The 71597-nt window shown below is 41.4% G+C and overlaps 2 protein-coding genes, 1 long non-coding RNA gene and 3 other non-coding genes across 12 annotated transcripts in view; 1 reads left to right on the top strand and 5 right to left on the bottom strand.

Moving 5' to 3' along the window:
- Window positions 1-1329, bottom strand: part of LOC118570698 — a 108990-nt gene extending 107661 nt beyond the window's left edge. For both annotated transcript variants that reach the window (XR_004943219.1, XR_004943220.1), the window contains exon 1: window positions 1237-1329. This is a non-coding gene — a long non-coding RNA (uncharacterized LOC118570698). The remainder of the gene's footprint in view (window positions 1-1236) is intronic.
- Window positions 1330-18986: 17657 nt separating this feature from the next.
- Window positions 18987-21301, bottom strand: Rps12 (ribosomal protein S12). The gene is made up of 6 exons (XM_036168951.1): window positions 21216-21301; window positions 21044-21094; window positions 20825-20941; window positions 19810-19912; window positions 19393-19494; window positions 18987-19072 (listed from the first exon to the last, which is right to left on the bottom strand). The coding sequence occupies exons 2-6, from the start codon at window positions 21055-21057 to the stop codon at window positions 19010-19012; spliced, it is 399 nt and encodes a 132-aa protein (XP_036024844.1). The 5' UTR covers window positions 21058-21094; window positions 21216-21301; the 3' UTR covers window positions 18987-19009.
- Window positions 19160-19290, bottom strand: LOC118570761. The gene has a single exon (XR_004943252.1). It is a non-coding gene; the product is annotated as a small nucleolar RNA SNORA33 (small nucleolar RNA).
- On the bottom strand, window positions 19565-19639 carry LOC118570766. The gene has a single exon (XR_004943255.1). It is a non-coding gene; the product is annotated as a small nucleolar RNA SNORD100 (small nucleolar RNA).
- Window positions 20524-20596, bottom strand: LOC118570755. Its single transcript, XR_004943247.1, has one exon. It is a non-coding gene; the product is annotated as a small nucleolar RNA SNORD101 (small nucleolar RNA).
- Window positions 21302-33716: 12415 nt separating the features above from the next.
- On the top strand, window positions 33717-65931 carry LOC118570398 (MFS-type transporter SLC18B1). Of its 6 annotated transcripts, XM_036168847.1 has the most exons (14): window positions 33717-34085; window positions 35247-35386; window positions 42490-42585; window positions 42915-42988; window positions 45165-45312; window positions 48684-48840; window positions 56937-57073; window positions 58813-58914; window positions 60947-61038; window positions 62213-62308; window positions 63721-63795; window positions 64668-64761; window positions 64864-64916; window positions 65321-65931. In XM_036168847.1, exons 1-14 carry the CDS (start codon window positions 34046-34048, stop codon window positions 65385-65387), a joined length of 1371 nt encoding a protein of 456 aa, XP_036024740.1. In that variant the 5' UTR covers window positions 33717-34045; the 3' UTR covers window positions 65388-65931. The 6 variants fall into 6 exon arrangements, with proteins under 6 accessions (XP_036024740.1, XP_036024737.1, XP_036024738.1 ...); XM_036168844.1 differs by having other exon boundaries at window positions 64668-64916; XM_036168845.1 differs by lacking the exon at window positions 65321-65931 and having other exon boundaries at window positions 64864-65129.
- The last annotated feature ends 5666 nt before the right edge of the window (window positions 65932-71597 follow it).

Below are 71597 nucleotides of genomic sequence, written 5' to 3'. Positions count from 1 at the left end.
TTTTTTATTATATTTCCTCATTTTATTTTATATGTGTTTTGGCTGCAAGGATGTATGTGCACCATACACACACTTGCTGCTCATTGAGGTCAGAAGAAGGTATCAGATCTTCTGGAACTGAAGTTACAGATGGTTGTGAGCCACCATGCAGGCACTGAGAGTTGAACTTCGGTCTTCTACAAGATCAACCAGTGCTCTTAACTGCTAAGCAGCCTCTAGCCCTATTTTCTTAATACTCTACTTTATTTTGATTAATAAGTTCAAAATACTATTTTAGCCAGGCAGTGGTGGCACATACCTTTAATCCTAGCATTCAGGAGGCAGAGGCAGGAGAATCTGTATGAGTTCAAGGTCAACTTGGCCTAAGAACTAGTTCCAGGACAGTCAGGACTACACAAAGAAACCCTATCTTGAAAAACAGATAAACAAACAAAAACTATTATTTTAACATATAGTCAAAATAAAAATTGTTCATGTAAGGTTCTCCATCATTTTATCTTTTATGTATTTTCAGCACTTCCTGTTTTGTGTTTCCCCAACTGCAAATACTCAGCAATCATATGTCATACTGTGATAAACAGAATGCAAAAGGTTGACTGTCTTGGTGATATAGGCTGTCTTGGTTATGTTATATGTCTTGGTGATGTAGCATATCTTGGTGATGACATCTGTCTTGGTGATATAGGCTGTCTTGATGATGTCACATGTCTTGATGATGTCAGGTGTCTTGGTGAATGGAGGCTGCCTTGATGATGTCATATGTATTGGTGATATAGGATGTCTTGGTGATATAGTCTGTCTTGACGATGTCACATGTCTTGGTGATATAGGGTGTCTTGGTTATACAGACTGTCTTGGTGATGTAGACTGTCTTGATGTTGTCACATGTTTTGGTGTCGCAGTATCTTGGTGATGCAGGCTGCTTGGTGATGTTGGTTATGGATCTGGTTATGGAACTATCTTTTAATGTTCAGCACCACTAAGTATTAAGATAAGGAGATCATTATGAAGGCCATAAAGGAGACTGGATGAACACGGAAAATCCAGGATGGATATGACATTCAGATTCAAAATTTACAGACTGCTAGTTAAGGAAGTACAGGTAAATATTCAGTGAAAATGATCCAGACAAACAAAGAGAAATTAAGTTTGAGAAGTCTTGCTAGACAAGGGTAAGAAGTTGTCTGTCATGTTTTCCAGACTCTAAACTGAAGTCCCCAGAGTGTTTGTGCTCACCTTTCAGAAACCGACAGAACAGAAATGCCTTCACACAGCACAGTAGGGGTTGGGGATTTAGCTCAGTGGTAGTGCCAAGCACAAGGCCCTGGGTTTGGTCCTCAGCTCTGGGGGGAAAAAAAAAAGCACACAGTAGCAGCATTTCCAAGTGGTTCATTCTATGTATGGCATTTTTGCATTCATCACACTATTAGTGTGTGTGATGAATTAGTGAAAACACATTTTGGACACTGAAATAATCTGAAAAAATAGTTTAACAAAGAACTCATGCACATCTTCCTTTGGAAAATCCACCAATGCTTTTTTAGACGTCAACAGTAAAATATTCTAACCAAGAATGTCATTGTCCCAAATGCTCTAAATCAAACAAAGTATTTGTGAAGGAAAGGTCTTTAATGCCTCATCAAACACTTACATCAGTGAAAAAATGAGAGTAGAATGTCAGAAGTTAATAGGGATGTGTAAAGTATCAGATGCCAGCCTTTCTTATACACTGTGTAAAGATTCTATCAGAACCCAGTTTTTTCTTTTCATCTCAAACCTAAAGTTGTACCTCAGTTTACCCATAAATCTATCAATTATCCTAAGTGTTCTCATCTTCTCTCTGACCTTATGACCACAGATAGCATAAAATTAGCTTCTAAGGCAATTACATAGGCACTGATAAAGTTCTACTCATTTTATTTAAACATTAATTCTGTGGGGTGGAGAGCTGGCTCAGCAGATAAGAGCACGTGCTGCTCTTGCAGAGGACCTGAGTTCAGTTCCCATCACCCACATTGGTGGACTCATCAACAACTGCCTATAACTCCAACTCCAGGGAGTCCAGTACCTTTTTCTGGACTCACACATGTACAAACCCCCATACTGGCCCACATATATCCACATAATTTTAAAATACATCTTTAAAAACCTGAATTTCTTAGCATATGAAGATAATGGTATCGCTCCACAGTTGGTTCTTGTTTGTATGACAGAGACACTGAATTTTCATTGTTCTGTGTTCAGGGCAAAGTAGCCAAGGAAATCCAGGATAGACATTAGAAAAAAAATAGTAACTCAAACTACCTGGGCATCTGTTTTTTATTTACATAATGACTATATAGTAATGATTTTAAAATGTATAAATTAGCCAGGCAGTGGTGGTACATGCCCTTAATGCCAGCACTTGGGAAGCAGAGGCAGACAGATCTCTAAGTTTGAGGTCAGCTGGTCTTCAGAGATAGTTGCAGGACAGCCAGGGCTACAGAGAAACCCTGTCTTAGGGGGAAAAATATAAATTTGCACATCCTTTGGGGAAAGATTCAAAAGGTATTTGGAATTCACAAAATAATTTTTAGCAAAGCAAACAGATACTCAATTTGACTTCGACAGGTTTAATAAATACTGTTATTAATTAATATAGCCAATCAAAACAATAGTCAGGCTGGGCAGTGATGGTGCACACCTTTAATCCCTGTACTCAGGAGGCAGAGACAGGGAGATCTCTGTGAATTCGAGGTCAGCTTAGTCTACAGAATGAGTTCCAGGACAGGCTCCAAAGCTACACAGAGAAACTCTGTCTCAAAACAAAGGTCAGTTAAATAAAAATATTACACTAGAACAAAGAGTCGATTTATCTACATGCTAATATCTAGTGCAAAAATTTTCAGATTTGTAGTCATTCTTTCAACTAATTATTTCAATTTTCAATATGCAAAGCCTTCTGTTAGGTTGTGGCACTAAAACAAATTAGTATAATCATTTGTTCTTATGTTCAAAATAAGCACATTTTGCTTACTTGCAAATGCAATTGCAAGGTCAATACACAAAAGTCAGAAAAAGAGTAAGCCAGATGATGGTGGCATATTCCTTTAATCTCAGACCTTGGGAGGCAGAGGCACTCGGATCTTTGTGAGTTGAAGGCCAGCCTGGTCTACAGAGTGGGTTCCAGAACAGCCAGAACTGTTACACAGAGAAACCCTGTCTCCAAAAAACCAAATAATAATAATAATAATAATAATAATAATAATATAATAAAAACCATGCACACCTCACACTCAGTCCCTGAGTGCCCAGCCTACTCTTCCTGCCACAGGTGAGTCCAGCTTTTCTACTAGCTCTTCTGCCATTGTAGAGAGAGGTGTTAGATAAATCACTACCCAAATCCTGTGGCATCTCAAGGCCATTTCCTCTTCCTTCTGATTATTATTATTATTATTGGTTCCTCTGGCTGCATAAGTACTGTCTCATTTATTTTCCACAAGGTTTTCCTCTGCAGAGTTACTTCTTTAACACAGGTGAACTGGTGGCTACTTATTTGTTGATCCAATCTTACAAATAAATGTCAGGCAAGAGAACCACAGGACATGCCAAATAAATGTAACAGTGATGGAGCTATAGGAACTAGAAAGTACTGACGCCAATAAAATGAAAACAGTGAGTTACTATCATTACCTCCCCAGTCTTTGATTGGCTGGAGCGTTGTATTACAGAAAGGGCATCATCAGTCTGTAAACTTCCCCCAAATGTATGGTAATTCATATTGTCATCTTCAAAATCAGTGTGGATCAATCATGGATGTAGATGATTTGACATCCAGTTACTTTATTCTCTGACTATTTACAGATGTCCCGTTTCAATAAGCGCTCATGTCCTCTGCTGGATATTTTGCATTAAAACGTAAGTCTCCTCAGATTTCTTTTTGTGCCTCTGTGCAAACTCTATAAAAAAATCTATACTATCTCCTGTCTTTGATTCCCTCAAACACTACTCAGAATGGCCTGGCTCTAGCCAAAGAGGGAGAATGTAGTAAACTGGGTAATTGAGAAGAGCTTACTAGAAAAATTGTCTACGAATAAACAGTAATCAGTGTTGAAAGAACCAGCAAAGGATACCACTGAATTCCAAGGACAAGCGACTCATGAAGATGTTACTACATATGTAATGGACAACCTGCAGTGTAGTCTTACAGGACTGGATTAAACCAGTAGCTTGTCTTTCTTCCATCCCCGCTGGGAATTCTCATGGGTATAACACAAGAAATGCTCATGAGCACACTGCATTCCAGTCAGTCCCTCCCCACAAACTTGGAGAGTGGTGGGAATGAGTTTGATGGAGCAAATAAGAAAATACAAGGCACACCTGAGCCAAAGTTACTGTAAGTTTGGAGACAATAAAAGTAGTGACCCCACCCCTTTACCTCCCTTCCCTCTATTACCATCCCTGAAAAATTCCAACTCAGTGGCTTCTATCAAAGGGCATCTCCTCCAGTAAGGTAGGTCTATCAGGCTCCATTAACATAATGTTTTTAAAGGTTTGTTTGTTGTTATTTTATGTAAACAGATGTTTTGCCCATGTGCAGGTCTATGCACCACTTGTGTGTCTGGTGCCCACTGAGATCAGAAGGGGGCACCAGATCCCCCAGAACTGGACTTAGAGACATTTGTAAGCCACCATGCAGGTTCTAGGAAACAAACCTTGGTCCTCTGGGAGAGTAGCAGGTGCTCAAAGCCAGCTCTCCAGCCCTAACATAGCTTTTTAGTGCAACAGAGTTAGCATGAAATTGTACAGGGTAATTTAGTAGACTCCAAAGAAAAGCTCCAGCATGGTGTCACTTGCCTGGACATCCCCTGAACAGTCCCTGAAGACTATTTTTCTAACACATTGGTTCCTGGACTGAAAACTATCTCATCTCCAGTGGTTAGAGTGAGCCTCTCATCAGCAGGGAATCCTCATCATTGTCCACAGAAATGACCTTTCTGCCACTTTGGAGTAGAGTTTGAGTGGCAGCTGATGTCTTTTCATACACCTCACCTCCCTGATCACAGGAATTCAGCTAGAAGTGAGGAAGTAACTCAAGCTGAAGCAGGCACACTACTATCCTCCTCCAAGTAGGTCCTTGACCCAAGAGCACTTATCAAAGTCACTTAGCATTTTGGGGCTGGAAACTAGAGTGACCAACATTAATCACTTTGTGACCACGGTGAACAATGAACAGGAGCACTTCTCTTTGTGGCCCTGATTTAAGACTTCACAATGGATGTCTGAAAACATGAGGCCTTTGTTAGTCTGTTGTTCTCAACATGGCCTCACCTTCCATAGGAGGAAGTTAGCACATGCATATTTCTCCTTGCATGAAAGAATATTATTCTCTTTTTCTTAGAGTATTTAACTTCTGCATTTCTATTAAATATTTCAGTTCAAAAATTACTTGTATAGGAAAACTCTCCTTACTTCTCTCCATTTCTTACACTGAAAATTACATTTTTGCCAACGGAGGCACATGTAATTCACAATTAAATTAAGGCACAAGAATTTAAACACAGGGTGTAAAATTCTAGTGAATACAGAAACAATTTAATAAATAAGGAGAAGGGCTGCATGCATAGCTCAGTGGTAGATGACTTGCCTTACACACAAGAGGTGCTGAATTCAGTTGTGGGGTGGGGAGGAATTTCCTTCGTGCAGCAAGGACAACACATGCAGAAATCCTGAAGCAACAGCATGCATTCTCGTCAAAGAACAGCAGGAAGCCTGGGTGATGCTACTGTGAAGAAAGGAAGGGAGAGGGAGAAAAGAAGGGAGTGATAGCAGAGAGTGTAAGGTCTTGAAGGTCATCATGAGGACTACCTTTTATTCCAAGAAAGTGCAAATCCACTGGAGAATTTTAACAGAGGTGTAAAATCATCAGTCGTGGTAGTGGCACTGAGCCATCTTGCCAGCCTTTATTTTGTTTCTTTAAACAGTTTAAAAATTAAAAAAAAACCTAGGTAAATGAAAAGTAAAGCATGTGTTACACCAGTATGTGTGTAGTGTGCTGTGCAATGCTGTGCAGAGTCGCGGAGCCCTCAATGGTTACGAGCAGTGCTCTTAACAAGCATGTTAGCTCCAGACACACAGCCGTAGTCGAGAGCTGAGGCCAAGAGCAGGAATCTGAACAGGCACAAACTCTCATGAGGCACAGCAGTTTTCTATAATCTTTCTAAATAATCATTAGACCAGCTCCTATGGAGCCCTCAGGACTGGGACCCTAATAAAGTCCATGCCTATGAAAGCTATTTATAAACCTTTCTGAGAAGGTTACACAAATATGTCGGCTCAGGCACTGTGTAAATAAAAGTTGTAACTTATTCCTGTAGGGATATCTGAGTATTAACAGATCTGAAAACTATCTTTATATAGGTTATACCTTGTCAAATAAAATGTAACCCAATGATATTATTTTAAAGTATCATATATACATACATATCTTCTACAATAATTCTGTACCATCATAACCACCACCATATATGCTCCAGAAACTACCCCTAACATTTCATATCATCATCCCAGCTAACTCTCACAGAACATTGTAAGACAACTGTTATCATTCCCATCTTAGATAAAAACCATTGGGATTCCTTAGAACTAAATGACATCTTTGTTGTCTCACAATTATGAAATAGTAAAACTAGGATTCATATCTAAGCCCCCTTTGCCTATAAAGCCAATGTGTGCTGAAAAGCAGCTAGACAGACAGACAGACACAGGGAAAGATAGAAATAGAACACATTTTATTCCCCTCTCCAAGTTACCATTTTTCGAATGGATTGATGTGGACAACATAAGAAGTTTCTACTAATCGGCCTGAAACCCAGTGATGAGCCCCACGAACACACCAAGAATCTCTTTTGCAATAGTCCAATTTAAAGTCCTCATTACCTTGAAAGACATAGAAATTGTTACGAATGGCTTTGTCACAATTAGTTGCTGGGGAGACCTGGCATATGTAAAAAGAGCAGTGAAGTAATAGGTTTTAAGATCATACATGTCCCCATACTATTTATGGAACACAGAATAAACGTATAACTGCATTATTAAACATGCATGGTTTTCATTTATTGAAGCTCACACTCAACTCATTATTTCTCACATATTAACTCTGACAGTGATATAAGTTACCAAGTAGTAGACTACATTTCAAGCTCACCTTTAGGACTCTAGTGAACCCATAAAAGCTGTATTTATGTATGTGATAGTTTCTGCTTTCAATGGAAAGTGAGTTAGCATATTAATAAAATGTTCTGTTTAGTACACACAGTCAAATGTATGTCATTATAAAGGGTTGCTTTCTCAAAATAGAATTGTGAAAAGCAATCATTGCCCAGATCAAATTATACGTAGACATGAGGAAATTAAAGTTTAAATATTAATTTAAATGAGTAATATAAATTCATCTTTTAAAGGTAAAATTTGGAGACACATCATTGAAACAAGACTTCTAGCTGGGGATGCAGTTTGTCAGGAAAGGCCTTGCCTAACATATGCAAGGCAGTCTTCTAAGAATGTAGACTTTCTTCAGTTTGCTTGTTTGTTTGTTTGTTTGTTTGTTTGTTTATGGGAGAAGGCACTTGCAGAAGTGGGTTTCTCCTTCTACTATGTGGGTTCTAGGAATCAAACATAGGTCTTCAGACATGGTGGTAAGCATCATTAATCATGGAATCTGTCACAAGCCCAAGAACATAGTTTTAAAACGGTAATAAAGATGACTTTCCAATTTAACTCAAAACTTGCCTCTTTTTTAACACAGGCATCAGTATGGGCCTTCATTTTCTTCTCTTCCTTAGTCAATACATTTTATTTTCCAGAAACTCTTCCCAACACCTGGTGAAACTTAATGACGTAAACTAGGAAAGGTTACAAACTCTCTACACATAATACATATGTACTTATTTACACATGCACTTTAAAAGTATCTCAATGAATATACAGAGTGACATTGAGTGTGTATACATGTTGACTCCACAAAAAGAGGTAGAAAACAGGCTGCTAAAATAATGGGGGGGCCTGGAGGTCAGTGATTACCTAACCTATTGCCGCTCTCTGCCACGAAAAATTGAAACAAATGTGCATTAATACTTCATACCGTATTTGCATGTTGACTTAGCTGAGATCCAAGTCCTTACTCATCACTAACACCTCCTTAAAGTTTTGAGAAATAAAGACAAACATCTATTAGTCTTAGGAAATTACCAGACTGGAAGAATAGATATTAAACCCCCACAGCTGTAGAGTCAAGCTCTTTGTTACCCATGCACAGCTTTCTAAATCTCATAAAAAAAACCTCAACATCTGACCCATTTCATTTTTACAGGGAAAGTTCTATTACCCTGGAAAATATACATTAATGTGTGCAGCCTGCAGAGGCACTGAGCAGACTTCCTTCGTGTTTTCTTCCTGCATACCCTCCACAGGAAACAGGAGCATTCCTGTGTCTTTGCACACAATAGCACCTGCTGCTGTGACTGCCAGTCAGCGCCCATCCCTTTTCAGGGTTGAAACTTTAACTGCTGAAGCAATGCTGCCATCTTCTGTTCACTCCATAGAATGTAATAACATTATTATCAAAAGAATTATTTTTAAAAAAACTTTTAAAATTATTAAATATGACAATGCCGTGATACTTTGTTTTAAATTTGATGTCTTTAAACTGTAATTATTCTAGAGATGCTTTAGAATCTTTATTGAACCCAGCAGGATAGATATCAAACTCTGTAGGTTAGTGTCTAGCATTCAGGGTTTGCTGTGGTACCATCCATCTCAGGCCCTAACAGGCTTTGGTAATCCCACCCATATGTCCCTGATCCCTGCTGCATATGTGGCTTCCTGCTTGAGCCAGCTTTATTCAGTTTCTGCAGCTGTCCTCAGAAGACATCCTACATTTCTGGCATTTCAAAAGTCCTGAGGCCTCCATCAGACTTGGTTCCACTTTTCACAGCATCATGCATAGCCCGGGACCCATGCAGAAGCTCTACACAAGGAATATAACCCTGTTACATGTTGCCTGGTCTCACTGTTGTTGTTTTTTGTTTGTTTGTTTGTTTGTTTGTTTGTGTTTTTGTTTTTGGCTGGGACCTTGATGCAAGTGTCACTGACTCCATAACTTTTGCAATCTGAACCCCTGCAAAAACAGCACTGTTTTCCTGAATATTTTTCTGATCATATTCAATCATTCCTGCTTCCTAACATGCTGAAATGTAACAGCAATGTCACAAACTCCCATCACCACAGCTAGAATCTGTGCCACCAAGCCCTGACCGCCATGATGGATCATGTATTTTAAAACCGTGAGCCAGAGTAAACCCCTCCTCCCTTAAGTTGCTTCTGTCATATATTTCATCACAGTGAAGGTAACTAATAAAAAAAAAATGGGGGGTGGGCGCTGCAGAGATGGCTCAGAGGTTTAGAGCATTTGCTGCTCTGCCAGAGGTCCTGAGTTCAATTCCCAGCAACAACATGGTGGCTCACAACCATCTGTAGTGAGATCTGGTGCCCTCTGCTGGTCTGCAGGCACACATGCAGGTAGAACATTAAATACATAATAAACAAATATTTTTTTAAAAAGTAGTTATCAACAATGGGTTCATGGACGTGAGAAATATGAACATTGATTTGTACATCTTTAGGATATATTTGCAGGAGTAATGGGGGGACGGTGTGGGCTACAAAAAGCCCTAATGGTACACCACAAACCCTGGGTACTCAACAGAGAACTACAGAGTTTGATGTCTGCCGGCTGGCTGGTGGTCCGCTTCTGTCCTGGGCATCCTCCTGCTGCTTACTTTTGTAGTGGCAATGCTTACTCTGTGCTATTGTGTGCTGCTACATATAACTCTTTGATGTTACACGGGCTCACAGTTAAGAAAGATTGTCTTAAGTAGAACATGGTGACACAACTCTTAACCCAAGCACTCAGCAGGCAAGGACAGGCAGATCTCTATGAGTTGGAAGCCAGCCTGGTCTGCATAGTGAGTTCCAGGTCAGCCAGGGCTACATAGTGAGACACTATCTCAAAACAAGGTTTAAAAAAAAAAAAAAAAGGTCTTGAATCATAGAGAAGAATGGATTTCAATTTTTTTCTGTTTTGAAACAGGGTCTCATGTATCCCATGCTGCCTCAAACTTGCTATGTGGCCAAGAATAACCTTAAACTTCTGCTCCTCCTGCCTTCACTTTCTAAGTGGCACAGTGTCTCATCTTCATGTGGTGCTGTGAATTGAAGCTGGAGAATGGCAGGCCTCTACCAGTTGAGATACATTCCCAGCCTGACCAGATTTTTGAACAGGGGAATGATAAGATTTATACAACTGGGAATGGAGAGGTGGCTCAGCACTTAAGAGCACATACTGCTCTTACAGAGAACCCAAGTTCAGTTCCCTACTGCCTGTAATTCTACTTCCAGGGCAAACCAATACCCTCTTCTAGCCTCTGAAAGCATTTGCATTCACATGCAAACACACACACACACACACACACACACACACACACACACACACACACAATTTATAAAATAAAGACATGAGAACTTTTGAAGTTGGACTAAATTGATTTATCATTAGGAGCATTCTACTGATATCACAGGAACAAATGGATGCCTAAGTGAATAATATATTTTAAAATATCAGAGTCCACTACCAATCACCTACAACACTCCACACTTAAAATTATTTATAATGGGATAGGTGTAGTGATGCATGCCTTTAATCCCAGCACTCAGAATGCAGAGGCAGGTGGATCTCTGAGTTCAGGGTTAGCCTGGTCCACAGAACAAGTTCCAGGACAGCTAGGGCTACACAGAGAAACCCTGTCTCAAAAAATAAAGGTTATTTATACTGCCCTATGAAAATAGGAATTGATTTAGTTAAATGACAAGGCAAAGTAAAACTTTGCCATGGTCCTTAATTACTACACAACTATAATCAAACACTTTATATAGCTGCCTTTCTCAACTAGTTTTGGAGACACCTACCCATCTCCTTTCCTTTAGTTATCAACTTTAATTAATTTGACATAGTGCCTCCACCAATTTGACATACATGTGGACATCACAATCAGATGGAAGAACACTCCATAAATAACCTTGGCCCTTGTGTAAAGTACTGGAAACTTCTAAAATTCCATGCCCAGGCTACTGTGGATGAGTGAGGTCTTCAGTGATTGTTGTGTATTATTGTGTGTGACTGTATGTGTATAGTGTAAAGCATGATGCATGGAGACCACAGGTCACCCTTAGGGATCACCCTTGGATGCTGCCACATTCTTGTTTGAGATAGGGTCTCTCATTTGGCCTGAACTCACTGACTAGGCTAGACTGGCCATAGGGAGTCCCAGGGACTCACTGGTCTCTGTCTCTCCAATGCTGAAATTATAGGAATACTCTATGTTGTCCTTCTTTTATGGGAATTCATTGAGATCAAATTCAAGCTCCTCAAGCCATCATAGTAAACACTTTACCAACTGAGCTACTTCCCTGGCCCCTGAGCATTTCTTGTAAAGCAGCGTTAACATTCATTATACATCCACTACCAATGCCCTTGCCTCTGGCCTCCACTTCAGTACTATGCTGCATAAGCAGGACAAGAATGCAACAGGTTTCCTTCAATTTACCCCTCTGAACAAACATATTCCCTTCTGCTTTTTCCTGAAGGTCCTGGATCCTGTTAGCTCACCTGTATTGCTCCCCTACTGAGGGCCCAGCAAGGTTCTCTGTCATGGTCCTGAATTTCGAGACTTCACCATTCTTGCCCACTATTTTGGTATATAAGGGCCATATATTGGGATAATACGTATTGAGTACAGTTCATGAGAGTATTGCTCAATATTTCAAATAAATGGCCTGCTGATTTGTGTATACACTTTATCTTTGCAAAAAATGTCCTCCCAAATTTGTACATGCCTTTTGTGCAAATCAAATAAATTGATACCATGAGCTATCATGCACATCTATAAGGAAGGCTATAGTAAAAAATGGCAACACCGTATGGCAGAGAGGATGCAAAGAAACTGGATTACTTTTACGTTCCTGATCTGAATGTGAAAGGAAATAAAGCAGCAGTTCATTAAGTTCTCTTAGAACTGAATACAGGGTAGACAGAGTGGTTCCGCAGGTAAATGCACTTTGCAACTAAGCCTGATTGGTTCAATCCCATCATCCACATGGTAGAAGCACAAAACCAAGTCCCCTAGGTTGTGCTCTGTCTACTATACAAGGCACATGGAATGTGTACAACTCCCTACATACACACACACACACACACACACACACACACACACACACAAACACACACACACAATCGATTTAAGTTTTGATAAGAAAAAAAAATGAAAATGGAACACTTGATGATTAGATGTGGTAGTACACACGTGAATTCTGTACTCAAGTGGCTGAGGCATGATAGTTGTTAATTCAAGGCCAGTTTGGGGAACCAGTCTGTTTCAAAACAAATTATGTAAGCATCATTATAGTTTGAATATTAAACAAAAAATTATTTTAAAATGTCGAGTTCTAACTGCAGGCAGAGTCAGAAATGGAAAAAACTTAGACCTACAATTTGAAGCAAGAGCAAGCGTCTTTCCCAAGAAATGGTAATGTCACAGTTTGGTCAAGCCACATAATTACTTGCAGAAAATAACCCATATGAATAATGACAATAGAGGCAAGGCAGCTATTCTTGAGAAAGTAACTGCCTATAGTTGCCATTAAGTTTCACTTTAGGTTTACTTCACATAACAGTATTAAGGCCATCACATATAATTATAAAAATTACTGTAATAGCCAGCTCTAAATGCTTAAAAATTGTGCCATTTCTCTTAAAGCTGACTTTGAGAGGCAATCATCTACTTCTATCAAAGCCCATGATTACATGAGTCCCTTCCTAACATACTCTCTTCAAAAAATTAAATCAAGCATGAAGCAATGTGGTAAATTCTTAGACAGCAAAATGTCATGATAAAAGATGTGACCTTTTCCCTGCTTATTTAGCTCTCATTATCAAGAAATAAAACCCAAGTTTCAGAATCATAGAAAGTTAAAAAGACCCCCTGATCAATTGTGCAGTGCTTTTACAGAACTTTTACATCCATGTCACTTATATGTTGCAAGTCTAAGTAAGAAATAACATCTGATGGTTCATTTTCAAAGGAACCTCCAGCCAGCTTTGGTTCATCTACAAATGAACAAAATCCACTGGACCCCTGCTAATGCCTGCTAGTCTGGCTATCCCCCACATACCCAAACTCAGCTAGACCAACCCTCCCACCCAAACCAGAAATTTAGAGTCAAGAGTTACTGAGTTGAGCTTGACTGCAAGGTCATTAGCTGAGAAGCCTTAAACAGGATGTACACTGAACGTAGGCAAAGCTTCTACTGTAAAGGACAAATGTGACAGAGGGAAAGAGATCTAGATGACATGTAAGATTCTCTCTCCTGATCCCTCAGTGATGAAAGGGAGGAAGAGTCGTGTGTGGGGTTTAAAGCTGTTCTGTGCTAGATTGCCACACCTGTCCTTCTGGTCTGATGCCTGAGTGTGCAAAAATGGTAATAAACTGTCTCTAATCCTATCAATATGAAGTGGGGGGTCTTCATTTCTCACAGAAAGGAATGTTTTCTTTTCAATTAGATAAGGTATTATAAATATTAATGTAAATTGTTTTCCTTAAATAAATGGAAACATTTCTCCCCCAAGCTTGCTTTTCACACTTTTTAATTGACAAGTATTGATCATGGATGCTTGAGATTTAACGAGAGGTTTTCATCTACAAGTCAAGTCTAGCAAAGTTCAGTGAGCTGAATCAGTATATGCATTTTCTTCCCAGCTTCAGCTCCTAATGCCACATCTTCAAGCCGTACAGTGAGAATTCAATCACACAGGTAGGGAATTTTATTTTGCTGCCCTGAGAAAATGTCTCGGCACAGTAACTGCACATATGTGGGCTGGCAATGAGCTTCTTCACTTCAGTAAGTTGAATAAAGCAGCTACTGGGCATCTACTCAGTGCCATACAAGTGAATCTATCTGATGATATTCAGTGTACTTATTTCCAACTTATCTTCCAATAAGGAAGAAAATCAGTAAAGAAACAAAGAAAATCTTTACTATTTATAATATTTCCTTTCCTCCTTCTTGCCTTTTTTCTCTTACTAAATTATTTTTAAGTTTTTTCACTACTAAAAAAAATTGCAGGGCTGGGGACATTGCTCAGTAGATAAGAGAACATGTTGCTCTTACAAAGGACCCAATTTCTTAGTAACCACATAGCAGCTCATAACCATGTGTTTGTATCCATGTGGCAGCTCACAACTATGTGTAACTCCAGTTCCAGGGGGATCCAATGCCTTCTTCTGGACTCGATGGGGTCCAAGCATGCACATAGTGCACAGATATACATGCAGGAAAAATGCCCATGCACATACAATGAAAGTAAATAAATCTAAAAATTACTTAAAATGTTGCAAATAAACAAAAAAAATCACACACCAAAACACTGTATGACTCCGTGTTAAGTCTACATGACAAAATTTAGAATATTTTGACTGATTTTATTTCAAACTACAGCCATTTGAAAGAGGTCTTAAAATCGTTGATTTCTTCTTAAGGATCATCTGTGTTCCTTTGTGAAACAGTGGTATAACCACAACACTTTATGGCCCGTGTGTGGTACCTCCCAGCAAGCCACAACATGGACCCACTTAGCACAACATCCCCCCTGAAATTCCTAAGTTTACCCAGCAGTAAGTCTAGGAGAGATGGGGTTTTTAACTTGTGCCATTTTGTATGTTAAGTTTTTTTCCCCCTATAGAGCTGTTAATTTTTACACATTTTGCTCCTTTTAACCTGGTGACAGCAATGTGAACTATCACAGGCCTTTTACTCAGTATTTCTCTAACAAGTCAACCAGGTATGAACAGGGTTTTTATGTCCATTTGTAAATTTTAGTGAGGGGTGGTTGAGCTGAAAGACGGGAAATAAAAAGACAAATACTACATTTGTGTAATGTTTAATTCACATCACTTGCCCAATACCGTGCTGTTGGCATGTCTCAATAACTAGGCTTCAAAAAGAAATTATTGCAGTGTAAAAATAGTTTCCCTGAATTCACATGCTTTTACTATTCCCAAGTCTCAAAATAGCTTTTAAATTTTTTTTTTTTTCTGACTCTTAGAGCCATGTACCCCGTATTATGATAGGGTATATTTCTCTGCCCTGCTCCCTAGAGTGGAGTTGGAAAGAGGAGAAATTGAGACAGCTCGGCACCATACTAACCTGAAAGAGGCTCAAGCTAAGATTGACTTTTGTTCCCAGAAAGGAACATGAGAAAATAAAGGGTCAAAAAGAGACTGAGCAATTCAACCTTAGAAAACAGGCTGTAAATAAATTAAGAAGCCAAACTTACTCATCTAATTAATAACGAAGTACCTATTGCCTACCATCTTGAGCTCTATTCTGGGCACCAGAGACTGTATAAGGGTAACTGATGCTTGCAGGGAGCTGCTATGTGGAGACGGTAACCTCCAAGCACATCCCTTGACCATTCCTATATAACAGGACTTCTCTAGAACCTTTTGTCACTTATGTAACATACCAAACAGGAACCTAATACAGTGAAAGGGGGAAAATCTTAACTAAGACATAAATCCCACATTCCACATAGAAGCCTTTTTTTCCCCCAGGAATATGTTGTAGTTTCAATGTTCTAGCTGTAGTGGGGCTGGGGATGCAGTTGGGTAGCAGAGTTCCTGCTTAGTGTCTTGGCTTCTTTTCCTGTCGCTGTGATAAAACCCTCTGATGAAAGCAACTGAACAAATGCTTTAGGTTCTGGCTCACAGTTCATCATGGCTAGAGAGTCAAGTTGGCAGCATGGGCTTGAAGCAGTTGGTCACATCTCATTTACAGTTGAAAATCAGACAGCAACAAACATGTACTTCACTCGGCTCCCTTTCTGTTTATACAGCCCAGAATCCCAGACAGAGTAGGCAGGTCTTCCCAACTTAATAAATGCAACCCTGATAATATCCCATAGGCATGTAAGGCCCATCTCCCAAAGTCAATTTGACAACACTAACCATTACACCTAGCATGCAAGGCCCTGGTCTTGCTCCTCCATACCCTCCACATACACACAATTACAGTAACCCCAGTTGACAGTCTACCAAAGTGCATGACAAAAATGCTCATTTCTAAGACTTTATGAGCAACTGAGTGTGGATCCTGCAACAAAAGCTAAAATAATCTAGGGCTACAATTAGTTTGAGTAAGTCCTCAATACACTTGCTTCTTTAGGACAAAGACAGGGCCAGGGAAATAGTTGAGTACTTAATATGCAAGCAGAACTTGAGTTCGAATCCTCAGTACCTACTTAAAAAGCTGAGTGACTGTACACCTGTGGTGAGTCAGAGACAAGAGGATCGATCACTGGGGACTATAGGCCACCAGCCTAGTTCCAGGTTCAGCAAAAGACCCTATCTCAAAAGAGTAAGCAGAGAGCAACAGGTTAGGATGCTAAACATCCTACTCTGGCCTCCTAGTGCACACACCCATATCCATACCCCATATAGTCATATACCACACATACATACACTAAGATAAACTACAGAAAAAATGAACTACACAGATTGCAGGAAAGTCCATGATATAAGTGACAAAAAAAAAAAGAAAAAATCAAGGTAGTATAGGTAGTACCTAAGTTCTTTTTTTTTTTTTTTTTTTTAAAGATGTGTTCATCTCTATGAATGTTTCACCTTCATGTATGTCTGTGTGTCACCCGCATGCCTGGTGCCTTCTGAGTCAGAGAAGATATCAAGTACCCTAGAATCAGAAACACGGGTGGTTGTGAGCCACCATGTAGGTGCTGGCAATCAAACAGGTCCCCACAAGAATAAAAGAATAACAGGTGCTCATAACCCTTGAGCCATCTCTTCAGCTCTGTTGCAATGCTTCCAAATACTAAAGGAAGAAAATTCATTGGGGGGGGGGGGGGGGGGGGGGGGGAGTATACATTACCCAATTAACATCTGTTGATGCCTCAAGGTATGAATATTGATCTTTAAAAGGAAAAAACTTTCAAAGGATTTAGTATCTGGCCAGAGGGATCTGATGGAAGCCACTTTCTTTTGACTTGGTATAAGGGAAATTCAGAATGCGATTTTGTGGGGAAAGCCCAACTGCTTCCACCTCTAGATAGCTTATTCCAAGCACTAAAAATTAAGTGTTTAAAACTGGGTGGTGGTGGTGCACTTCTTTAATTCATCACTGGAGGCTTGAGTTGAGGCCAATATGGTATACAAAGTTCCAGGACAGCCAGTGCTACACAGAGAGAAACCCTGTCTCAAAAACAAACAAAACCACCAATGTTTAAACCAAACATGGTGACACATGCCTTTTAATCCTAGCACTCAGAAGGTAGAGGCAAGAACTCTGGCTTTGAGAGTTTCAGGCCAGCTACACTGTGACCCTCAAGAAAATATAAAAAAGAGTACTTATGATTTATTTGTATAAGGCAGTACAATTAAGCAACACTAGTATATTTTGAAACAAAAATCTGTTAGTTTAACTCTAATCGGCAGTCTATAAAGAACCTATAAAGTTCTACTTGTAACAATTAAAACCGACATTATGGTGACAACATTCTGGTACTTGCCCTTTTGTGTTTGTGCTGGACAGACCCCAAGCTCTATTCAGCTTTATTTCGACTTTTTAAAGCTTGAGTATTTTCCTCTAACCTAAGGCTGGGATTCCTGAATCTTCAGCGTGTCTTTGCTTAGTTAGAATTTAGTACTCCAGTTTAACCTCCCCCGCCCCCATTTTAGGTCTCACGTCAGGCCCCAGCCTTACGACTGCCCTCTGCTGGCTGACTTCAACCTGCTAATATATTCAAGTGCCAATTGCCAGACCACACAATTGTTTTCCCCCAAATGGGGGAGAGGAGCACTGAAATGGATCAGCAGGTTAAAGTACTTACTGCCAAGTCTGACCTGAGTGAATTCCTGAATCCCCCATTAGATCACAACCAGTCACATTAACGAAACCTTACAAGCACTTTTCCTACCTTCAGAATGTTCACTTAGTCATCTCTGCAGGGTAGCAGGACAGCATGAGTTCCAGGCCAACCAGGACTCAAAGTCCAATTGTTAACATCACCATCTTAGGAACACTGCTTATCCAGCTTCCAACAGTATTAATAGCTGTGATACTATTTAACTACAGAGCTACTTTCATTGGCAGTTGGTCTAATTCGTTCTGAAGGTCTTACTTCCCCTTAAGATTGAAGGTTACAGCCTCACAGATACACAAGGCCAGAATAGAGTGCCTTCCTAAAACCAAGGCACTTTAGAACCAAAATTGCAAATTTATGACAACTGTCACTAGATGCTGAGCATAATTAAGACCCAAGACTCATGCAAACACTTTACGACTATTGCTGATTTCTAAAATCTTTCCAGTTGCAGTACTTTGAGGACACTAGAAAAAGTGATTCTAACATCAGGGATGCAAACTACGTACTTTGAGGACACTAGAAAAAGTGATTCTAACATCAGGGATGCAAACTACTGTTATTTTTAAGTTTTTCACATGGGGGGAGGGGCTTAGCTCCCAAATTTTCCAAACCCCAACCATCTACCCCTTCATTTCCTAATCTCTTCCCATGCTCCATCCCAATTTAACAGCCTGTAAATTCTACAAAGAACCGAACCTTTAACCTTTAGGCTGGAAAGCAGCCAGCCATTTTTGAAGCAGGTCTCTAGCCCTGGGTGTTCCTACTAAGCTAGGCCTTTCTCCAGTGAGGAGCTCTGGACATGACAGGCCTAATTTTAGTTTTAGGTCTTGAAGCCTGACTCCCTCATTTATCAAACTAAGATCAAAGTTCATTTTTAAAGCATGTGTCTAATTTGTTAACACTCATCTGCACAAACACCGACCCCATTTTATAGCAGCAAACAAAAAACAAGGAGAAAAATGATTCAAAATTTTTATTTATTCATTTCTTGCACTTGAAGTACTCCTCGATGACATCCTTGGCCTGAGATTCTTTGCCATAGTCCTTAAAAAAATTAGATGCAAATTACTTTTCAATATTAAGTTCTTTTAAGCTACCTAATTCAGTCCTACATGCTTCCCAGCCTTATGAAACTGTAGCCATTTTCAGGGACCTTAAAGACTTCAGTTGTCCTTAAGGCTCGTAACATGGCATCACTATTGCCAGCCTTCTTTAAATTTCTGCAGCAGCACATTGAGATAAGCAGATTAATTGGCTGGCTCAAATTATAGTTTATCTTTAAGCACAGAAATCGTAAGCCGGCTGAGGTATTTTTCTCCCATTAAAGGGCTCTCAGCATTTCACAAGATGAAAGCCAGACTTACCTTAACCACTACACAACTGCAACCAACCACTTTCCGTGGTTTCCCCTCTCGATCGATTTTACAGAGGCCTACCCATTCCCCTAGCTTCTTGTTGTCATCAACCTACAAAAACAGAAACTATCATTAGAAGGCATTAAAGCTACTGAAAACTAAGCATCAAGTCCCAAAGGTCGCTGTGTCAGAAGGGTGACATGGCAGTCTCCTCATGGCAGTTCAGTAGAGGGAGCCATTTGTCATCATGTACAGCTCACCAACTATCAATAAACCTTTCATCCCACACTAGCGTCAGAATTACCATGTAGTTCTGGATGTACAGAAGCAGCTTTAAACATCAAGGTCCAGATAACATTTATCTCCTCCACCTGTGACTCAAGACTAAGGCATCTCCTGAAGTTCAGAAAGAAAACGCTTACTTACCTTAATTAGGTTGATTTGGTGCTCAGCACAAAGTGCCTCCACCAACTTGACATACATAGGTTCATCACAATTGGAAGCGAGCACACAGAGATGGGCTTGGCGCCTAAAATGCAAAATTTAAAGGTGAAACCACAGCTTTTAAGTCTAAGTTTCAGGTCAATGCATCTTCACTAGCTATACTAGCAACACCCAAAACAAAGCACACGCTAATGTGTACCAAACTTCTCCAAGTCAATTAAGTACTGACTTTACTTTCAGCCAATGTACCTGTACAAACATTGACCTATTCTTAGTTATGCATCCCTCAGATACCATGATTTGTTAGGGGAAGGTATGGCCTAAGGAAACCATGACCACTTTTCACGTTATGTTACACATCGTAAGTTTCAATTAAAAAGTGGATGACAAGGCAGTATTGTACAGTAAGCACTGTTCAGATTCACAGCCGGATCTTCGGTACCCACCAGGATTCAAGTACTAGTTTATACATCAACGAATTCAACAGTTTAAATTACCAGACTTTTCCTCAAGCTGAAAAGCTAGGCAGCATGCATGCATAAGCTTAAGGACCACAATGAAAATAGACACGAATTGCCGGTGTATTTCCCAGACGCTGCTACAATACCATTACTGAATTGAACACATTAATTGGCAAACTAGCTGAAATTCCCCGTCTGGTCTTTTAGCAAAACCGATTGCCCCCGTGAGCTACAGGTTTGTCAGACTGTTATGTCTCACCCATGAAGGGGGTGAAGGGGTATCCGACAATCAAAGTCATCACTCAAACGCTGTAGCTTTACAAACCGGACGACTGCTCACCCCCAGTCCACACAGCAACCCACACATCTTAAGTGGGCTAGAGAGATCTGAGCTGGTACCTTTTCCTAGGTTTCCTGTTGAACGGATGCCACTCAGAACTTTTGGGCTAACCGCATGAACGTCACGCTCTCTTCCCTTGGCTGCAGTCTTTGTTCCGGCTGCAACAACCCACAGTTATTGAGACTGAGACACGTACTTGTCTAAGGCTTTGGCAGCTTCGCGGATGCCACGTGCTAGGCCATCGTGGATGAGGGCGGTCTTCAGCACCTCTTGTAGCGCAGTATTGACGTCCATTACACCTCCAGCAGCAATGCTGAAAGGCAGTCAGAACCGTGTTAGAACCCTCGGCAGGCGCACTGAGCACAAGCCCAGCCCCGCAGGAGGCCCACGCCCCAGCCTGGGCCCATCAGCTCACCCTTCCTCGGCCATGGCGGTGGATTACGGGTGAGGCCGAATCTTGAACGCACTGAAAGACAAAAACCAGCAGGAAAAGCGTTGTCGTTAGACCCCCAGACACGCCTCGCGCACCTACAACTAAAACTAACAGAACAGGCAGTCCTCAAACTCCACGTTTCATCTAGACTCACCCCGAGCCTCCGCCTCCGCGCAATTCGGCGGCGGCAGGGGAAAAGGCCGCTTGTGGCCGCATGACGGTATTTAAGCGCTCTGCTGGACGCCTTTGCGCATGTGCATCTCCTCCCACTAGAAAGGTGGCTCCCGCGGTGCCGGGCCTTAGGAGTTTCTACTTCCGGCTTCCGGAGCTTCCGCGGTAAGGTAGCGGCGGTGCTTCCTGAGCTCCGGTTTTAGGAACGCGCAACAGGCACTACGGCGGGCAGCCTGGATCCTGGGGGCGTGGCCTGCGGAGGCCCCCACCAGCTCCTTCTACGGAATGCGTGAGGGGCCAAACGTACTGCGACTTCCTCCGCCGCGTTACAAAATTCGTTTCCAAAGCATTTCTGCGTCGTATTCTTGTAGTTTCCTGCTGGCAACACTGTCCGATGAGGGTGAGCCCTCCCCGGAGGGACGCAGTTTGTCCCTTTGTTTCTGAGCCTTTCTGAGTTTCTGTGAATGTGGCAGTCTGTGGGCTGCTTCGCAAACGCCACTTCCCTGGCAACGTGTTGCAGGAGAGCTTCCAGCCAGCCCAGCTGGTCCTGAGAGCAGCCGGTTCTAATCGAACATTTAGGTTTGGATCCTAGATTGTCCCGAGTCGCGGCTTGACAGAAACTGGGATCCCTGAGGTACCATGTTACACTCTCACTGTGGGTCTGTCGCGATCTAAGCCCCGTGTTGTAGGAGGGGAAATCCTGGCATTTGAAAACTTCCCACAGTCCACCCCGGACTTGGCCACCGGGAATGGAATTCCAGAACCCTAACTCCGGTTCCCGCGCACGTCCACAAAGACACTTTAATGTTGAAGGGATCGCCAGTTCTTCTACCTCCAAAGCAAATACACAAGACACTAACTTCTCTCCCTGACGAAATGCCCAAGCCAGTCACTGCTTCCAATGGCCAACCCCGTGCATACAGTGATCATGGTCAGGCTCATGAGGTTCATGGGAATTTCAGAAAATGGGTGGAGTTCCTTCTTAGCTTTTCTATTAAAAGTTTGAGTTTCACCTTTAAAGCCTTACGTGTGCTTCCTTACCTCTGTAATTAAAAAAAGTTATTTGACAGTAGGTGGTTAGTTCCTCAGCGCATTTTTTCTCAGTGTTTATTTATTTATTTTTCTTTAAAAATTATAATCTGGCCGGGCGGTGGTGGCGCACACCTTTAATCCCAGCACTTGGGAGGCAGAGGCAGGCGGACCTCTGTGAGGTCCAGGCCAGCCTGGTCTACAGAGCGAGATCCAGGACAGGAACCAAAAACCAGAAACCCTGTCTCGGGGGAAAAAAAAGATAGTCTGCCGATAATTAAAAATGCCTACATTTAAAAAAAATAATGCTAGTATTTTAGCCAAAGATTAAAATATCAAATGCTGTGATGTTGTGGGGTGGAGATGATGACTTTGGGTTTATGAGAGCATTTATTTGAAAAGGGCTTGAACTAAAGAGTCCCAGGCAGCTAAATACAGGAGAGTGCAAAGCGGAAGGCATGCGTGCCCTTTGACTCTGGGAACAGAGTTTGAAACATTACAGAGTCGGGAAAGAATGTGGTAAGTAGAGTTTAAGTAATTTCCTTAATAGAAAAGCATTAAAAGTTAATGTGTCAAACCAGACATATGGTGCAAGCCTTTAATCTTACCTCTTGAGGACAGAGGCAGGTACGTACCTGTGAGTTCCAGGTCAGCCAGGGCTAAATAGTGAGACCATGTCTAATACAAAAAAAAAAGTGAATGTGTTAAGCATATTAGATTTCTTTTCCCAGAAAAGACTAGTTGGTAAAGATGGAAAATGTAAGTGGAGAAAACAATAAATGAGGAGTGTTTTATACCAAGAAAAAAATAGTTAAGTGCTTTTAGCTTAGTGCCTAAATTTTAGTGTGTTCCCAGCACAGTACAAACCAGTTCAGACTTGATTTCTCTCCAGACCTTTGATGGTGGTGGCTCTCTGTCCTAATAGTCCACTCTAATAAATGCCTTTCAGTCAGCAGGAAGCCTTTAGCAACTGCAACTCCCCCTTTTAAATCCTGGTTATATAGTCATTCTATATAATTAATGGGCACACTTGTGATGAAGATTTTTGTTTTAAATATAGATTCTCCTACTTCATAATCTTTAAAGTAAGACTCTCAATTTTAGATATTGGCAAAGGTGGCAGAAAATGTATGTAGAGGTTAGTGACTCTTACCCAGCACATTCTGGCATTTACACAAATATATGCAAAACCGGCCCGTGGGTGCACACGCCTTTAATTCCAGTATTCATGAGGCAGAGGCGGATGGATCTCTCTGAGTATGAGGCCAGCCTGGTCTACAGAGTGAGTTCCAGGATAGCCAGGACTGTTTAACAAAGAAACCCTATCTTGAAAAACAAAAAATAACAAATATATTTATATTATAATTAATTTTTTATACTTATATAATATTTATAATTAATTAGTTAATCTTGGGTTTTATTGATACAATGTTTCTCTGTGTATCAGGCCTGGTTGTCCTGGAACTTGCTTTGTAGACCAGGTTGGCTTTGAACTCACAGAAACTCACCTCTGTCTCTCCTCCTGAGTGCTGGGATTAAAGGCATGCACAACCACACCCTCTTACATAGAGCTTTTGCTAAGCATACAAAAGGAGCCTGCACATCAACAGCACCATGAGAATAAACCTCTTACTATTGGTGAAGGAAGATGATTGTAATACAATAATGATACATCAGATTCTCCCAAAGTATCAATAAAATAAAGGTGTTATTTTAAAAAAATAATAATAATTCTCAGCACTCAGTATGCAGAGGCAGGCAGATCTGAGTTCATGGCCAGCCTGATCTACAAATTGAGTTCCAGGACATCTAGGGCTGTTATATAGAGAAACCTTATATCAAAAAAAAAAAAAAGATTGCTTAATTAATTAATTTAAAATAATTTTTAAAAGTAAGTGAGGCTGGGGCTGTAATATAACAGAGTATTAGAGTATGTGCCTGGCCTGGTTCAGGCCCTAGTAACATATTCACATTCATACTATAATAACAGGAATGAATAATTTTGTTTAGCATTTCATAAATACCACCTAATATGCTAGCTTCTTTATTTCTTTTTTTTATATTTCATTTTTTATTTATATTTTATGTATGAGTGCTCTGCACGCCAGAAGAGGGCGCCAGATCCTATTATAGATGGCTGTGAGCCACCATGTGGGTGCTGGGAATTGAACTCAGAACCTCTGGAAGAGCAGCCAATGCTCTTAACCACTGAGCCACCCCTCCAGTACCTAGCTTCTTGATTTCATCCCTTGTCATAGAGACCTATGCTGTATGGTTTTTAGTGTTAAGGTACCACAACTGAGAACCACATGAGAAGAAAGTCTCAGTTGAGAAATTGCTTAGCTGAGGTTGGCTTCTGGGAGACTTTTTTGATTGTTAATTGATGTGGGAAGACATGGCCTGCTGTGAGTGATACAATTCCCTGTGCAGGGTTCCTGAACTGTGCGTTCCATGCTTTCTGTTGTTTTCTATGAACTGTGCTTGAGTTCCTGCCTTGACTCCCTTCAACCTGGAGTTGTAAGCCAAGTAAGGCCTCTCTCCTCTAAGTAGCTTTTGATCAAGGTATGTATCACAGCAACAGAAATGAAATCTGAATGAGACCCTAAGTGAAAGTGTCCATATTAGTATTATTAAGTAAGGTGAGAGCATTATGGTGCAGGCCTAAAATTGTAGAATGCCAGAGGTTGTAACATGAGAATCAAGAGTTTTAGCCTCAGAAAATTTGAGACCAATCTGGGCTACATAATGAGACCCTGTCTCAAAAACTAAAAATAACAATACAATGATGATGATGAACTTTTTAAAAATGAAACCAAGACAGAGAAAGTTTTCTGTTCCCCAGGTCAGGGACAGACTGACAAGAAGCTGGCCTTTCATGACAGTAGACTCCAAGGCATTTGCACTGAATGCCTTAGCCATTTAAATGATACCTAAATGTGAGGGGGGATCATTGATAGTTCAAGGATTCCTCTTCAGATCACAATTTGACAGTAATAGAGCTGCTCCTGTCTCACTGTGCTGAAAATTTACATAGATGGAAAAATATTGCAAGTTGTTGTACAATATAATTTTAAGATATGCTGCATTTGTTTGTGCTATGGAACATTTGTGGGGATTTTTTGTTTGTTTGTTTGTTTGTTTGTTTTGGTCTTTCGAGACAGGGTTTCTCTGTAGCTTTGGAGCCTGTCCTGGACTAGCTCTGTAGACCAGGCTGGCCTCAAACTCATAGAGATCCACCTGCCTCTGCCTCCCAAGTGCTGGGATTACAGGTGTGGGCCACCACCACCTGGCTGGAACATTTGTTTAATGATGCAAAGATGAGTTGCGTTCTTTTAGGTTGCATTTGTTTAACTCTGTGAAGCTATGTTATTTTGTCTGTCTAAAACACCTGATGGTCTAATAAAGAGCTGAATGACCAATAGCGAGGCAGGAAAGGGAAATAGATAGGGCTGGCAGGCAGAGAGGATAAATAGAAGGAGAAATCTGGGAGGAAAGAAGAAAGAGCAAGAGAACAAGGAGAGGAAAATGCTAGGGGCCAGCCACAAAGTAAGAGTGAAAGCAAGATATACAGAAGTAAAAGGAAAAAGCCCAGGGGTAAAAGGTAGACAGGACAATTTAAAGTTAAGAAAAGCTGGCAAGAAACAAGCCAAGCTAAGGCTGGGCATTTATAAGAAATAATAACCTCCCTGTGTGAGTAATTTGAGAACTGGGTAATGAGCCCCCCAAAAGAGTAAAGAGCAAAAACAACAGCAATTAGACAGGAAGTGAGCAGCAGGAATCTAGATTTCAGAATCATCTAAATATGGATGTGGTTTGCTAGAGAAGGCATAACAAAAGAAACCATATACTTAATGTTTGAAAATACACAAATGCATTACCTCATACCCTAGCTCAATTCTAAGATTGTGAGAGTCAGCTGTACGTCTCCTTCCTGGCTCCTGGACATTGTTAGTCTGGTTCCTTGACTATCTTAGCAAACACCCAACCCTCCTCACGCCACATTCTTCCTGTGTGTGTATGTCTCTCTTTGTGTCTGAAATTTTTCTTTTTGTAAGAATACCAGCCAGACTAGGAGGTCCACCTTGCTCTGGGTGACCTTATCTTAATTATAAATCCTATTTATAAATCAAGGTTTATCTGAGGTGCTAAGGGTTAGGACTTTCAATGTGAATTTTGAGGGAACACAGCTCAACTTTTACCAGTGTCAAAGAAGGAAGGGATATAAAACAGATTAAGCAGGAGGAAGGATCTTTGATTTGGACTGGAAAAAAAATATTAGAAAATAAAGAGGTCTTGGAAGATGGCCCTGTGAGTAAAAGTGTTTGCTGAGCAAGTATGAGAAACTGAGTTTGAATCCTTGGGACTCTGGTAAAAGCCAGACACATAGCATAGATGCATGTAATCCTAACCTCTTATGGGGAGGTAGGGAATGAATGGTAGAATTGGAGGACCCCCAGAAGCTCAAGGGCCACCTAGCCAGGCACATACAGTGGGAAAACAAGAAAATGACCCTATCTCAAAGAAAGATTGAGGACCAACTCCCGACTTACACATCCCCTAACACCCGTGCCATAGTACATGGATGAACGTGCACACACATAGATAACTTAATTTTTAAGGTAAAAAAAATAAGTTTTTTAAAAAGAGCAAGGTGTAGTGGTGCACACCTTTAATCCCATCACTTGAGAAGCTGAAACAGGTGGATCACTGATTGCCAGGACAGGCAGGGCCACATAGAGAGACCCTGCCTCAAAAACACCAAAAAAAAAAAAAGGAGTAAAAATTATGAAGATTTGGACAAGAAAATAGAGCTGGATAGAGAAGCTGGGCTAACATACCCAAACTATGTTATACCATGGGCCCAGCTCAGATGAGTTAAAATGCCAGCTCACGTTGTAGCTAGCCTCTGGCAGGTCATTCATATTCCAAATAAAAGGCTGCAAATGCCATAATATTGTAAGAACTGACTGAGATAGTGGTTTAAAGTGCTCATTTGCCTTGTACAGCACTTTGTATGGAAATGTTTGGGAAGAACATAGTTTGGGTGGTAGAATGCTGGAATAGATAGCATGCATGAGGCCCTGCTCTCTATTGGTTAGCACTGAGTAAAACTGGGACTGGTGGCCCACTCAGCAATCTCAGCATTCAGAATGTAGAGGCAGGGCCTCTAGGAGTTCAAGGTCATCCTCAGCTACATAGCAAGTTTGAGGCCAGCTGGAGCTACATGAGACCGTATGTCAAAAACAACAAAAGGATTTAATGGTCAGAAATGTTTGATAAGTTTACTTATTATTGAGTCCGTGGAAAGCAGGTTGTGCCCCCACTAGCCTTAGACTGAAACTGGGCTTCCTTCTGAGGCAGGTGTGTTCCTCAGAACCTGGGAAGTAAAGGCAAGAGAACCAGCAGTGCAAGGCCAACCCTCAGCTACATAGCAAGTTTGAATCCAGCTACATAAGACCCTGTCTCAAACAAACAAAATCCCGGCCCGCAGTTATTTCAACAGAGTGAAGTAAGGAACTGAATGACGCACCCTTAGGGATTCTTTTGGCTGAGTCAGTTTTAACTTAGTAAAGTGCTGCACACCTATGCTGTCTGCCATCCGTGTTCTGATTTCTCTTAGCTGGTGCTGGTGCCAGCCTCGTCCTTGTGTGCCCAGATTGCAGAAGATCTCTGTATTTGTAAACTCCAGGCTTCGTCTTTTCAATGCCAGGCGAAGAAATCGTGGTCATTGTAATAAATGTGAAAAATGCTAGGTGCGGTGACATGTGTAGTTCATCCCAGCACTTGGGAGGCAAAGCAGGAGAAGATTTTTTTTTTAATTCTATGAATTCTAGGCCAGCCTGGTCTGCATAGTGAGTGCTGGGACAGCCAGGGCTATAGAGAAAGAGACCCTGTCTCAAAAGAAAGGAAGGAAGGAAGGAAAGAAGGAAGGAAGGAGAGAGAGGGGGAGGAAGGGAGGGATGGGGTGGGCGAGAAAGAAAGGGCAAAACATACTATATTAGTTATAATTCTTTTCACATGTGAGACTAGTTTATGACCAACAGGAGAAAAAATATATATGTAAATAAACAGATAGATGAATAAATAACATATTAGAAAGCTACAGGATATCTCAGAAAAGTTTTGATGACCAGTCAGGTCTGAGGATCACTAGCATAAAATCATCCTGAGAATTTTAGGAAGCCTTCAAAAAAAATCTTAAGATAATTATCTGGTGGGAACTTATCACCCTATCCCTCATGGGTGCTTAGATTATTAAAACAGTAAATTGTTAGTAGGAAGTTCTGTGGGCCTACCTGTCCTGCAGATGACACATATAACCTTGAAAATGTTCAAACAAAACAATTGCCTGATTATACTGAGGAACATGACCAGAAGCTGATAGAATTTGGGGAAAGAATGAAGATGCAAGCAAAAAATAAAATAAAATAAAGAAGAATGAGTAGGCAGACTGGGAGAGAGGATTGGTTCTGACTTCTGCATATGACTTCTGCATAAAAGTGTAGGTTTAATGTATGGTATATGTAGTGGAGGGGCCAGGAGCCAAAAGAATGAGGTAGCGGTATACGGATGAATATTGTATAAAAGCATACCAACTTTGATGAGAACTTAAGTTTACAGATTAAAGAAGTACAAATTCCCTCAGAATGATAAAAACACACACCCTGTTCTTATGGCACATAAGCACACACCCTGTACTTATGTCCCCTAGGCACATAAATAAGCTATTGAAACCCAAAGATAAAGAGAACATTTTAAGACCAGTTAAACCAAGGTGGGAGGAATGCATTACATACAAGAGACCAATAATACAAACAAAAATTCCATTAATTCCTTTGAAGAAATGAAAGGGACCAAATGACAATAGATTCACATTTTGCAAGGGCCAAGAGACAACTTCCTGTGTGTATCTCTATACTCAACAAAGACTCTTCAAAAGTGAAGTCATCCAGAAAGAAATGAAACAGAAAGAATTCACCATACATAGGATGGCTCATACATAGGAAAAATAATTCATGTTGGAGGGAAATGGCATGGGATAGAAAGTTCCAGAATGACAAGCATTGGAAATGGTAAATAGGAGGGTACAAGTAAAAAGTTCTTTCTCCTCACAGTTAAGAAAATGAGGGCAGGAGGTGGGCTGGAGAAAGAGCTCATTCATTAAAAACACTGGCTTCTCTTCCAGAAGACCCAGGTGCAATTCCCAGTACCCACATGGCTGCTTACAACTGTCTATACCTCCAGTTCCAGGGGACCCAACATCCTCACATAGACACACATGCAGGCAAAACACTGATGCACATAAAAAAAAAGATTTTATCTTTTTGTTTTATAAAAGAAAATGTGATCTTTTAAGACAAATATTTTAGTATCACATAACGGACTTTATGTCTTGGTAGGTATAATACACAGGACAACTGGAGCCCAAAGGATGGAGGAAGAGGAGGTGGGTCCTGGGTAAAATGAATCATAAAGTTGCAAGATTCATAATGAGGGTCATGTGTAAAATCACAGGGTTGTTCAGGAAATGATGTAATATTACCACTAAGTAGATCAGAAAAGTTAAAACTTTTGTGATGCTCAGTTAATCCCTGCCCCTACCAAACAATGTTTTAAAATGTTAATTGGCTAGGGAGACGGGTAATATTTTGTTGTACTCTAATAAAACTTGCCTGAAGATCAGAGGACAGAGCCAGCCACAGAGTTAGCCACAGAGGTCAGGCTGTAGTGGCACACACCTTCAGTCCCAGCACTTGGGATGCAGAGATCCTTCTGGATCTCTGTGAGTTCAAATCCACCCTGGACTACATAAGATTAATCCAGTTTCAAAGAGAAACAGCCAGGCAGTGGTGGAACACACCTTTAATTCTAGTACTTGGGATCACATACCTTTAATCCCAGCACTAGGAAGGTTGAGACAGGAAGTGATATGGCTGGGTCGAGAAAGGAATACAAAGTGGGAGGAGACAAGAATTAGGCCTTCCAGCTGAGGACTCAAGTACATTCAGACAGAGGATTCATGGAGTTGGGGAGGTGAGAAGTGGCTGTGGCTTGTTCCTTTGTCTCTCTGATCTTTCAGCATTTACGTCCATATCTGGCTCTGGGGTTTTATTTTAAGGCCATTTAGGATTTATGCAACAGGAGACAGCTTAGACAGTGAAGGGCCTGTCACACAAGAATGAGGACCTGAGTTCAGTTGCACATAGAAGAAGCCAGCTGGGATGCAGCATACTTGTAATCCCAGTGCTGGGAGGCAGAGATGATACACAAGAAATGGTAAAATGGTGTACTTAGGCTCTGTTATGCCAGTACTAACTCTAAATGTAAATAGATTATCTGATTTCATTAAAAGTCAAGATAATCGGTGAATTTTTCTAAATTCTATTCTGTCTATAAGATAATTAATTTTCTTTAAAAATGTTTTATTACATTTATTTATTGTGTGTGTTTATGTATGTGGGCACAAGTTCTTTGGGTTTTGAGTACAGGTCAGCGGACAGCCTGAGGGAGTGAATTTTCTCCTACTTTGTGGTTCCTGGGGATTGAACTCCTGTCAATCAGGCTTAACATCAACCACCTTCATCCACTGTGCCATCTTGCCAGCCCATTTAAACGTAAAGAGGTACCCTAAAAGTAAAAGAACTACCATATAATTAACAATTTCATGGAAACTGTCATGACCATTATTACTAGATAAATATAGTTCAGGAATAGTACTAATGATAGTACTAATGATGCTACTTCATATATATCCCTCCCCATAATTCATCTAATTTTATTTTATATGTATATGTGTTGCCAGCATTGTCTGTGTACCATGTCCACACAGTACCTGCAGAGACCAGAAGAGGGGGTCTGATACCCTGGAACTGGCGTTATATGATGGGTGATGTCGTTCTGTATGCTATGAATATGAGTTACTCTGATTGGTTGATATATAAAGCTGTTTGGCCAATGGTAGGGCAGAGTAAGGTTAGGCGGGACATTCTAACTAGAGACAAGAAGGAGAAAGACGGAGCAGAGGAGATGCTACCAGCTGCTGAAATGAGAAGCAAGACGTCAAAGTACCGGTAAGCCACATGGCAAAGTACAGATTCATAGAAATGGGTTAATTTACGATGTAAGAGCTAGCTAGTGAGAAGTCTGAGCCATTGGCCATGTAATTCGTAATTGATATAAGTCTCTGTGTGTTTACTCAGGTCTGTGTGGCTGCAGGACCGGGCTGAACATAAGAAAACTTTCAGCTATAGTTATAACTAGATGTAAGCCACCATGTGGGTTCTAGGATTGGAGCCCAGGGCCTCTAGAAGAATAGCCAGTGCTCTCAACTGCTAAGCCATCTCTCCAGCCCTGTGTATATATTTCAGTCAGGTACACCCAATTATGCAACGGCATGAAGTGGTAAGTAGGAAATTTCCACCTAAAAAGTTCTCTTGAGGGCACAAGTTTTCCTCATGTATCTATCCAGAACTAGTTCACCCTGGATCAGTCCCCTATATAAACTGAATACAAAAGAATAGAATATGTCTAACTCTGATGGTTGGGAAAGCAAGAAGAAACTTATCCCATTGTAGAGAGAGGAGGATATGTACAGCTGAATGCACAGGGAGGTCCCAGATTCCAAAACAATGCCAGGTGCATTACTCAAAGAGAGGTGTGGGTAAAATCCAAGTCAACTCAGATGCTGAGCTGAGAGTTTTATTTAACGCTTAAATAAAAGAGCAAGAACTTGGAATCGCCTGGTCCAGCCCCTAAGAACCCAGTGATAGGTAGACACATTTGAGGGGCCACAAGTGCCAAGGTACTCACGTGCAGGTCAGAGGAAAAGGTGGGGGATTTTGTTTGCTCCTACCATGTGGATCCTAGGGATGGAACTTGGGTCTTAGTCTAGACAGTAAGTACACTGACCTTCTCAGCCATCTTTCAGGCCCAAGGATATAATTTTAAAAATACACACAAACACACACACACACACACACACACACACACACACACACACACACACACACACACACAAAGTATGTAAGAATGGATGCTGGTGTGAGAGGGAAAGAGAGGAGAGAGGGAGAGGAGAGAGAGAGAGAGAGAGAGAGAGAGAGAGAGACAGAGAGAGAGAGAAATGGATGCCAATAGGTATAAGAAAATTAGTTAAAAGGTTGCTAAGATAAAGTTAAGAAAAGTTCTGGGTTGGGGATTTAGCTCAGTGGTAGAGCACTTGCTTAGCAATCGCAAGGCCCTGGATTCAGTCCTCAGCTCAGGAAAAAAAAAAGAAAGAAAGAAACAGAAAAGTTCTAAAACAGAATCAGAGAGAGAGAGAGAAGGAGAGGAGAGGGGAGGGGAGGGAAGGGGGGAGAGGAGAGGAGAGGAGAGGAAAAGAAAAGAAAAAGAAATAACAGGACCAGTTTGGATGACCCAACTTCTGCAATTAATATCCGTACAGAAATTGAGTTTTTTAAAAGAAAGAAGAAAGATCATAAAAGAAATAATTGGAGGAAAATCTTCTGTGGGTAGAGGTTAGGTCGGAATGAGAACACACTTAAATGGCGTTGGCGGGACTGGAGAAATGGCTCCGTGGTTAAGAGCACTTACTGTCCTTCCAAAGGACTCAAGTTCAGTTCCTAGCACCTATGTGAGGTGGCTCTTGACCATCTTTAACTCCATCTCCAGGGGATCCAACAGCCTCCTTTGGAGCATACACACAGACCCACACAATAACCCTTCCTCCAAGAACCATGCAAGGCTCGCTTGGTCAAAGTACAGTCCTTTCCCAAGGACCTTATTGTAGAACCCGTAGCACAGTAGTAACACATTAATCATGTCTGTCATATCTGCTAGTGAGTAGGCGTGCTGTGTAAGAGGTTCATTCATATTAAAATCCCATCGACTGCAGGAGTGTGACTCTTTGCCTTGGCCCAGATTTCCAAACTTCAGCCCTTCCCAAATAATAAACAAGGAGAAGACAAAGTGGAAACTAGATTTGTGCTGGGATACTTGGAGTGGAGAGACAGGGAGCACGTGCTTGCACCTCTTATCTCTAAGACGCACAACCAGGCAACTAGTTCATACAAGCTTTACGACCCATAAGTTGTGGAGATGGAGAAAGAGGGACCTTGTCACCGAAAAAAAGACACAGCAAGGGAGCAAACAGTTCTTAAACGCAGACTCCTGCATCCACAGAAAGCTCCCACAGCCAGGCTACCTGGAGCTCCTTATGCCTCTTTTTTTGGGGGTGGGGAGGAGTTCCGAGACAGGGATTTTCTGTGTAGTTTTGGTGCCTGGCCTGGATCTTGCTCTGTAGACCAGGCTGGCCTCAAACTCACAGAGATCCGCCTGGCTCTGCCAAGTGCTGGGATCAAAAGTGTGCGCCACCACTGCGCGATTCTTTATCCTTCTTGCAAGCCTTTTTCTGCAGGTGTTACACAGTTTTGTTCACTTCCGGTTCTTTAGTGTCTGTCCTTCAGCGATCACACACACACTGTCATTTCCACGATTTAGACACGAGCCTAGTTTTTCTCTAAAGAGCACAAGATCTGATTTTCTCCTTTTTATTTGGATCCCAGAAGCTGAGTGATCAGCATGGGCGGGGACCCCAGCTCCGCCCCTGCCCGCCCTAGCGCCCTTGGGTCCCCTGCTCCAGGGATCTGGAAGGATTTCACCCAGCCGGCGTGGATCTCCGCTTGTGGACCGGGAATGTGGAGTCCAGGCTCCGTAGAGCGTCCGCTGTCTGCGCATCCAGTCCGCGGCGGTTGACCCCCTGTCGCCGGCGAACCGAGGCAGCGGCTCATGGACGCAGCGGAGTCCCAGGCTCCTGCGGGGACAGGAGGTGACTGTGATCCGGGCTGCCGCGCGCTGCCGCTCGCTTCTGGCCTGTCTCTTTAACTAGGATCCAGTAGGCTTAGTTTTGTTTTATTGTTTATTTTTTTTCCTGAGCCCTTCAACCAGGGTGGGGCCTGACCTGACTATGGGGTCCAGGCCAGCGTTTCTTTTCTCTGGTTTGAGGACTGCCTATAGGTACTTCCCAGAGCTATGCTTTTTAAGTAGGGGGTTTCAGAATACCTTCAAATTAACACCACCACATCATCAGGCCTAAACTGTTTTCTTTGGTCTCTGGGTATTTGCTGGCGTTCTCCTTACTTTCAACTTTTTCTCATTTTCCTTCTTCAGCTCAGGCATATTTTAAAGGATTCTTAAGACTTCCTCAACTTGCACAGGATTTTTCCTCTTGGCCTATAGTAGCCACCTCTGGAAAATCAGCAGATCAAATGCATTTTCTTCTCTTTTGTTCCCCCTCAGAATCATTCAATTTAAAAATGGCTAAGGACTCTGCTCGGACATTTGAAACTGAGTCAATTGATTGGTAATTTGACAGTTTAAATATGGAAACAAATACTTAATGAACAATTGATTCAAAAGTCTAGTAATTAGTATTGAAGATGACTTGATTATGACTTCATTTAAGTATTTATGAGTCTTAAGTTTCCAGAATGTTAAGTTCACCAATGGAATGACTGGTAGTGAGCAAGCACGACTCTGGTAAAGACCTGGCATTACCCATTTAAACATTCAAGCCCTGACTGAGTCGATGCAGCATGTAAAATGAGATGTCTTGAGAAAATGAGATGTCTTTCTTTAGAGCCTGATGCCCTTGACAAAGCACTCTGGAGCTCATCAAGTAGGGATTCCTGAAAGAGCAGGCATGTTGGTCCATCTCATGTAAATCAAGGTAGATCAGAAGGCTTAGTATTTTCTATACTGAAATTCTGATAGAAGAGTCTATGCATGAAGACAGTATTTCAAATTTGCCGTGATCTTCCAGGATTGTTTTGTGTTGGGTCATAACAGCTTTCAACAGCTATATTTAGAATAGCCTTTTAGCTCAACAAGTGTTTTTCAGAGTCTTTTAATGCCACAGTAAAATGTCATTTGTGTGTTTTACCCAGAATCCTACTTACACCCCTGTAATAGCAATATGTTTGCATTCAAGGTGATGGCTCTGGAGGAAGTCCAGGAGAGACATCCAGGAGACTTTCAAGAGAACAGCTTTGTGTACTGGTGTCGGCAGCTTCCTTAAACTTGGGTTGCATGATGGCCTTTTCCATCCTTGGACCATTTTTCCCCAAGGAGGTAATACATTTTGTATCTATATAGACTAATCTTTAGAAAGCTTTTCAGTTGTGTAATTTTAGATGATAAATAATGTGAGAATATGGGGGGCAGTGGGGGTGCTCAGCAGTCAAGATCGTGTTCTGCTTTTCCAGTGACCTGAATTAAGTTCCCAGCCCCCACACCAAGAAGTTCATAACCATTCAACTCTAGCTCCAGAGGACTCTGGTGTCTCTGGCCTCTGTGGACATCAGTTTTCACATGAAAATATGTCCATGCAAACACATACACATACACACATATTTAAAATGTCTCAAAATAAAATATAAAAATGTGCCTACAGTATAGATAATATTTGTGTGTTTTGTATGATGGTGTGTACACTGTGTGTATGTGGGGAGGGGGCATTAGTCCATTTGTCCACAGAGGCCAGAGGTCAATGTCAGACATCTTCATCATGACATGGTCTCTTACTTCCTTGGTGTATACCAGTTCAGCTAGACTGGCTAGCCAGCAAGCCCCTGGGATCCTCTTGCCTCCTCCTCCCTGGGGCTAGTATTACAGATGTGTGCCAACAAGCATTTGTATGTGAGTTCTGGGGATCCAGCTCAGTTCTTCCTGGTTAGACAACAGGCACATTGCCTAGACTCATCTCCCCAGCCCTCCTCCCCCACCAAGAGAATATTTCTTAGTGTTTAATATCAGAAAAAAGAGAACATCCTCTTGCTGGATAATTCTCTGAAAATATACTTGACTTCCTAAGTGTTATTTATTTTACCATGTACTTCGATTAATCTTTACTTGGCGCCTATAACTGAAAAAGGAGATTCACCAAATGACTAAGATGCCGAAGCTGCCAAGAGGCTATAATTCTGTCTTCTGGTATTGGGATTAATATATATTTTAGAATCAGGGTGTTTGTAGCAAGTTTGTAGCTCATACCTTTAATCAGAGTACTTAGAAAGCATGGGCAAGTAGCATATTCTAGTAGTTTTGAGTCCAGCCTGGTCTATACGTGAGTTCCAAGCAGCCATGGTCATATAGTGAGACTCTGTCTCTGAAGATGGGGTAGTCCAGGATATTCATTCTGAATTTATTATGCACTCCAGTAGTAATATTTACACAAAGGAAGGATTCTGATTAACGTTGCCAGGCTCCCTCTAAGCTTTGCCATTTACATGGTGTTAGGAACTGTAGCTGGTGGCTGGAGTATAGAGTCCATGCATATAAGATGGATTGAAGGGAAAGTTCAGACAATATGTCCAAATGTTTATTTTGTGTATTTTGCCAAAGTTTCAGGTTCACAGCGCACTGACAACTTCTCAGTTCTCAAACTGCCTCGACAGCATGTAGTCCGTCATATGGTGTGCGACCAGAAAGACTTTTCTACTAAGAAAATGATGTGGTTCCGTACCCATACAACACTCACTGGTCTCCAACACATGTTGCCACCCATTCATCCACTTGGTGCCTACAACAATCCCATAGGGAGAGAGAGTAGCGAGGGTCCCATTGTGTTGCTTTAAGATACCAGTCTCAGATGAGAAGGGCTTTCCTAGTTAGTCCAATTGCACCGGAGGGTCAAGTTCCTCCTCTGGGTTCATGGAGTTGAACATCTGCAAAGAAAAGTCAGGAACTTTCTTGTTCATTATGAACCAAATATATGAGAAAAGGATGGAGAGGAGGAGGAGAATTGATACAGGCTTTGGGTATCCCTTAAGGTATAGATGGCCAGGAGTGATGATACTGAAGAGGGAAGGATGCTTCACTATCATTGGGCAGAATCAAGCCAAGCAGAAAGGTGTGGTCCTGAGACTTTCAGGTCAAGTGAAGTGTGGCGTGAAAAATGGTAGCTTCTGCGGTAATTAGAGAGGAGGGCATCATTGCAGATGAGGTCAGGGGAAGAGCAGAGTGAAAGGCATGTTCTTATGGAACAGGAGATAGCTCACTGGGGCTTATACTTAGGGCACAGTGAGACCTTGATAGAAAGCTGAGGCTCTGAGGGGCAAGCTCCGGCTGGAATGCAAGAACACTGGGATGGATCCCCAGGACTTGGTCACTGGGAGAGCATCAGTGTTGGGTTAGACTTTGGTTTTGTGAGAACACGGTGATGGGAGCCTCTAGAGCAGTGGTTCTCAAACTCCCTAATGCTATAACCCTTTAATAGAGTTCCTCATGTTGTGGTGACCATCAAATTATTTTCATTGCTACTTCATAACTGTAATCATAATGTAAATACTGATGTAAGAGATATCCGGTATGCCATGCCTCCAAAGGGGTTGTGACCCACAGGTTGAGAAACACTGCTTTAAGGTTACAGAAGGTGTCTTGATTAGGGTTTCTGCTGCTATAATAAAACACCATGACCCAAAAGCAAGTTAGGGAAGAAAAGGTTTGGCTTACACTTGCATATCACTGTTTATCACTGAAGGAAGTCGGGAGAGAAAACAGGGCAGAAACCTGGGGCTAGGAGCTGATGCAGAGGCCGTGGAGGGGTGCTACTTGCTGGCTTGCTCTTCATGGCTTGCTTGGCCTGCTTTCTTATAGAACCTACTAGGGGTGGCCTCACCCACCATGGACTGGGCCCTGCCCCATCAATCACTAATTTAGAAAATGACTTACAGCTGGGTCTTATGAAGACTTTTTTTTTTTTTTCAACTGAGACTCCCTCCTCTCCAGTTGACTCTAGCTTATGTCGAGCTGGTATAAAAGTAGCCAGCACAGGAGGGAGAGACAAACAGAAATCCAGTTTCTCCTGCTGTGTTTTCACAACACAGATTACCTTTGTGGCCTCAAAAGGCATAGTGATGTCTCCTTTTTGTCCAGCAAGCAAGTAACTCTTCAGCAGCAGACACGGTGGTGTCCTCTGATCCAGGACAACTGTGACTCTGTCTTCTGGAGATTTCTCAGTCCCAGGACTGTCCTCTGTCTTCAAATCCCAGTTGCAGATCCCATGTTGTCTAACCTGGAGCTTGTGACTGGCTACAAGTTAGGGTTCATACATACCGCTCCTCGGATTCGATTGATTCGCTTAATTGGCCACAAGACTCAGAGAAACACCAAAGGGTATGGGTTCACTACACAGAATAGGCATAAAGCAATGCACGGGGTGATGTGTCAATGCCCATTAGCAACATCCACATTTTCAGCTCTGTAGACAGTCTATGAGCCCTGTGCCTTCGGGGTTTTGTGGACATGATCATTTAAAGACTGGGTATAGAGATTTGGTCAGGCCTGACAGTCCAGGTTCTTTTGTTCTCTTCATAATATTTCTCCCCTCAGGATATGAGATAGAACCCATCTGGAATGAGAAAGATCTTGTAACCTGTCAGACAAGCTAGGTGAGTTACAAGCCAGGAACTGATTCTTCTCTTTCTCTGTCTCTGTCTCTCTCTCTCTCTGTCTCTGTCTCTGTCTCTCTCTGTCTCTATCTCTGTCTGTCTCTCTCTCTCTCTCTGTCTCTCTCTCTGTCTGTCTCTCTCTCTCTCTGTCTCTATCTCTGTCTGTCTCTCTCTTTCTCTCTCACAGGCACACACACATACGGGCTGGTAAGATGGCTCAGTGGGTAAAAGCACTGAGTTCGACCCCCTGAACTCATATGGTAGAGGGAGAACTGACTCCACGAGTTGTCTGCTGACTTCCACATGTGTGCCATGGTACATGCGTGCCCCCCAACACACACACAAACACACAATGAGTAAATGTAATAACAATATCTTTTAAAAAATATGTATTTTACAACATTACAATAAGATGCATTCATATAATTTATTATGTGTCCCAGTTCCCGGCTTGTAACTCTCAAATAGCTTACATGGGAAGGGATGGAGGAGTTGTTTTTCTTAAAATCGTGGCTGGAGGGGCTGAGATGACTCAGTAGGTAAGAACATGCTCTGCAAGCATGAGAACCTGAGTTTAATTCTCCAGCGCCCACATAAAAAGCCAGGCTTAGCTGTACGTGACTAGGGGGCAGAGACAGGGAGATCTCAAGGACTCACTAATCAGCCTAGTTTAGCGGGATGCAAAGCTGGTTCAGGGAGAGACCCTGTCTGCAGGCAATGAGGAGAGCAGTACCACAAGACAGCAAGGTCCTGCTCTGGCCTCCTTGTGTGTGCTCCTGTTTGAATGCACCTGTACAGTTGCATGCTTGTGTACTCACATGCACAGACATGCAACCTGTAGTTAGAGGGAAAAAGGAAAAGAAATGCAATTGTAGAGAATACAGTTTTAAAATGTGTGTGTGTGTGTGTGTATGTATATACTAATTTTTAATGATTTATTTTATTTTGTGTGTGTGCGTGTGCGTGTGCGTGTGCGTGTGCGTGTGCGTGTGTGTGTGTATGTGTATACTAATTTTTAATGATTTATTTTATTTTGTGTGTGTGCGTGTGCGTGTGCGTGTGTGTGTGTGTGTGTGTGTGTGTGTGTGTGTGTACCTCATACATGCCATACCCTCAGAGGTCAGAAGAAGGTAGGTTCCCTGGGACTGAAATTATGGATGTTTGTGAGCCATGGGAGAGCAACATTTGCTCTTAACTGCTTATCCAATGATGCATTCTGAAGTGTTTTCAGGTATGTGCATCTGTGTGAAGTTGTTTGACGCTCTGGTGAAAGGATGCATCGAAACCATTCTTCTGACCATAAATATTCACGGTAACACACAGCCTGTCACAGCAAAGAAGGTGTGTCAAAGGTGACTGTTGACTGTCAGAGGACAGGACAGCCTTGTGAGCGTCAGGCTTGACGCTCTACCTCATACCAAGTTGTGTAGCCGGAAGATTTCTCTAGTCCCACTCTGCCCAGTGGTCCCACATACGCTTATAAAATAATCACTCGGAGGCTTATGTTAATTACAAACTGTGGCTTAAGTCTCTTGCTAGTTAGCTCTATCATCTTAAATTGACCCATTTTATTAAACTATATATTGTTGTGTGGCCGTAGTGTTACGGTCTGATGGCAAGTTGCTCCTTGGACTTGAGGCTGGTCTCCTTCCCTCCTCTGCCTTTCTTCTTCCTGTCTCTGTCTTTCATTTCCTGCTTGGCTATAGCCTGACCCGCCATTGGCCAGAGCAGCTTCTTTATTAACCAGTCATAGCAACACATATTCATAGCATACAGAAAGACCATCCCACACCTAAATTGCATATGTTGTTTTAAGTTCCTTAAAAATTGTTCCTTTTTTTTGGATGCAGGGTCTCACTATGTAGTCTGGATGGCCTAGTACACCAGACTGGACTCAGACTCACAGAGATCACTCTGCCTCAGCCTTTCAAGAGATAGAATTAAAGGTGTGCAACACATGCTCAGCTAAATGCATATTTTAACCCTTAAATGGATATAATAATAGCCCAATGTGAGGCAAGATAGGGGAAATTAAGGGAATATTTTCCTGGCTATTGTGAAGACAGTAGAGTGCGCCTCTCTTGAGAAGCACACACCTTCACTTGGTTGTGTACTACTATTTCATAAGTGCCTCTCTATCCCTAAGCCCTAATACTTTTTTCTCTCTCCAATGCCTATGCTTAAATCTATTTAAAATATAATAAACTCCATCTGTACCTCATAAGAGGCTTCAGTGTTGGTCCATATTGACTTGTCTTGAAATTCTTTCTCTGTAGTGAAGTAAAGAGTATTGGCTACAAGCTGGGGACACAGCTCAGTTGTCAGAGTGTTTGTCTAGCACACATAAAGCCCTGTCTTTGATCCCTAGCATCACATAAACAAGTGTGATTGTGCATGCCTGTAATCTCAGCACGTAGGAGACAGAGGCAGGAGGATCAGGAGGAAGTCAAAACCAGCCTCATCTCCATAGCAAGTCTTAGACCCACCTGGGCTACATTAAACCCTGCCTCAAGGAACCATAAAAAATAATAAAATAAAAAGAATTTCAACTTCGGCTGAGTAGAGGTCTCTGAAAAGAACTTCTCAGGATGCTAGAGGCGGCAGCATAGAGCTCTGTTTCTGGCATCTGCCTTACTGGGGCTCAAAGGGCAGCCATACTTGCACAGTTTGAAAAAGGGGTTTTAGGGTCTGGAGAGATGGCTCGGTGGTTCAGAACACTCGCTACTCTTGCAAAGGACATGAGTTCAGTTCCCAACAGTGGATCACAACTGCCTGAAACTCCAGTCCCAGGGGAATCCATGCCTCCATAAACTCCTGCACACATGTGGGTGCACATACTTACACTCAGGCACACACACAAAAGTAGATTCAGAATAAGTGCTCTATCATCTGTAGCAAAGTTCAGAGGTCCCTAGTGGGACAGGCTATAAACATTAATAATTCCAGCATGTGGAGAGTGAAATACCCTCGGGTGTCTGAACAATGTGGATGGTGGAGAGCATCCTTTGTCTGCACTGCTCATTGGAAGGAAGGAAAGCTCTTCCCAGAGTAAGCCTGGCAGAAGCCATGGAGCAGAGTGGTTGGGCCTTCACATGATCTACTTGCCAGTTCATGGCATTTCCTCTCCTTGAGGTTTTTTTTAATTTTTTATTTTTTGGATTTGTATATTTTCTTCTTAAACTGACAACTGGCACGTGATTTGTTTTGTTTCTGTTTTTGGTGGAGGGCATTTCCGTAACTAGAAGTGCTATTAAAAAGGAAGTCTGTCTACATCAACTATTTCCTGAGCCCTGTGACTGAGACACAGAGTCCAGATTTCCTCATCCGAAGTATTTTGTGTTTTTTGTTTTTTTTTTTAATTCTGTAATACTGACTTTTATCCAGATAAAGGGAATTATTTATATGTATACTAAGTGAATTATTTCACTTCAGTGTCTAGATTTTACCATCTACTTTGCAGTCTTTCCTTACCCTGTTTTTTAAATACTAAATTTTAAAATAAAAATTTTAAATACTAATAATGGAAAGGTTTGAGCAGGGAGGTAGGGTAAGAACAGGACCAATCAAGATTATGTATGTATAAAAATGTTACAAGGAATCTGCTACTGGGTAAGTTAATTTTAGAAAAATAATGTCTATTATATGGATGTTGCAGTGCTCCCCAAATCGTGGAAATTACTATACATACATGGAAGTCACAAGGTGATGTTCTGACTTTCTTTTGTCTTCCCACCAGTGCTGTTTTGTCTTTCCAATTTTGTTCCCATTTCTTCTTCTTCTAAGGCAGAAAAGAAGGGGGCCAGCAACACCATGATTGGGATGATCTTTGGATGCTATGCTTTATTTGAGTTGTTGGCATCTTTAGTGTTTGGAAAATATGTAAGTATTGGTGCTCATATGCATATTTTAATTTTCAAAAATCATGTGGTGGATTACTATAACTTACTAATCTAGAATGTCTATGGACATGGAAATGATACCATTCCATTTTTATAAATTATGCCACAGCTCTATCATCGTGGTTGATTAGTTAGTCCCTTCCATGCTTATAAACTGTATCACAGTTCTTTTAAATAATTATTTTAATATGATATTAACCATATATTCTTTCCTGCAATTGTGTATATTCTGATACAGTGGATTTGTTTATGTGAATGTAGACATGTTGAAGCTATCCATTTATTACTCTCCTTTGACTTTTATTATAGCTTGTACAAATTGGAGCCAAATTCATGTTTATTGCAGGAATGTTTATCTCAGGAGGAGTTACAATTCTTTTTGGGTAAGTAGCTTTCTAATGTGTTTGGAAACATGGACGGATATCATAGTCTATTGGCTTTGAAGTTTTTCTTAAAATTGTCTTGTTATTGTATGTGTATGATGGGGTGCTGTCCATGTGGAGGACAGAGGACAGTGCAGTGGCAACATTTTCCTCCACTGTTACATGGATTCCAGGTATTGAACTCAGGTTGCCAAGTATATGCTGCAAGCCCCTTACCCACTGAGCCATGTCACTAACCCATTAATGGCTCTTCTTTGTTGATATTTGTTTTTAGAGACAGGGTTTCAGCTGGGCGGTGGTGTTGCATGTCTTTAATCCCAGCACTCAGGAGGCAGAGGCAAGTGGATCTTTGTGAGTTCGAGGCCAGCTTGGTCTACAGAGCAAGATCCAGGAAAGGCACAAAGCTACAGAGAAACCCTGTCTCAAAACACCCCGCACCCCACCCCACCCACCCACCCCCCAAAAAAAGAAGAAAAAAAGACTTAAGTCTTTTAGGGCTGGAGAGATGGCTCAGTGGTTAGGAGCACTGGCTGCTCTTCCAGAAGTCCTGAGTTCAATTCCCAGCAACGATATGGTGGCTCACAACCGTCTATAAAATCTGGTTCCCTCTTCTGGCCTGCAGGCAGACGTGCTGTATACATAATAAATAAGTATTAGAGAGAGAGAGAGAGAGAGAGAGAGAGAGAGAGAGAGAGAGAGAGAGAGAGAGATTCTTTGTGTAGACCAGGCTGGTGTCAGACTCACAGAGATCCATCTGCCTCTTCCTCCTGAGTGCTGAGATTAATGGCATGGGCCAATACCGCATAGCAATTGATGGCTCTTTAAACCCATCAGTATCGATCACTCCTATATTGTCAGATGAATGACATGTGACTAATCATGGAGGGAGGTGGTGAACAGCAAACAGAAACATCATTGGTCTTAAGAGAGTTCTCCAAGACCACCTACTAAACAGCCTGCTGATCCAGACATGGTGCTCCCCATTTGTAATCCTGGCATTGGGAGGCAATGGAGGAGGACCTTTAGTTGGAGGTCAGCCTGGACTATGCAGGAAGACCCTATCTCAAAACAGCAATAGAGAAAACAGAACTGTGGCTCCCAAATACATCCACCATGATTCCTGTGGATGCTCATAATGGGAACATAATAGTCTTCTGAGTCATAGAAACTCTTTGCTTAAACAGAAAAGACAATCTATTTCTTACAGGATCAACTCAAAGACACCTGGCCACAGGTGCTGAAACAGCATGATCACGAATCGTTCTTAGCTTCCTGTTTTTCTCTCCTCTTCTGGTGCAATGTTCCTAGACAAGCTCCTAGAACCCTCCTTTTCTATTGTTGTTTTTGAGACAGGGTATCGCTATGGAGCCATGAGTGGCCTGGAACTTGCTCTGTAGATCTGGCTGGCCTTGAACTCATAGAAATCTACCTGCCTCTGCCTCTGATGCTGAGATTAAAGGCATGGCCTGGCTCTTTCATCTCACTATTCCCTAATAGCAGTGTAACAACTGTTTACTGTTTACATAGCATTTACATTGTACCAGGTATCAAAAGTATCCAGAAAATAGCTTATGGGCTGTAAGCATAGCATTGCACCAGAGTACTTGCCTACTACCATGGGTGAAGCCTTGGGTTCAACACAGCATCATAATAAAGAAGTAAATAATTAAAAATAGAGTTGCGTTTGGTAAGATGAGCATCAGTTACAGCAGACAACATGTTTTATGTCAAGGACTTGAGCATCTTCTGATTAAGATACCTTTGGTAGATTCTACTATCACAGTATTCTTTGGGTTCAGGGGACCACTATATTCCAAAGAGGCCTCCTTAGTATTATCATCTCAGAAATCAGTTATAACAACAGAAGGGGATAGCTAAGCTGTCGTTATGACTTGAATTATAACAAAAATTAAAAACAGCAATTCCCTATAGAAAATGTTAAACCCAACTCTTTAAAAGATTTCTAGAGTGTCTTTATCTAATATCTTTGGATAGTATGGCTATTTTCCAGAAATAGAGTGAATTAAAAAATCCAAACAAGGGTTGGGGATTTAGCTCAGTGGTAGAGCACTTGCCTAGCAAGCACAAGGTCCTGGGTTTAGTCCTCAGTGCTGAAAAGAAAAGAAAAAAAAAAATCCAAACCAGTTTGACACTTGACAAGTGTGTTTGTTTCCAGTGTCTTGGACCAGCTTCCGGACGGACCCATATTTATTGTCATGTGTTTTCTGGTGAGAATAGTAGATGCCATAGGCTTTGGTGCAGCCATAACAGCATCATCCTCTATCCTCGCAAAGGCCTTCCCCAATAATGTGGCTACTGTGCTGGTATGTAATTAGAACTTTTTCCTATTTTCCTTCTGATGTGGCCCAAACATTCCTGGATCTGTTCTTTCATGCTTTCCCCAGCTCTCTTGTGCATTGTTCCCCCTTTTGTTGTGATTTCGATTTCCTGCAGTAAAGTGAGAAAATAAAAAGCACATCATTGCTGGGTGTGGTGACACATACCTGTAACCCACTATGAAGGCTGCAGCATCAAAGTTTGAGGCGGGCATGGGAGACACAGTGAGTCACTGTCTGAAAAACAAAAACAAAGAAATGACGACTGTCTGAAATGTTTAATTGTTGTTTATCAATAAACCTTGGGAGTCAGATATCAGGGTAAGAACCTGAATGATCAGAGAAGTGGTGGCGAAGAGACCAGTGACCTCTTATCTCCTTCATTCCTCCATACAAAAGACCTAGTCCCTCTCTAAATCCCGCCCTGCTAATTCCTGTCTCTCATCTGTCCTCAGTCCTCCAAACCTCTATGGTTAATTTGGATCAGCTAGTAGCTAGCTCAACCCTCTGATTCAAAGCAAACTTTATTGTCAGAATACAATCAAAATATCACACAGCAACTATCTGTGACAACTCTACCCCAGGGGGAGAGGGTTTAAAAAGAAGGTGAAGCTTTTAATGGTGGCTCATGGCTTTAATCCCAGCACTCAGGAGGCAGAGGCAGGTGCATTTCTGTGAGTCTGAGGTCAGACTGGTCCACACACAATGCCAGGTCAGCCACTACTACACAGTAAGACCCTTATCCAAAGAAAAAAACAAAAAAGCAGAGACCTTGAATGTCTCTTAGGTGCTCTTTCTGTCTCTGCATGGGCACCTTGATGAATAGACATGATCCCAACCATTTTTTTTAAATCACACTTAAAATAATTTTTAAAGATTTGTTTTATTTTTTATGTGTATGATATATATGTGTGTGTGTGTGTGTGTGTGTGTGTATATATATAGCCACATATGTGCCCAGGGCCTACAGAATTCAGAAGAGGGGATCAGATCACCTGGAACTGGAGTTATGGTGGTTTTAAGCCACCATCATACAGGTGCTGTACAAAGCCCAGGTCCTCTGTGGAAGATCGAGTGCTCTTAACTACTGAGCCATCTCTCGATTTTTTAAAAATCACTTTTCACTCTTCCGAGTAGAATTTTGCTGTGATCCTGTGAATAGGACCTGGCTGAATTGCTCATGTCTTTCCTCTACTCTAGAAGTTTCCCCTCATGATAGATGGTTCCCTCATTAGCATCTTTCCTCCACTTTTCCCAGATTTGTCTCAGAGGTCGTCTTGAAAAGCACTTGTGTCTTGTCTGAGGAGTGCCATCTAATTTTGACTTTACTGCATGGGCCAGCTTTTTTCTATATACAACTTGTTGCCCTTTTAAAGAGCTGGTGTTCTGTAGAATACCCTGGACAGTGTGGTTCAGGAAATTCCTATGATGGTGGCAGTCATCCACTGGTGTTTGAGATCAGGCAGGAGAAAGTAGACTTTCCCTCTTCATCTTCTACATAAAGTTGCAGCTGAAGCCAACACATCCCATACATTAATTAATCATGATGGCTCTGTGTCCTCTGTAGATCTTAAGACAGTAAGATTGTAAGCCATGGGTGTATTTAAAGATTTAAAATATAATTTCCTTAACAGTAAGATTCTTTTCCTTAGGACCACCTTGTTTATCTTCAGTTAATTTTATGCAGAATAAAATCAAAAAGTAATAACATGGAATATAGAATGTAGTAAATTTTTGATGTATACCATTGCTTTTCAGACTTATCTACACATCTGTCCAGGTACCCAGTACCCTAGCTGCTCCAAGAGGGCAGCCAACATCTCAGGCTTCTTCCCAATATTACATATCTACGTGTGCACACATGTGCATACATACGCATATGGAGTGGCAGCATGATTCTCTCCTTTATTTACTTGTGTGATAGCATACTCTTCACACCATTTAACAAATGGTTGATTATACTGACAAGTTCACTCTCCAGGTCTTCTGTATCTATTTATAAGAAACATTCTTGTTCATTCTTCACTGGCTATATGCAATTCCACTGTATAGATGTACCCTACTTTATCTAAATTGTTAGTGAGTATGTAAATCATCTGCATCTTTTTTGTTTGTTAGTTAGTTTGTTTGTTTGTTTAGAACAGGGTCTCTCATAGCTCAAGCGGACTGGAACTTTCAAAAGTTGACCTTGAACTCCTGGTCTTGCTTCCTGCATCTCCTTCTCCTGGGTGTTAGGATTGTAGGTGTCTGTCACCATGCCTAGCTTGACATTGCAAACAGTGCTACCATGTCAATGTATAAACAAACGTGTGTGTGTGTGTGTGTGTGTGTGAATTGTGAAACAATCTTTTTTTAAGTAGTACTCTCATAATTCATTTTTTATTTAACTTTTTGAGAATTTCATACATGAGTCCAATATTTTTATAATTTCCACCCCGCTGCCCTCTTAAATTACTCTGAGTGTGTATGTGTGTTTCTGTGTGTGTGTGTATGCATCAATCATCTGAGTCCATTTGGTGTCACTTATATGTATATGTGTTCAGTGTTCGGATCTAACCACTTGAGGTTGGCTAGTCTATCTAAGAGGAAGCTCCCCCCTGGAGAAAACTGATTCTCGCTTTCTCAGGAGCCATTGTTTGCTTATAGCTCTTCAAGTGGGGATAAGGCTTTGGAAAATATCCTCATCCGTGTGGCATGACAGACGGTATAGTCATTGCTCGTCTTGTTTTGGTGACTGTATTGTCGAGATTTTGTGGATGCAGCTTCCCTGTCATGTGTAGAGGACACTATCTTGCAGCAGACATCCTGGGCCTCTGGCTCCTGCAGTCTTTCTGCCCCTAATTCCTTGGTGTTCCCTGGCAGTTATAGGGCTTGTGATGCAGGTGCATCAGTTGGCACCCGAGGTAGGTTTTGCTTTGCATCATGACCAGCTGTAGATTTCTGTGATGGTCTCCAGCAGCTGCAGAAAGAAGCTTCTTTGGTAAGGGGTGGGATCTACGCTTACCTGTGGATCTAAGGATACATACTTTGAATGTGGTAAAAGGGTGGGAGCTACACTTACCTGTGGATCTAAGGATACATGTTTTGACTGTGGTTACTAATTGTACTTGTTTGGGAAAATGGCAGTTAGTAGGGTCTCCTCTACTATCCATGGTCTCACCAGTCACAGGTAGGCTAGCTTTACAGTACCAGGCATTTTGAGACAAGATGTCACCCTGGATGGCATGGAACTCACAGAGATCTACCTGCCTCTTCTTCCCAAGTGCTAAAATTAAAGATGTGTGCCATTATGCCTGATGTTCATAATTCTTCAACTATAATACATTAAATCTTCTTTTGTTTTGTTTTTTCACTTTTAGGGAAGCCTTGAGGTTTTTTCTGGACTGGGGCTTATAGTAGGTCCCCCTTTAGGTGGCTTTTTGTATCAGTCCTTTGGCTATGAGGTGCCTTTTATTCTTCTGGGGTGCATAGTTCTACTGATGATACCACTCAACCTATGTATTTTGCCCAGTTATGGTAAGTTCAAACTTAACACTCATTCTAGAATTTTAACTTTACTTTTATGTCTTTGTAATCAATACACTTACCATATATATTGTGTAACACCTCTTTGTAGTACCCTCAAAAGCTGGTTCTTTTTCCTAAAATATGGGTAACTAGTTTATGATGATTTTTGTTTACAAAGGATTAGGAATGTAGCTCCATCAGTAGAATTCTTTTCTAGCATTCCTGAAGCCCTAGGTTTGACCTCCACTTCACATAAGCAGAACATGGTGGTGCATGCCTTTAAATCATCCTCGGCTATGTAGTGAGTTTAAGGCCAGCCTGGGATGCATGAGGCCCTCTCTTAAATAAAATAAAAAAGCATACCACAAACGTTTCCAGGTTCAGGAGAAACAAATACTTTATTTTGGCTTACGAGGCTGAACTAAATTTTCACCAAAATTCTGTGAGCAACACAGTTTGTCTGCAAGGCTGAAAAAACAAGGGAAAATTCCCACAAGTTCTAGGTCACCTTTGTTTTCTTTCTTTTTTTCTCTTTCTTTCTCTCTTCCTTCCTTCCTTCCTTCCTTCCTTCCTTCCTTCCTTCCTTCCTTCCTGTCTTCCTTCCTTCCTTTCTTTCTTTCTTATAATGTCTCTCTACAAAACTCTGTGTAGACAGACTTTTCTTTGGGCCTCCAGCTCACAAAAAACAACACAGACTTCTTGTTAATTATGAAAGCTCAGCCAATATCTTAGGCTTGTTTCTAACTAGCTCTTATACTTAAATTAACCCATTTCTATTAATTTATCCTTTGTCTCATGACCGTATTATCTCACTTCCATATTGACTATCCTGTGTGCTCTGCATCTCTGTCCTTCTTTTTCCCAGTGTCCTCTGTGTCTGGAAATCCAGCCTACCTATTGGCTGTGCTGCTTTTTACTAAACCAACCACAGTGACAAATCTCTACACAGTGTAAAGGAATATTCCACAACAGCCCTGGCTATCCTGGAACTCACTATGTAGACCAGGCTGGCCTTGAGCTCACTGAAATTCTCTGCCTCTACCACCCTCTACTCCAGGACAGCTTTGTGCACACAGAGAATTCCAGGCCATCTGGGACACAGAGTGAGACAATATGTCATTCTGTCAAAAAAAACATTCAATAAAGGAGGGCCAAGGCCAGTTCTTTGTTCCCAGTGGGCCTTCCACATGTCCATGTAGCGATAACAGTTACAAGGATACAGGTCTCTGGTAGAAGTGATGAGAATTAATCTGAGTTCAAAGCTTCCAATCCCATAAAAATCAACCTTCTCTGTGACAGTGCATGTATAATTTTACCAGGGTGCTACATGCTGGTAAGAATCAACCAGGGCAGGGAGCACAGAACACTGTGTACCCATTAGGTATGTACTTATGATTCATTAGTGGTTCCCTTTGTTCAGATAAAAATTACCACCAGGGTTATGGTCATTGTAAGCATTTTATTTTAGTAGGGTTCATTAACATTGTAGCAGAGCCACAGAACAGAGCCAAAGAGAGGGAATACCACAGTGAACCACAAAGTGGTGCTGATCTTCTCTGCATGTGTAAGGAACCGCTTTTTCCTTGGTTTAGCATCCTAGGCGGTGTCCTGACAGGATGGATATTGGACTGAGAATTAAGAAGTAGTCAGCAACAGTCCTGGAGAGATGGCTCAGTGATTAAGTCCTAGGTTCAATTCCCAGGACTCACATGGTGACTCACAACCATCTATAACTCCGTTTTCAGGGGATCCAACACCCTCTTCTGACCTCCTCAGGCACCAGTCACGCATGTGGTTTGCATACATACATGCAGGCAAAACAGTCATATATATAAGATAAATACGTTTAATTTAAAAAAGAAAAGAAACAGGTCAAATTCTCATGCAGCAGAAGAAAAAAATTAATTATTAATTGTTTATTACACTATAAAATGGGAAAAGACAGCTAAGACAGGCTATTTAAAACTGGAATTGAAAAGAAATCCCTAAGGTTGATCATATTAGGCCTATAATTTAGATTGAGTATTTCTATTTAAGAATACTCTTCTTTTTGTTTTGTTTTGTTTTGTTTTTGTTTTGTTTTTGTTTTTTGTTTTGGTTTTTCAAGACAGGGTTTCTCTGTAGCTTTGTAGGCTGTCTGGGAACTCGTTTTGTAGAGCAGGCTGGCTTTGAACTCACAGAGATCCACCTGCCTCTGCCTCCTGAGTGCTGGGATTACAGGTGTGCGCCGGGTGGTGGTGGTGTCAGGAGCCCCTGTTGCTCATTCTTCTATCCACTCTCCAGTTTCTGCCTGCTGTTATACGCTAACAGTCATGTGCATGTCACTCCTCTCATTAAAACCCTAAGTCCGAGAACCTGAAGAGGTCCGCTTTCCATCGTGGTGACAGAGAGAGTGATATGTCATGCAGTAAGTCCTACCTTCTCTGTGTCCCACATGCTGCAAGACTGGCACCTGTACCTGGAACCAGAGAGAACACCATGCCCCCCCTTATACTATGTTTTTATGTATGCACACATGCCTATGATAAAGTTTAATTTGAAATTAGATACAGTTAAGAGACTGATAATATGGGGGCTGGAGTGATGGCTCAGTGGTTAAGAGTACTGGCTGCTCTTGCAGAGGACCAGGGTTCAAGTCTCAGCACCCACATGGTGTGTCACAACCATCTGTAACACCGGTCCCAGGATAGAACATCCTCTTCTGGTCTCCACAGCACCAGGAACATACAGCAGCCACATGACACAGACATACACACACAAGCCAAACACCACATACACATTAAAGAAATAATTTGTAAAAATAGATTAGCAATAATAATAAAAGTATATAACAATTAGAACTACTATAATTAAAATTATTTAAAACTTAGAAATTCTTTGTTTCTAGAACTTTCTATTTATTTATATAATTATTATTCTTATTTTTGTTTTTTGAGACAGGGTTTTCTCTGTGTAGCCCTGGCCATCCTTGGACCACTCTTGCCTGGAACTCAGTGATTCACCTGCCTCTGCTGGCATTAAAGGCATGTGCCACCACTGCCTGGCTCTGTTTATTATTGTATTTATTATTGTTGACAGTCCACAAATGAAATCTCAGAAAGCAAAGCTGTTGTACTTGAAAACTGCTAAAGGAATAGGTTATAAAAGTTCTCAGTCAAAAAATGACAAGTATGTGAGGTAAGGTGTAGTGCATTTGTTAAATACTCAGACTCACTCATTCTACTACCTACACAGGCACACATATGTACAATGTCATTGTCATTCACTACCGATAGACAAGATTTTTACCTGGAAATGAAATGTTTTCTGAGGCAGGATCTTGCTAGGTAGCCCCCGGGAACTCACAATGTAGGCCAGGCTGGCCATCCCGTTTCTGCCTGCAGTATGATGGGATTGCAGGCAAATTCAAAATACCATCTTTATATCCATGAAACCAGCAAGGCACCCAGGGAACCACTGGAGCAATTGCTAGGTGTACATAGAGTTGTCACGGGTGTGGACTCTACACTCTTCCATCCCCTCTGCTGACTCAGCCTGCACTGTCTCTGCCATCTTTTCTGAGTAGTGTCCCCAGACCTCTCCTTTGCAGGACAGGTATCAGGTGGCACCACCTGTGTAGCTCTTTTCAGGGACTGCCATACACCCCTGTCTCTGACACCTTTCAGGGGAGGTGTGGGTAACCAGGGAGTCCTGTCTCTCCAAGGAGACTAGCCATACCAGGATTTGGAGGAAACTTGGGGATACCCAAGTACCTTAGGAACAGTATGAGATTTTTTCCTATGTTCTACACAGAGTTTTCAGTTGAACCAGTGAAGTGCTCCTTTTCATAAGTGTTTTTTTTTTTATTATTATTTAACTTTATTTTATGTGCATTGGTGTGAGGGTGTCAGATGCCCTGGAACTGGAGTCACAGACAGTTAGTTGTGAGCGGCCATGTGGTTGCTGGGAATTTAACCTAGGTCCTCTGGAAGAGCAGCCAGTGCTCTTAACCTCTGAGCCATCTCTCCAGCCCTTCATAAGTGCTTTTATACATTCTTTTATTTTAAACATAACTATTTTTTAAGTTTACTTATTTTATATGTATCAGAGTTTTGCATGTGTGTGTGTGTGTGTGTGTGTGTGTGTGTGTGTGTGTGTGTGTGTGTCTATATACCATGTGCATTGTTGGGAGCATAGCACAAAGGTCCTTGAGCCAAGGAATCTCCAGAGAAACCAGGAATGTTAAGCATATAGGATTGTCTTTCCAAGGGGAAAATCAAAAAACCTGTTCTTCCATCCAGAAAGCTGAGAAGAGAATTGGGAGTGATTAACAATCTGGTGATCTGCATTATCTGTTGGGACAGGCCATATCAAGCTCTTCCAACCAGGCGGAGGTGGCTAATACTCTAAATGACCCTTATAAACAGAGGCTCCTCCAAACTCCCACGACCAGGACCAAAGGTGGCTAATAGCCCAAATGATTTCTGTGCTGTTTATAGGACTAAGACCAGGCCAGACCTTTAGGCCCTTAAGCTAGTACAGGCAATGTACCTCTAGAACCTATCTTCTTGGAAGAAATGACATGTACCCTGCATTGAGTTTCAATGTAATTACATTTCCTGTGCACGGGGGATTACATTCCACCAGGAAACTTTTTTCCGAATGACGCTGGGCTTAAACACATTGTGAATAAACTGCTTGTTATTGGACTCTGAAGTCTGATCCAGGTTGTTAAAACCAGTCTGCAGTGGGTTTTCATTCTTCTCTCATCATGTGGTGAGCTTCTGAGGTGGTATTGTGTTCCCCAAAATATTGTGCACCCTAATAAACTTATTTGGGGTCAGATAACAGAACAGCCACTAGATACAGAGGCCAGAAAATGTGGACACACACGCCTTTAATCCTAGCATTCCAGGGGCAGAGATCCACCTGTATCTCTGTGAATTCAAGGCCACACTGGAAACAGCCAGGCATGGTGACACACACCTTTAATCCCAAGAAGTGATGGCAGGAAGCAGAAAGGTATTTAAGGCGTGAGGACCAGAAACTAGAGCTGGTTAAGCTTTCAGGCTTTTGAGCAGCAGTTCAGCTGAGATCCATTCTGGATGAGGACTCAGAGGCTTCCAGTCTGAGGAAAGAGAATCAGCTGAGGAATTGGCGAGGTGAGGTGGCTTCTTCTGCTTCTCTGATCTTCCAGCGTTTACTCCAATACCTGGCTCCGGGTTTGTTTTTATTAATAAGACCCTTTAGAGAATCGTGCTACAAGCTTCCCTATATGACACCTGCAGGGAACCCCTAAATACATATCTCCTACCAGTGCCCACAGAGGTCAGAAAGAGGGCATCATATCCCCCAAAAGTGGAGTTAGAGATGGATGTGAGCTGCCATGTGGCTGCTGGGAACTGAACCCATGTCTTCTGCAAGAGCAGCCAGTGTTCTTAACCACTGAGCAATATACTGTTAACAGATGATGCTTTTTTTGAGCTAGAACTTGCTCTGTAGACCAGGCTGGCCTCAAACTCACAGAGGTCCTCCTGCCTCTGCCTCCTAATTGCTGGGATTAATGATGTGCACCACCACTACCCGGCAGATAATACTTTTTGTATGCACAAGAAATGTAATAGACTAAAACTAAAATCTTTTATAGTTAAAAATTATTCTAATTTTTATTAGTTGTTGCTTTTTAACTTTTTTGGTTTTCTTTTTCTTTCTTTTTTTTAAGATACAGCATGTTTGACTGCAGGCCAGAAGAGGGCACCAGATCTCATTACAGGTGGTTGTGAGCCACCATGTGGTTGCTGGGAATTGAACTCAGGACCTCTGGAAGAGCTGTCAGTGCTCTCAACCTCTGAGCCATCTCTCCTGCCCGACTTTTTTGGTTTTCAAGACGTGTGCGTGTGTGTGTGTGTGTGTGTGTGTGTGTGTGTGTGTGTGTGTGTCTGTGTGTCTGTGTGTCTGTGTGTCCCTGGCTATCCTGGAACTCTCTCTGTAGACCAAGCTTGCCTCTAACTCAGAGATCTGACCGCCTCTACTTTTATAGTGCTGGGATTAATGGCATGCGTCACACTGTTATTATTATCGTCATTTTGAATTATGTGTGTGGGTGTTAGTACGTGTGTGTGAGTACAGATGCCCACAGAGACCAGAGGCATTGGATCTCCTGGAGCTAGAGCTATAAGTGATTGTGAGACACCATATGTGGGTACTGGAAACTGAACTCTGGTTCTCTGGAAGAGAAATCCTCTTCTTGTTGAGCCATCTCCCCGGCCCATCTTCTGTAATTTTCAATTCAAATTTAATACAGTTCAAAATCCACGCCTGGTTGACTTCCTGCTGGCAATATCTCGTTGTGCCACAAGGTGGCACTTGTTCTTGCTCTAAGTTGAAATACACGGTGCAATTTAAGAGTTGAATTTAGGGTTGTGCTTTTGAGTAACAGGCTGATAGTCTTGATTTCATCTCCGTATTCTGAAAAATTCTTGAGAATATTACCAAAAATAGCATAAGTTTGTACACTCTTTGTGTTATAATATTGCCTGAGGGGGACCCTGGCTGGCTGCATACAGGGAAACACACAGGGCAGATGCAGAGGTAGTCACTCATACCACAGGCAATGCTTCCACGTGGAAATAAGTTTATTATAACAGAGAGTTGAGAAAGATAAGGAAAGAGGGGTGGGGGGTGAGGAGTCAAGGGTGCACACTTCATGGGAATGGGGAGGAGGGGAGAAAGGGAGGGAGGGACAGTTTTATTTTTAAAGGGGACTTCACATCCTGACACTGGGCGGGTCTCTAAGGGGCGGATCCCAATGTTAACACTTTGAATTTTGGGACTTTGCATATGCATGGTCGCCGTGAATGATAATGATGAAGGCCTGCTATGGGCAAAATGAGGGTCTGTAGGTCTGATCCCGACCCTCAGTGAAGTTCCGTGTTCACATCCAGTGTTGTCTCTGCACAGGATCACAGTAACCGATTCTAACTAAGCTCCTGAAATGCAGGTGACAGGACTCTATGCCAAGTGTCTGAGCTGTACTCTTTGTGGAATCCCCAGTGATGTCTCAGACTCCTTAGCGTATTTTAAGGGCCACACAGTCACTGCATCCTTTTCCACAATGACCTTTTCTTAAATAATATGCCTGGGGAGCCAGAGAAATGGCTATATGGTTTAGAGCAGTTCCTGGTGTTCCCAGGACCCGAGGTCAGTGTTGAAAACGTCCTAAAGAGAGAATAAAGCAGTCACTATGACCAGAGGCTGCAGGTAGCCATGCCTGCTGTTCAGCTAGGCATGAACAGGGATTACTGACTCTTAGGAGAATGAGAGTACTGATCTTAAATGATAAAGGCGGTGCACACAAGATTCAGTAACTCATCCTTTCAGTCCCTTGATGTAGCGTTTATTTTGACCTCAGAAAAACAACTGGGTCTTGTTTTACAAAACAAAGGTGAGTCCCTCCTTAAGCACACACACACACACACACACACACACATATGCACACACTACATACACACACACACATACACAGACACACACACACATACACATACATACACACACATACACACACACACACACACACACACACACACACACACACACACACACACAGACTTGGTGAAGCTTGGATGGCTCTTTTTCTGCTGGTGTATCCTCCCACTGTCCTATCCAGATGACCTTCCTTCCAGATTGTAACTTAAAAACTTCCCTGCATACCCTGATTCCAGTTGCTTCTCTTTGTATTTGTAAACCTAAGGCTTGTTTTTTTTTAAATTGGGGATTTTGCTGTTTGTTTTTTGAGACGAGTCTTATGTAGCCCAGGACAATTTCACACTGTATAGCCCAGGATGACCTTGAGTTCCTGACCCTCCTACCCTACAAGTGCTGAGATGCCAGGCATACACCACCATGCCAGGATAAGAGTCAATCCTTTCAATGAAATCAATTGTGGGTTCTGAAGTTGAAGAGGCTTAGGGTAGATGATAATATTGAATTCCAGACAATTCAGAGGTGCAGCTATTTCTACTAGCAGATAGTCTTATCAGCTTTGCCTCTTAAAGTAAGTTAAATGATAAAGCTAAGAGATAAGGATTGCAAACTTGTATTTCTGTTTTTATCTTTAACCCCAGAGTCGGAGCCAGGTGAACACTCCTTCTGGAAACTTGTCTCATTACCCAAGGTCAGTCTCATATCCTTCGTCATCATCTCCCTCAGCTCCTGCTTCGGCTTCCTGGAGCCCATCCTCTCTCTCTTCATCTTGGAGAAGGTAAGCAGCCTGCTGGAGCACGGCTTTGTACTGGCGGCCATGATTATGGTGCCCTTGGGCTCTTCCTTTAGGGAAAGACCTTCAGCTGTGAGAAGGAGGTAGACAGGCAGCTGTGTTCTCTGGTGACTGTGTCTTCCCTCAGTGATATTCCTTTGAGCTAGGGGTGTGACTCTGGGATCTGGGGGTCTGATCCACTAGGAAGAAAGAGAGACTCTTCCTCTAATGTCTCCTCCTACCCAAGACCTTGCTCATGTCAATCCAGGTCTATGAGGGCATCTCCCATGTTGCTTAACTACAACACATTTTCTCTTCTTGTGTAAGTTGTAGTGAGGCATTAAGAGTACTAATTATGTCTTTTGATGTGAGATAGCCTTCTCTCCCCAATGCCCTCTGGGTCCACTTACCTTTTAGGTATTTGTTACAATATGATGACTATGTTCTATACTACAGAATAGGAGAAGGGAACCAAGAGTCTCCATTGCTGAAACATACATGTTGAATTCATGTTAGATAATTTGCTTTTCCCTGTGACACACCACCCTCCTGCATGCCTCACCCCACCAAAACCAAACCTGGGGCTAAGATCCAAGAACATCACTTAACAAGCTCTGTGTATGAATCTTTGTATACATAAAATTTGTGAAACACTATATATGAAAATGCAATGTGTAGAAATCAAATTATATGTTTACTATCAAATGCTACAATATCAAACTTCTAGGATGTCTAATAAATGGTTGGAACTTTCCACCCCTCTTAGAAAAAATAGTATTTACCCATTCCTGGTACAAAGTAAGACAAAGTTAAGAGGAATGTGATGAAAGCTAGTCTTGAAAGTCAACTTGATTGGATGGAAAAGTGCCTGGGAAATGGGAAAAGTGTATTTCTGGGTAAGACTTGAGGTTATTTCCAGACAGCACTGACTAAGCTGGGAATGCCCTGACTGTGGGCAGTACCATCCCAGAGGCTGGGGCTGGATTAAAAAAAGGGAGGAATGGGGAAAGCCAGTTAACACAGGCATCCTCTCTCTGCTTCCTGACTGTTATCCTATATGCTCTCTGCTCTCCCACACCCTCCCTACTGTTATTTCTCTTAGCCACTTCTGGAGTCAGGCTTACATCCTACATAATCCATGTACAGCTTGGTCACAGAATCTGCATGCATTGTGATCACATAATCTATGAGCATGCATGGCATAGCTACATAAGCTCATATATGCAAGCGCAAGTTGACCTATAAAAGCAGGCTCTACCGGCTCCCTGCTCTTCCTCCCTCTCACCAGAGGTAGCACGAATCTCTCTCTCTCTCTCTCTCTCTCTCTCTCTCTCTCTCTCTCTCTCTCTCTCTCACACACACACACACACACACACACACACACACACACACACACCTTTCTTTTCGATAGGCCTACCCACTTCAACCCTTTCCCTTCCCTAATAAAAACTCTTATAGTGGGTTCCATTGTGTCTCGTATTTTCTCATGCTCACAAAATAATGTCAACAAATCAATAACACCTACCATGATGCTCTGAAACCACGAAATAAAATAAATAATCTACCCCTTTATATCGTTCTTTCAGGTGTCTTAGTCACAGCTATGGACAGCTGAATAATACAGATACTTAGGTGCAACTGATAGACTCCTGTAAATAGAGCTGAGGAAGAGAGAGATGGAAATGGGTGTGTTTATTTTAAAGAGAGACTTCACATGCTGCTCTAACACAGGATCTCTTTTCCAGTTCAATTTGCCAGCTGGATACGTGGGACTGGTCTTCCTGGGTCTAGCTCTGTCCTACACCATTTCATCACCGCTGTTTGGTCTCCTCAGTGACAGGATGCCTGTATGTATCCTGACATATATTTGAGTTGCTTTTGCATGTTTATAGATCTGTAGCCTCTTCTCCAGAATTCTAAAGGTCCCTTGCTTAAAGGGGACAATTTCAGTTGGCCTCAGCCATTCTCTCAGCAGACTCAAGTTTAGTATTTCATATGAAGAGTCTAATGCTAAATCTGATGGAAACTGTTGCACCATGGGATTTTTTTTTTTTTTTTTTTTTTTTAAGACTAAACCTCACTATACAGCCCAGGCTGATATGGAACTCAGTCCCCTTGCTCAATCTTCCCAGAGTCAGGATCACGGTCTATTGTTGATATGACAAGCCTAGTTTGTATTATACCTTTTAAAAGCTTCCTTAACAGGGTTGAGGATTTAGCTCAGTGGTAGAGTGCTTGCCTAGCAAGCGCAAGGTCCTGGGTTCAATCCTCAGCTCCACATACCAAAAAAAAAAAAAAAAGCTTCCTTAACGACCCAGACAAAACATAAAACAGAAACCCTGATACTAATAACAAGGGCAGAGTTATTGGACTTGATCAGATTATAAACTGATGGAGGGAAACTGACTTAGAAAGTAGGTATGAAAGAATGGCCCTGCAACTGTGCATCAACCATTCCATACCCATCTTGAAGTGAATCTCTTCTTCTCTCCTTCAGTTTGGCCTAACCCATTCAGTCTGCATGACTGATATGCAGAAAAGGCACATTAACCAGACCTCACATTTCCATGGCTGCTTCTGTAGCTTTAGTGCTTAGATTTTGTGTTTTTCTTTCATTAGCTTTGCATATATATTCATAAGATGTATATGTTATAGGGGAATCACTTAGTAACCCAAAAAGCTAATGGTTTCTCTTTTTTAAAGATTTACCTTCATTTTTGTTTGTGTGCATGCTTAAGTGTCTGTGTACATGTATGCTACACGTATATGGGTGACCTCAGAGATCAGAAGACCGCATTGGATCTCCTGGACCTGGATTTCTAGTGTTTGTGAGCCACCTGACACAGGTGCTGGGAACCAAACTTGGGCCCTTAGAAGAGGACTAGTATGGCTCTAGTATTGTAAGTGTTAGTATTTAAAACAGTGATTTTTGACTTGGGACAATATTGAGAGAAGTCATAACCACTGAGCCATCTCCAGACCCCAAATAGCTAAAATCTTAAACAATATTTGGAGCTAAGTGTTAAGACATAATCTTAAGCCAGGTATATATGGTGGCAAATGTTAATCACCCTAGCACCTGGAAGGCTAAGACATCATTATTAGTTCAATACCAGCCAGGCTATATAGCAAGACCTTGCTCCTTCCTTTAAAAAGAAGAACATAGCCTGAATCAAGCAGTTTAGAAGGGATAATTTTATTAGACACCATCTTAGACTGTTTAGACTTCCATAACAAAATATCAAAGACCCAGAGCACACATAAACAAGGGATCCTTAGTTCTCACAGTTCTGTAAGATCCAGAGTTCTGCTCGGTGTTGAGGGCCACTTCTGACTCACAGCAACGCCACATGGAAGAATGGGAAATGCTCTCAGTGACTTCTCCTGTGAGGGTGTGGATCCCAGTCATGAGGGTTCCTCCTTCACTACCACATCACCTCCCCAAAGCTGACCTCCATGTACCAACAGATTAGGCACTAGAATAGCATAAGAATCTGGGGGTTGTGGGAGGGATAGTTGTTCATTCACTCTGCAGTAGATATTTTTAAATAATGTGTTTTGCCTAGGTATTATGACACATTAGCAAGATCCTTGGGGTGACTGCTTTTTAAATTCTTACATGTTTGGAATAGTTCATGATGTGCCAAGATTCTGTAATGTACCCCCTTCCCGGGGAACTTCTTTGCTCATCCTATGATCTTGCAAAATATCCTCCTTGCCTTTACGTTTTTCATCTGCCTGTTCTCTCTTAAATGTAAAGTCTCATTTGCTTCAGTGTATTTGGATTTTTGGATGCCATTACTCTAATGATTTTTTTTTTATATTGTTTGATTACAGAGGGTCCTTTGGTTTAAGCTTTGAACTCTTTCTCTTTACCAGAATCTCAGGAAATGGTTTCTGGTTTTTGGAAACTTAATCACAGCTGGGTGCTACATGCTCTTAGGACCTGTCCCCATTTTGCACATTAAAAGGTAACGTGTCTTGTTCTATATTTTTGGAGAAATAGTACTAGTAATTATTTGATTTTTTAAAAGTGGCTTAGTACTGCAAGCATTGCTATTTAAACGTTGACATTGACTTAGGATTGTATTGAACTGTTTGTGTCACTGACAACGCTTTATTCACTAGAAGCTCAGAGTAGTTTACAAATCTTAACACATGAAATCTTTATCAAGTGAGAAAAACATTGATTCTCATCTATAAGGTTTTTTTGTTTTGTTTTGTTTTGTTTTGTTCTGTTATCTGAGGCTAGCTTTGAACTCACAATCCTCCTGACTCTACCTCTCAAGTGCTAGGATTATAGGTTTGCACCACATTACCATGTCTTCTCCTGTGTTTCAACTGCACAGTTGTTTGGAATTATTTTCAAAATAGCATTTATTGATGATAACCTTTACTTGATACTTAGAGAATACAATTGTGTTTTTCTGATTCTTTCTTCTCATTTATTGAGAAGGCGACCAAGTCTTTTATTGTTTCTGGGTCATCCTTAGCGTGTCGTAGTTGCTCATTAGAGCTTATTTACTATAATTTATTTATTGAAACAAAGTGAGCCAGGCAGTGGTGGTGCATGCCTTTAATCCCAGCACTCGGGAGGCAGAGGCAGGCACATCTCTGTGAGTTCAAGGCGAGCCTGGTACAAAAACAACAACAAAAAAGAATTACATGCATAATGTCTGACAGGCACTTAGTTGGAACCCAACATAGAATATCTGTCAGATTCTAGTCTCTTCTTTTGCTCCCCCCCCTCCTTGTCATTGTTTAATTGAATTTCAGGATGAAATGATTACATGAACAGCAGCACTGATGTTGAGAGAATTTAATTATGGTTGCAGATGTGTAATAGTATGATTTTGTTTTGGCGGGAGGGCCGGCTGGTTGCAGATGTGTAATATGTATGACTAAACACATATGTGTGAAACATGGGAGCAGAAGTGACTGTAGACGACCCAAGAGATGCTTTTGCTGCAGAGGTGGAAGGTGCTAACAGGAGCTCTCTCTGAGTGGAATGGGACAAGATGGAAATAGAAGGAAAAGAAGTCAACTATCCATGAAGCTAACTTCTCTGCCATCCTGCCCTCCTGGTTTTAAGTTTGTGTCTTTTAAAATACTAATGCCTTCATTCCCTCCACACTTCCTCTGCAGCCAGCTGTGGCTCATGGTTCTGGTGTTAGTGGTAAATGGCGTCTCTGCTGGAATGAGTATCATCCCAACTTTCCCAGAGGTACTCAGTTGTGCACAGTAAGTTTCTCAGTTGTTTGATAAGCTCCACAGTGATGGGCGTGGTAGTAGGTGTGGAGTGGGGTGGGGTGGGAAGGGGTGGGGAATGGGAGATAGGCAATCAGTCTGACCTCACTTGTTCAGATCCATAGGATGTTGGATATTTGCCCAATAGTAAATCTTTATGATCTCATGGTATATAAATATTGTGACATAAATCACATAAGTAATAGTGGAACCACACTGAAAATAACATAGTGACATTCATATACTAAAAGGTAGAAAAGGTTACAGGGAGATGCTTGGCTTCTTATATGTCTCAGGTGGTGTGTGTGTGTGTGTGTGTGTGTGTGTGTGTGTGTAGTTTTAGTAGTCCAGAACCAAATGGAGAAGTTTCAGAGTTGCCCCTGTGCATGGAGGATTTCATGCAGGAGCACAGGGTGACCAGCCATCTGTCGCTTGACCATTGTTCCTTGGTGTATGGGCATGTTCATGAACACTAAGGTCTGTGGCTGTGCTGGGGTTTCTCAATGACACTCAGAGGACAAAGAGCTGGTTCGGTTTTCTTAGAGTAGCCTTTGTTCTCTTCATCCTATTTCAAAAATTTCTCAGTTAATTATGTACTTAATTACCATTTAATGGAAAAGAGTTATGATTCTTGCTATTATACAGATAGATGTGGTAAAATTAGGTTATTCTATGAAAATGCCTTCAAATTTGATTTACATATTTTATTTATTTGTTTTTAAATTTTTACATTTCACCCCTCCCTTTACCATCTCCAAACACTCCCATATACCCCTCTACACTCTCCAAATTCATGTTCTCTTTCTTCATTGTTGTTGCATGCATATATGCTTTTGTATAAATATATATAATCCTAAATATACCCAGTTCAGTCAGTATAATGTTTTGTGTATGTATGTTTTCAGGGCTGACGATTTGGCACTAGATAAACAATTGGTATACTCTTCCCTGGGGAAGAGCACCTCTCCCACTCCCTGCTTTCTTCAGTTGCCTATAATTTTTTTTTTTTTTTTGAGACAGGGTTTCTCTGTGGCTTTGGAGCCTGTCCTGGACTAGCTCTGTAGACCAGGCTGACCTCGAACTCACAGAGATCTGCCTGTCTCTGCTTCCCGAGTGCTGGGATTACAGGTGTGTGCCACCCACTCCCAGCACAATTGCCTATGATCTTTGTGTAGGGTTGATATTTGTTTTGTACTGGTGTTTGAGCCCAAGGCCTTGGGCATGATAGGCTCACAGTCTACCATTCAGCTACATCTCTAGCGCCCAGATGAGATCTTATTTTAGAAATGAATGCTCTTATATTTAGTTTCTTCAGATTGTATGTGGGTTATCTTAATGTATCTGTGACACAATTTTTCCATACAAGTTTTCCTTTTCATGATGGATCCGTCCATGTTTCTCTGCAGTGAAAATGGGTTTGAAGAGGGAATAAGCACTCTGGGACTCGTATCTGGTCTTACTAGCGCCATGTGGTCAGTTGGGTAAGTGAATTCATTTGCACCTGAGAGATGGAAAGTGCTCTCTCCATGTTACAGATGGAAAATTGAAACACCAAAGAGGGACATGAGATTGTCCAAGGCAAAACTCATCTAGGGAAGAGCAAAATTTCTAATTTACAACCCGTGACTCCAAAATCTAGTACCTTCATGGACCTTGCTTTGAGCAATACTTAAAAAGTCCTTTAACTGAAGCATATCTCAGACTTTTAAAATGCATTCCTTTATTGAGTCACTCGCTTGCTTGTTTGATTGTTTATACTTCCTAATAGATCAGACAATGCACTGTGTAGTAGTAATCTGATACATACAAAGTCAGTAACTATGCACTGAACTGATTCAGATATTAAGAATAGAAAGAATAGTGGGCCAGTGAGATGGCTGAGCAGGTAAAACACTTGCCACCCAAGCCTGGAGACCTGAGTTCAAACCTACATAAAGATGGAAAGACAAAGGGAACCTGTTCCACAGGGTGGTCTCTGACTTTCTTATGGTACTGTTGCGTGCACCCCTACCCACAAAATAGAAAGATTCTTTTAAACACGTGCTACTGTTTTTATTGTTATATAGGTCACCAACTTCACAGCTGTAACCCCACGTTTATAACTGTCTAATAATCATAATTCTTTCTTTCTCTTCTTCTCTTTCCCATCTCAGCACTGGATCTGGGGATTAAACTCGACCTTCCACACTGTGGGCCACACCCAGGCCTAGAACTCATTTATACCAGAGAATCTCCTATCTTCTTAACCTTTATTGTTTTAGTTTAAGGAAGTCCAGTGACTGGCATGTCACACATCTTTATAAAGTAGTTTTTGCAACATTAGATACTCACCCATTCTTCTTTCCATGGTCAGTGCTTTCATGGGACCAATGCTGGGCGGATTTCTGTATGAGAAAATTGGTTTCGAGTGGGCAGCAGCTATGCAAGGCCTATGGGCTCTGATAAGTGTGAGTAATCCTGGATTTGTGTGGGTTTCTTCCATTTCCTTACACTTTGGAGACACTTGCCTTGGAGGATTTATTTTAACAGTGCATTTTGTTGTGTTAAAGGGACTTGCGATGGGCTTATTTTATCTCTGGGAGCACTCAAAGACGAGAAGAAGGTACAGTCAACTTTCCAGACTTCTTTCCAGGCTAGCTCATGAAAGAGAAAAGGAATGTTTTTTTTTTTTTCCCTTCATGCTATTAGATTTCTGGGGAACATAAGATTTGTTGATTGGCAGACAGCTAGGTCCAAGGAGGTGCTTGAGTGGAGTGTAGGTACTGAATGTTTAGCTGTCTTTTTTTTCTGTGGTGGGATGGGATTTGAGATGGTTTCTTTGTGTAGCCCTGGTGGTCCTAGAACTAGCTCTGTAGACCAGGCTGGCCTTGAACTCACAGATCTGCCTGCCCCTGCCTGCTGAGTGCTAGGATTAAAGGTGTGTGCCACCACAGCTAGCTGTGTTTAGTTTTTTAAAGATGATCAATACTGTCTTTTTTTTTTTTTTTTTTTTTCTCCTCACTGTAGATCTAAAGCTCAGAACATCATTGGCACGGAGGAGGAACAAGCTGCTCTCTTGCCCAATGAAACCTAGCATTGCAAGGCCTGGATTGATGCAGACTTTGAGACAGATACCTCAAACCATGACAGCAGCTGCTGGAGGAGCTTCCTGTGTGCCAGGCAGAGGTCCATGCTTCCTGGACTCGAACCCTGGAAGTGTCAAGCTGCTTTTAGACAACCCTGCACTTACTGTAGTTGGGAGCATCTATGAGAAAGGGAAAAGCAGCAAAAGCTGGTATTTTTAAATGACCCACCTCAGGGTGCTGTTATTGACTCTCTTTGGCTTTCTTATTCTTGCGTTCGTTTTTCATTCTAAGTTCATCAGTTCTACAGATGCACTTCTTAAAATTAATATGTGCAGAAATGAAGCTCCATAATACACATTGAACATATACAACAGAATGAATAATTTTATGAAATCAGTTTTGAAAGACTTGCTTTCTCTGCACAAAGATGTTTATACCCATTAAAAAGGCAAAATTTTTGTGTGTCTTGTAAAAACTCTAGAGCATTCTTTGGCTTTTGGGTTTTCTAAAAATATTTCTGTGGAAGACACAAAAAAATAATGATACATGTAGTTTCTATTTTGTGACATTTTCAGTTATGATCTGTATTTATAAATATTATTTGCCATAAAATTATTCGTTTACAGTCTCAGTATCTCTTTGTTTCAGTCTCACAATTCATGTTTGTTTTTTGGGTTTACTACTTTTCATACTCTTGGAAGATATGTTCCACCACTAGGCGTGGCAGCCCCCCACCACCACCAACTATGAGTGTGTGCTGCATGTTGGAGGGATACTGCCTCCAGCTTCATGTAAAATCCTTGCTGTTACTTGAAGTGAGAATGTCAACTTTGTACCTCCTGATTCATTCTCTTATTGTAGTAGTTACATTTCTTTTTTAATAGAATAAAAGATTTTGTCTATCTATCCATTACATTCATTCAAAACACTCTTTAAAATTATTTTATTTATTTTACATACCAACCACATTTTTTTCTTCCCTCCTCTCTTCCCATTCCCTCCTCCCTACTTCTTTTCTACCCCCCCCCCCATCCATTCCTCAGAAAGGGTGAGGCCTCCCATGGGAATCAACAAAGTATGGCATATCAAGTTGAGGCAGGACCAAGCTCCTCCCTTCTGCATTGAGGCTGAGTGAGGTATCTCACCATAGGAAGTAGGTTTTAAAAAGCCAGCTCATGCACCAGGGACAGAAACTGGTCCCCTTGCTAGGGACCCCACAAACAGACCAAGCTACATAACTGTCACATACACATACAGATGGGCCTAGGTCGGTCCCATGCAGGCTCCCTAACTGTTGGTCCAGAGTCCATGAGCTCCCAAGAGCTCAGGTTATGACCCCCCCCCCCACCCCAGTTCGTACAATATCTCCTCCCTTTCTTCAACAAGACTCTCAGAGCTCAGCCAAGTGCTTGGCTGTGGATCTCTGTACCTGCTTCCATCAGTTACTGGATAGAGTATCTCTGATGACAATTAGAATAATCACCAATCTGATTACAGGAGAAGGCCAGTTCAGGCACTCTCCGCACCACTGCTAAGAGTCTTAGCTGGTGTCATCTTTGTGGACTACTAGGAAGTAAAGTTTGAGTAATTTCTGTAATATAAAGTTATTAAAAGTCAATGTGTCAAATCAGAGACGTATGGTGCAGGCCTTTAATCTTAGCACTTGAGGACAGAGGCAGGTATGTACCTGTGAGTTCCAGGTCAGCCAGGACTGAACAGTGAGACCATGTCTAAAACAAGAAAGAAAAAAAAAAGTGAATGTGTTAGGGATATTAGATTTCTTTTCCCAGAAAAAAGTTTCACAGAAGCAACTAGTTGATAAAGATGGAAAATGTAAGTGGAGAAAACAATAAATGAGGAGTGTGTTTTTTTCCCACACTTTAAAAACTTTATTTATATAAAAAAACTCATTAGTTTTTAAAAGCATTAACAAGAGAGAAAGAAAAGAGAAAAGATATAGAGCAGAAGACATGCCCCGTAGTAGTGTTCGGTGGGAAGGTAGGATTTTTGGTTTGCTGAAATTGAATGTTTAGTGTTTATAAATGAAAGAGGAAAAAAACAAAGCAAAACAAAGAAACAGTTAAAGGTCCCCCAAAGCCCATGACTGTTCTATTACCCACACCCCACCGAAAAAGAGCACCAGGAAGAGCAGAGGAGGACAAGAGAAACCAAGAATAGAGCCAGGTCTGGGTGGGAAGGCTCCCTGTGCAGTGTACGAGGAGTGTGTTTATACTAAGAAAAAATAGTTAAGTGTTTTTAGCTTAGTGCCTGAATTTTAGTGTGTTCCGCAGTACATTTTTGGTTGTGAGCCTAGCCTTTAATGTCTGAGCCATCTCTCCAGCCCCCCAGCACAGTACAAACCAGTTCAGACTTGATTTCTCTCCAGACCTTTGATGGTGGAGGCTCTCTGTCCTAATAGTCCACTCTAATAAATGCCTTTCAGTCAGCAGGAAGCCTTTAGCAACTGCAACTCCCCCTTTTAAATCCTAGTTAGATACTCGTTCTATATAATTAATGGGAACACTTGTGATGAAGATTTTTGTTTTAAATACAGATTCTCCTACTTCATAATCTTTAAAGTAAGACTCTTAATTTTAGATATTGGCAAAGGTGGCAGAAAATGTATGTAGAGGTTAGTGGCTCTTAACCAGCACATTCTGACATATACACAAATATATACAAAACCAGGCAGTGGTGGCACATGCTTTTAATGCCAACATTTGTGAGGCAGAGGCGGGCAGATCTCTGTGAGTTTGAGTGAGTTCTAGGACAGCCAGGACTGTTTTACAAAGAAACCCTGTCTTGAAAAACAAAATATAACATATATATTTATATTTATAATTAATTTTTATACTTATATAATATTTATAATTAATTAGTTAATTAATCTTGGATCTTTTTTTTTTTGTTTTTGTTTTTGTTTTTTCAGGACAGGGTTTCTCTGTAGCTTTGGAGGCTGTCCTGGAACTCGCTTTGTAGACCAGGCTGACCTCAAACTCACAGAGATCCACCTGCCTCTGCCTCCCCAGTGCTGGGATTAAAGGCTTGCACCACAACACCCTCTTGAATGGAGCTTTTGCTAAGCATTCAAAAGGAGCCTGCACATCAACAGTGCCATGAGAATACACCTCTTACTATTGGTGAAGGAAGATGATTGAAATACATTGACAATACATCACATTCTCCCAAAGTATCAATAAAATAAACATTTATTTTTAAAAAATAATAATAATTCCCAGCTCTTAGGAGGGAGAGGCAGCCATATATCTGTGAATTCATGGCCATCTTGGTCTACAAATGGAGTTCCAGGATATCTAGGTCCTTTACATAGAGAAACCTTGTATTTAAAAAAAAAAAAAAAGATTGCTTAATTAATTAATTTAAAATAATTTTTAAAAGAAAGTGAGGCTGGGGCTATAATACAACATAATAAAAGAGTGTGTGCCTGGCCTGGTTCAGAAAGAAATGGAAAAAAAAAAAAAAAAGGATTCACCACCAGATGGCTCATACTTGAAATGCTATACAAAAATAATTCATGTTGGAGAACAATGACATGGAATAGAAAGTTCCAGAAAGACAAGCATTGGAAATGGTAAATAGGAGAGTACATGTAAAAAGTTGTTTTTCCTCACAGTTAAGAAAATGGTGGCAAGAGGGAGGCTGGAGAATAGCTCATTCATTAAAAGCACTGGATACTCTTCCTGAAGACCTGGGTTCAATTCCCAGTACCCATTTCAGCTCACAACTGTCTATAACTCCAGTTCCAGGGGACCCAACACCCTCACATAGACATACATGCAGGCAAAACACGAATGCACATAAAAAATGATTTTATCTTTTTGTTTTAAAAAAGAAAATGTGATCTTTTAAGACAAATACTGTAGCATTGCATAACGGACTTTATGTCTTGGTAGGTATAATACACAGGACAACTAGAGCCCAAAGGATGGAGGAAGAGGAGGTGGGTCCTCGGTAAAATGAATCATAAAGTTTCAAGGTTCATAATGAAGGCTATGTGTAAAATGACATGGTTGTTCAGGAAGTGATGTAATATTACCACTAAGTAGACCAGAAAAGATAAAACTGGGTATTGTGATACCAGGCAATTCCCTGCCACTACCAAACAATGCTTTGGGAGACTGTGGTGATATTTTATTGTACTCTAATAAAACTTGCCTGAAGGTCAGAGGACAGAGCCAGCCACAGAGTTAGCCACAGAGGTCAGGCTGTAGCAGCACACACCTTCAATCCTAGCACTCAGGAGGCAGAGATCTGTCTGGATCTCTTGTGAGTTCAAAGCCACCCTGGACTACACAAGATTAATCCAGTTTCAAAGAGAAACAGCCAGGCAGTGGTGGCACACACCTTTAATTCCAGTACTTGGGATCACACACTTTTAGTCCCAGCACTAGGAAGGTTGAGACTGGAAGTGATATGACTAGGCAGAGAAAGGAATATAAGGTGGGAGGAGACAAGAATTAGGCCTTCAGCTGAGGACTCAAGTATATTCAGACAGAGGATTCATGGAGTTGTGGAGGTGAGAAGTGGCTGTGGCTTGTTCCTTTGTCTCTCTGATCTTTCAGCATTTGCGTCAATATCTGACTCTCGGTTTTTATTTTAAGGCCATTTAGGATTTGTGCAACAGGAGACAGCTTAGACAGTGAAGGGCCTGTCACACAAGAATGAGGACCTGAGTTCAGTTGCACATAGAAGAAGCCAGCTGGGATGCAGCACACTTGTAATCCCAGTGCTGGGAGGCAGAGAGGATACACAAGAAATGGTAAAATGGTGTACTTAAGCTCTGTCATGCCAGTACTAACTCTAAATATATAAACAGATTATCTGATTTCATTAAAAGTCAAGATAATCAGGATAATTCATTTTCTTTATCTTCCTTCCTTCCTTCCTTCCTTCCTTCCTTCCTTCCTTCCTTCCTTCCTTCCTTCCTTCATTTATCTATCTATCTATCTATCTATCTATCTATCTATTTATTTATTTTTTCAAGATAGGGTTTCTCTGTGTGTAGCTTTGGAGCCTATCTTGGAACTCGCTTTGTAGACCAGGCTGGCCTAGAAGTCACAGAGATCCTCCAGGCTCTGCCTTCCACAGTGCTGGGATTAAAGCTATGTGCCACCACTGCCCAGCTAGAAATGTTTTTGTTTCTGTTTTTGTTTTTTTTTAAGATTTATTTATTTATTATGTTTACAGAAGAGGGTGCCAGATCTCATTACAGATGGTTGTGAGCCACCGCGTGGTTGCTGGGAATTGAACTCAGGACCTCTGGAAGAGCAGTTGGTGCTTTTAACCTCTGAGCCATCTCTCCAGCCCTAGAAATGTTTTATTACATGCATTTATTGTGTGCATTTTTGTATGTGGGCTCAGGTACTTTGGGTTTTGAGTACATGTCAGATGATAGCCTAAGGGAGTTAATTGTCTCCTTGCACTGTGTGGTTCCTGGGGATTGAACTCCTGTCAGTCAGGCTTAACATCAAGCACCTTCATCCACTGTGCCATCTCACCATCTCCTGTTCACTTTAAATATAAAGAGGAACATTAAAAGTGAAAAGACAGAAAAGGACTGCCATATAACTAACAATTTCAGGAAACTTCATAACCGCTATTAATAGATAAATATAGCTCAGGAACAGTACTAATGATATGGTGCACAGGCAAAAAATAACTTTGTAGGAAAGCCAGAAGAATCACTCGTGTGTGTGTGTGTGTGTGTGTGTGTGTGTGTGTGTGTGTGTGTGGTGTGGTATGTATGTATACACCAGAACTTGAATCTCTGATAGAATTAAATGGTATAATAAACAAGTATACAAAGGAGAATGCATCCTGACCAAATTGAATTTATCCCAAGCATGCAACATCATATTAACATTAGATAGTTGACCACTGTTATCTACCATGATAATGAAATGAAATCACTTTCTAAAAAAATTCAGAAATACCATCTAATAAAATTCAGTTTTCTACACATGGAATTAGAAGGACACACTAATTCTGCCTCACTGAACCCCAGGTTAGACCTCTGCCCTGCAGAAAGTGAGGTTTATTTGTTTTGTATTTTGTTTCAGTTTTTAAAACATGTTTCTATTTATTTATTTATTTATTTCTAAAATAAATTGATTTATTTATTATGTTTATAGTGTTCTGCCTGCCTGTGTCCCTGCAGGACAGAAAAGGGCACGGGATCTCATTACAAATGGTTGTGA

Source organism: Onychomys torridus, chromosome 19 (assembly GCF_903995425.1).
Source record: "Onychomys torridus chromosome 19, mOncTor1.1, whole genome shotgun sequence".
NCBI lineage: Eukaryota > Metazoa > Chordata > Mammalia > Rodentia > Cricetidae > Onychomys > Onychomys torridus.
Note: the sequence above shows the minus strand (reverse complement) of the source record. Positions and strands in the feature narration are given on the sequence as shown.

Excerpts from the sequence above, each read along its gene's own strand:
- LOC118570398 (XM_036168843.1), top strand. The coding sequence starts at position 34,046 with ATGGACGCAGCGGAGTCCCAGGCTCCTGCGGGGACAGGAG. Across the intron at positions 42,586-42,914 it reads CTTTAGTGTTTGGAAAATAT|CTTGTACAAATTGGAGCCAA; the intron begins GTAAGTATTGGT and ends CTTTTATTATAG. Across the intron at positions 45,313-48,683 it reads ATAATGTGGCTACTGTGCTG|GGAAGCCTTGAGGTTTTTTC; the intron begins GTATGTAATTAG and ends TTTCACTTTTAG.
- Rps12 (XM_036168951.1), bottom strand. Across the intron at positions 19,913-20,824 it reads GCTGCCAAAGCCTTAGACAA|GCGCCAAGCCCATCTCTGTG; the intron begins GTACGTGTCTCA and ends TTTGCATTTTAG. Across the intron at positions 19,073-19,392 it reads GCAGTTGTGTAGTGGTTAAG|GACTATGGCAAAGAATCTCA; the intron begins GTAAGTCTGGCT and ends AATTTTTTTAAG.